Below are 72,089 nucleotides of genomic sequence, written 5' to 3'. Positions count from 1 at the left end.
CTATCATACTGCAGTTTAATTTCCAATTGTATAATGGAAATGATGATCAGAACTTTTTCAAGTGCTTATTGTCCATTTGTACATAACACTCTTTTTAATAAAGTGTCTGTGCAAGTTTTTGCTTGATGTTAATTTAATGAAAAATTTTGCTATAATTGTTGATTTTAAGGGGCAGAGATAAATCCAGTAAAACAAAACAATACATGACAAAGATTATAAAAGTCATAAATTATAAAATAATATTTCTCATGAATATTGATGAAAAATTCGGCACTTTATGAAGTATAAAAAATTGATTCCATTGACATAAATAAAGCAATGAATTATGACTAAGTGGAATTTATTGTATGAGTTGTTTAACATTGGAAAATTAATCTCTGGGGCTCAACATATTAGTAAAAAGGAGAAAACTTAACCATCTAAGTAGATTCCAGAAATGTATTTAACACAATTGTAAACTGGATACCTAGGACTAATAACACATCATTAATACAATAAAATTTTAAACATCTATAAAATAAGCATACTAGGTGCTGAAATAATGAAGAAATTCCTTCTAAAAATTGGAGAATGACTATCATCAGGATTAAAAAATGACTATCATCAGGATTAAAATGTAATTTATATAGGGATAGAAAAATTAGATCAATGAAACTGCATAAGCAATTCATAATTGGACCACATATATTCTGTCATTTGATTTAGGACAAATATGACACTTCAGTGCAATGGAAATTATTGTTTTAGTGATAAATGGGATTGGATTAACTATATATAAATATAAATAAATACATAACTTCTAATCTTCAGTAGATATTAGGAAAATGCAAAATAAAACCTGCAAAAAATATGACTACATGCAAAAGAGATTGGCTGAATTAATCAAATAATACCAAGTTTTGAGAATAAATGTGAGGCACACCAGGAACACCTTTTCTGCAGACAAAAAAATTGATAGAAACACTTTGGAAAACTGCGAGTAATTGTAGAAATGAACATATAGCCTTATGATGCAACAACGTCATTTTTATGTATATGTTCCACTGTAATGTTTATGTATGTTTAAAATGTGTGCATGCATATTATGATGCTCATATGATTATTATTCTTAACTGTTCAAACCATAAACTTCATTCAGTTCAGTTCAGTTCAGTCACTCAGTCGTGTCCGACTCTTTGCGACTCCATGAATTGCAGCACGCCAGGCCTCCCTGTCCATCACAAACTGCCAGAGTTCACTCAAACTCATGTCCATCAAGTTGGTGATGCCATCCAGGCATATTATCCTCTGTCGTCCCCTTCTCCTCCTGCCCCCAATCCCTCCCAGCATCAGAGTCTTTTCCAATGAGTCAACACTTCGCATGGGGTGGCCAAAGTACTGGAGTTTCAGCTTTAGCATCATTCCTTCCAAAGAACACCCAGGGCTGATCTCCTTTGGGATGGACTGGTTGGATCTCCTTGCAGTCCAAGGGACTCTCAAGAGTCTTCTCCAACACCACAGTTCAAAAGCATCAATTCTTCAGTGCTCAGCTTTCTTCACAGTCCAACTCTCACATCCATACATGACCACTGGAAAAAAAAAAAAAAAAAAAAACATAGCCTGGAATAGATGGACGTTTGTTGGCAAAGTAATGTCTTTGCTTTTCAATATGTTATCTAGGTTGGTCATAACTTTTCTTCCAAGGAGTAAGCGTCTTTTAATTTCATGGCTGCAATCACCATCTGCAGTGATTTTGGAGCCCCCCAAAATAAAGTCTGACACTGTTTCCACTGTTTCCTCATCTATTTCCCACAAAATAATGGGGCCAGATGCCATGATCTTAGTTTTCTTCCATTAAGAGGCTTTTTAATTCCTCTTCACTTTCTGCCATATGGGTGTGTCATCTGCATATCTGAGGTTATTGATATTTCTCCCAGCAATCTTGATAAACTTCATAAATACCTATTAACAGAAGAATGAATAAATGTGTTTGATTTACTTGTAAAGTGAATTATTATCCAGAAATAAAAATAAACAGTAACTTCCAGCAACAATATGGATTCATGTCACAAGCCCAATACAAAGTGAAATTAATCAGACACAAAGGACTACATATTGTAAGATAGTAATCAGATGAAGTTTTAGAACAGACAAAAAAAAAAAAAAGACTTGTTAGATATCAGGAAAATATTGTGTAGATAATGACTGGAAGGTGACAAGAGGGGGCCTTCTATGATTTTCATACAGTATGGCATTATACAGTTATCCTATCAACATTTAATTTAGGATTCATATAGTTGAATTTAGGTCTGCTGCTGCTACTAAGTTGTTTCAGTCGTGTGCGACTCTGTGCGACCCCATGGACTGCAGCCCACCAGGCCCCTCCATCCATGGGATTTTCCAGGCAAGAGTACTGGAGTAGGTTGCCATTGCCTTCTCTGGGATTTAGGTCTACCATTTTATTATGTTCTTTTTTTTTTTTTTCTGTTTCTACCTCCCGATTTCGATTCTGTTCTTTCTCTTTTTTTGTCTTCTTTTGTATGATCTGAATATATTTAGAATTTTAATTTGCTATTTACGTTTTTAACTCAGAATATTGTATTATTTTCCATAATGATAGGCAAATATTATTACGTTTGTCTAAAACCGAAGAATGAACAAAACCAACAGTGAGCTCTAACATATATTATGCATTTTGGACAATAATGATAAGTCAACGTACGCTCATCAATTTTAACAGACATACCACTCCACTGGGGGATATTGATAATATGGTTGGCTATGCATGTGTGGAGTCAGGAGAAATCTGAGAAATCTCTATTATTCCCTCTTAATTTTGATGTGAACTTAAAACTGCTGTAAAAATAAAGCTTTTCATAGAAAAAATATTTGCTAGACAACCATTAGCTTGTGTTGTAACTAGAATTCCCTATCCAACAACCTATGAAATACTTAAATAATTATCATTTGCATTTTATATATCTAAAAAACACTAACAACAGTAAAACAGAAACCCACTCCTACAGCTGAATGATTTCCTCAACTTGATGCATAGCTGGTAAACTATAAAAACTACAAATATGTTTTCTTACCAAACTAATTGATTAAACTATTTAAAATAATTATATTTATAAATCAGGTTATTAAGTCATTCATAATTTCCTTTTTTTGGCCATAAAAGTATCATTTCAGTCATTTTTATGGCTGATTTTTTGAGGGATTCTATTAACATGCCTTTGAAACTCAGATATTTTAAAAAGTTGGTCACAACATATTTATATATTATGTAATTTAAAGGGCAGTCACACAAAACAATTTTTATTTTTCTTAGTTAAATATAGTCTAACAATCAGTGGTATGAGGATCCCTTGTTTTCAATATGAAAGATAAATGCTGAATTAAAATATTTTCATTTAATGCTGTATTTCAATTAATAAAACTTTTTTGACCAGATGGTCAATTTACAAGACTACAAGATATGTTTGTACTTAAACTATTTCATATTGTAAACAATTAGTAATGTATCTTTTACAGATTTACAAGCTTGCACAGTCTAAATTTTCTACACTAAAAATATTAATAAAATATAAGTTCTGATACAGTAATATTTAAGCACATTAAATAGGACATAAATTTTAAAGTGTGGCTTACAATTACTTAAGTGACCCATCAATGATCATAAATTCAATAAGAAATGAGAAAAATATATGCACAATTTAAATTAGTGTTTGAATGTTAATGTTAAATCATACTATAATCTCCTTTTTACAAAAATTAATATAACCTTGCCTTTTTAAAGGCATCTATATTACAACTTTTGATACAATTTGCAATTAAGCTTCTCTCCATAGTTTACATTTTTATATTTTTATTATAGTTTTAAGTTTCTTCTAGTTTCAACAATGGTTATATAAATATATGAAGTGATTCTTCTTTATATGCAGTTAATGTGTAGTCCCTTGGACTGCAAGGAGATCCAACCAGTCCATCCTAAAGGAGACCAGTCCTGGGTGTTCATTGGGAGGACTGATGCTGAGGCTGAAACTCCAATACTTTGGCTACCTCATGCGAAGAGTTGACTCAATGGAAAAGACCCTAATGCTGGGAGGGATTGGGAGCAGGAGGAAAAGGGGATGACAGAGGATGATATGCCTGGATGGCATCACTGACTCGATGCACATGAGTTTGGGTGAACTCCGGGAGTTGGTAATGGACAGGGAGGCCTGGCGTGCTGCGTTTCATGGGGTCGCCGAACTGAACTGAACTGAACTGAATGTGTAAATGTTAATTCAGAAAATATATTGTTTGAAACATCACTATTTCAGTTTCTTCAGAATTACCACGCTAATTTTAAAGTAGTTTCAGCATTGACATGATTGATTGTTTTAAAATGAACTCTTCATTCAGAAGGTACTAGAAAAATTTTGCAGAAAATCATAATGCTGAACCTAAGGCTGCTGTAGTATTATACATTGTGATGTCACAATCTCTTCACCAAATTTAACTACATTGAAAAAGACCCTCTGGGCTTTTACATATAAAATATTTTTTGTGTCACCTATTAAGCTTGTTGTATTGAGCTCCAGAGAGGAAACTGAAACCCATCAAAGTAGCTTCATGTTGGTGATGCTAGGGTTTAATACTTTCTTGCATATAGATGAGGTCTCATTGAGCTTAATGATGCCTCCTACTGGTCTGAAAGCCAAATAGATAATTTCCTGTTGAACAAATTGTTCTTAAGATGCAGCTGCTGCTAAGTCTCTTCAGTCATGTCCGACTCTGTGAGACCCCATGGACGGCAGCCCACCAGGCTCCCCCATCCCTGGGATTCTCCAGGCAAGAACACTGGAGTGGGTTGCCATTTCCTTCTCCAATGCATGAAAGTGAAAAGTGAAAGTGAAGTCGTTCAGTCGTGTCTGACTCTTAGTGACCCCATGGACTGTATGCAGCCTACCAGGCTCCTCCATCCATGGGATTTTCCAAGCAAGAGTACTGGAGTGGGGTGCCATGATGCAGAAAGAAAACAAAATGAACATTATTGAATACTAGCTTGAGAATGAAAGCTTCTTTTGAGCTAAAGCAATTTTTTATTTTTATTCAGATTGGGAAGCAATTGTTGAAGGGTAGTTTGGGTTTGATAAGACCTGAAACAGAATCAGGAAACATAAAAATTAAAAAAATGTTATGTTCATGATTTTTCAATATACTGGCTTCACCAGTTTTCTTAACGATTCAATTTTTTTTTTTTAATTGACTACCCTAAAAATGGTCTAGTGGTTTTCCCTACTTTCTTCAATTTAAGTCTGATTTTGGCAATAATGAGTTCATGATCTGAGCCACAGTCAGCCCCCAGTCTTGTTTTTGCTGACTGTATAGAGCTTCTCCATCTTTGGCTGCAAAGAATATAATCAATCTGATTTCGATATTGGCTATCTGGTGATGTCCATGTGTAGTCTTATCTTGTGTTGTTGGAAGAGGGTGTTTGCTATGATTAGTGTGTTCTCTTGGCAAAACTCTATTAGCCTTTTCCCTGCATCATTCTGTATTCCAAGGCCAAATTTGCCTGTTACTCCAGGTGTTTCTTGACTTCCTACTTCTGCATTCTAGTCCCCTATAATGAAAAGGACATCTTTTTTGGGTGTTAGTTCTAAAAGGTTTGTAGGTCTTCATAGAACCATTCAACTTCAGCTTCTTCAGCATTACTGGTTGAGGCACAGACTTGGATTACTGTAATACTGAATGGTTTGCCTTGGAAATGAACAGAGATCATTCTGTTGTTTTTGAGATTGCATCCAAATATTGCATTTCAGACTCTTGTTGACCATGATGGCTACTCCATTTCTTCTAAGGGATTCTTGCCCACAGTAGTAGATTTAATGGCCATCTGAGTTAAATTCACCCATTCCAGTCCATTTTAGTTCGCTGATTCCTAGAAAGCCGACATTCGCTCTTGCCATCTCCTGTTTGACCACTTCCAATTTGCCTTGATTCATGGACCTAACATTCCAGGTTCCCACACAATATTGCTCTTTACAGCATTGGACCTTGCTTCTATCACCAGTCACATCCACAGCTGGGTATTGTTTTTGCTTTGGCTCAATCCCTTCATTCTTTCTGGAGTTATTTCTCCACTGATCTCCAGTAGCATATTGGGCACCTACTGATCTGGGGAATTCCTGATTCAGTATCCTATCATTTTGCCTTTTCATACTGTTCATGGGGTTCTCAAGGCAAGAATACTGAAGCGGTTTCCCATTTCCTTCTACAGTAGGCCACATTCTCTCAGACCTCTCCACCACGACCTGTACATCTTGGGTGGCCCCACACGGCATGGCTTAGTTTCACTGAGTTAGACAAGGCTGTGGTCCATGTGATTAGGTTGACTAGTGTTCTGTGATTATGGTTTCAGTGTGTCTGCCCTCTGATGCCCTCTCGGAACACCTACCATCTTACTTGGGTTCTCTTACCTTGGACGTGGGGTATCTCTTCAGGGCTGGTCCAGAAAAGTCCAGCCGCTGCTCCTTACCTTGGACGGGTATCTCCTCACCGCCACCCCTCCTGATGTTGAACGTGGAGTAGCGCCTCTGGGGCCTCCTGCGCAGGTGCAGCCACCGCTCCTCAGGTGTGGAGTACCTCCTCCCAGCCGCTGCCCCTGACCTCGGATGAGGAGTGGTTCCTTTCTGCTGCTCCTGCGCCGTCGCAGCCTGGCACTCTCAGCTGCCACCCCTGACCTCAGCCGTGGTGTAGCTCCTCCTCATGAATGTGAAGGTTTGTGACGTTGTACAGGAGACAGGGATCAAGACCATCCCCATGGAAAAGAAATGCAAAAAAGCAAAATGGCTGTCTGGGGAGGCCTTACAAATAGCTGTGAAAAGAAGAGAAGCAAAAAGCAAAGGAGAAAAGGAAAGATATAAGCTTCTCAATGCAGAGTTTCAAAGACTAGCAAGAAGAGATAAGAAAGCTTTTCTCAGCAATCAATGAGATCTGTTTGATTGCTCAATAAATGAGCAATCTAGACATCTCTTCAAGAAAATTACAGATACCAAGGGAACATTTCAGGCAAAGATGGGCTTGATAAAGGACAGAAATGGTATGGACCTAACAGAAGCAGAAGATATTAAGAAGAGATGGCAAGAATACACAGAAGAACTGTACAAAAAAGATCTTCACAACTCAGATAATCACGATGGTGTGATCACTGACCTACAGCCAGACATCCTGGAATGTGAAGTCAAGTGGGCCTTAGAAAGCATCACTACGAACAAAGCTAGTGGAGGTGATGGAATTCCAATTGAGCTATTTCAAATCCTGAAAGATGATGCTGTGAAAGTGCTGCACTCAATATGCCAGCAAACATGGAAAAGTCAGCAGTGGTCACAGGACTGGAAAAGGTCAGTTTTCATTCCAATCTCAAAGAAAGGCAATGCCAAAGAATGCTCAAACTACCACACAATTGCACTCATCTCACATGCTAGTAAAGTAATGCTAAAATTCTCCAAGCCAGGCTTCAGCAATACGTGAAACGTGAACTTCCTGATGTTCAAGCTAGTTTTAGAAAAGGCAGAGGAACCAGAGATCAAATTGCCAACATCTGCTGGATCATGGAAAAAGCAAGAGAGTTCCAGAAAAACATCTATTTCTGCTTTATTGACTATGCCAAAGCCTTTGACTGTGTGGGTCACAATAAACTGGGGAAAATTCTGAAAAAGATGGGAATACCAGACCACCTGACCTGCCTCTTGAGAAATCTGTAGGCAGGTCAGGAAGCAAGAGTTAGAACTGGACATGGAACAACAAACTGGTTCCAAATAAGAAAAGGAGTATGTCAAGGCTGTATGTTGTCACCCTGCTTAATTAACTTATAAGCAGCGTACATCATGAGAAACGCTGGGCTGGAAGAAGCACAAGCTGGAATCAAGATTGCCGGGAGAAATATCAATAACCTCAGATATGCAGATGACACCACCCTTATGGCAGAAAATGAAGAGGAACTAAAAAGCCTCTTGATGAAAATGACAGAGGAGAGTGAAAAAGTTGTGTTAAAGCTCAGCATCCAGAAAACTAAGATCATGATGTGTGGTCCCATTACTTCTTGGGAAATAGATGGGGAAACAGTGGAAACAGTGTCAGACTTTATTTTTCTGGGCTCCAAAATCACTGCAGATGGTGATTGCAGCCATGAAATTAAAAGACGCTTACTCCTTAGAAGGAAAGTTATGACTAACCTAGATAGCATATTGAAAAGCAGAGACATTACTTTGCCAACAAAGGTCCTGCTAGTAAAGTCTATAGTTTTTCCTGTGGTCATGTATGGATGTGAGAGTTGGAGTGTGAAGAAAACTGAGCGCCGAAGAATTGATGTTTTTCAACTGTAGTGTTGGAGAAGACTCTGAGAGTCCCTTGAACTGCAAGGAGATTCAACCAGTGCATTCTGAAGGAAATCAGACCTGGGATTTCTTTGGAGGGAATGATGCTAAAGCTGAAACTCCAGTACTTTGGCCACCTCATGCGAAGAGTTGACTCATTGGAAAAGACTCTGATGCTGGGAGGGATTGGGGGCAGGAGGAGAAGGGGATGACAGAGGATGAGATGGCTGGGTGGCATCACTGACTCAATGGACGTGAGTCTGAGTGAACTCCGGGAGTTGGTGATGGACAGGGAGGCCTGGCGTGCTGGGATTCATGGGGTCACAAAGAGTTGGACACTACTGAGCGACTGTACTGAACTGAACTGAACTGAGTCTAAAAATCCATTAAAATAATACACTGGTGCATCATGCCAAATGCCAGTACTCAATTGTTGAGCATTTTAACTCTATACTATTATTAAAGTATTATAAAGATACTTTCAGAACAAATTACTACTTTTTTACTGATAAAGAAATAGAAATTTTTTGAGAAAGACACAAATATTTTTCCACATGTTTTTGCACATAAGGATTGTCCCTTGACTGAGAGTAACAATTTGCTTAAGCAGGAAATGTGATAAAATTAGGATCTAGAGCAATACTGTGTGCTGAACTTATGGAGTTAAAATGTCAATTTCAACAAAGGCAGAAAGAGGAAATGTTCCAGAGCTATATTACACCACAATTTATAGTTACTGTAGTTACTGATGAGAGGAAATTTGAAATCCAGGTAACAGCAACAGGACAATGACAGCGATGGTACACATGCTATCCAAAAGTAGCTGAGAAAATAAAAGCTGATTATGAATAGGGTCTTCATGGAAAACAAAATATTGAAGTAGGTGATACTCAGAATTAAATATATTCAATTTACTGTTTTATTTCTTTTTCTCACAATTAACTTTTTTAATAAAAATTCTGAATATACAGAAAATGTATAGTAGCTGAAATTTATTGAATACTAAATATATGCCCTGCACATTTCAGAAATCTTTATGTTTGATGTTATAACAGCCCCATAAAGTTGATACTAGAGATATCAACTGTAGTATTAAATATATCAAAGATAAAAAAAAAGGATTACATGTTTGCCTAATGATCTAGGGCTGATGCTAAAACTGAAGCTCCAATAATTTTGTCACGTGATTGAAAAGACCTTGATGCTGGGAAAAATTGAGGGCAGGAGGAGAAGGGGGCAACAGAGAATGAGACGGTTGGTTTGCATCACCAAGTCAATGGACGTGAATTTGAGCCAACCCCAGGAGACAGTGAAGGAAAGGGAAGCCTGGAATGATGCAGTCCATGGGGTTGCAAAGAGTCGGACAGGTCTTAGCAACTGAACAACAATGGACTAGATTTTTCATATAACAGAACCAGAATTTGTATCCATGATCATTTATTTCAGAGACAAAACTTTTAAAAACTAGGCTATAAAGCACTTCCAGGAAGATAAAATAGGCATACTTGTCCCTATTACTCCCACTAAATATAGTATAAAGTGCTGGACATTAATCATAGTAGTCTATATATCTATACACACTCTCTCTGAAAGGTATAGAGAAGCAGCTAGACTCTCTGAAGACCTCAAACTCAAGAAAGGGCACATCAGTGATTTTGCTGGGTATTTTTTGACTCAGATAAAGTTATGACTGAAGAAACCAATGTTGAAGTTACAACAATAGGCATAATCCTTCTACCAAAGAACTACAGAGAAAACATTCCTCTGTATAATGAGAAATATTATATGAGAAATATGAGAATGTTTCTCATAATGTTATATGAGAAATGTCTTCAGCTTTAGCATCAGCCCTAGATCATTAGGCAAACAATTTTTTTTTTCTCTTTGATTTCTTTGATACAACTGTAGTATCAACTTTATGGGGCTGTTATAAGATCAAATATAAAGATTTCTGAAGTGTGCATGGCATATATATATTTAGAGGCCTAGAAAACATTTAGACAATAATTGTTCTTATCCAGACAGATATCACAGAAAAATAGAGGTTGTACACTGACCCACACCAAAGAAGGCCAAATGGGGAGCCTGCTATTCTACCCTGACCAAGATGTAACAAGGTGCCTACCATGCAAACTAGGGTGAAGTCAGAGATAGACAGACAGGGATTGGGATATTCATCCCCAAAGGGGGATAAAAAGCCCACAACCCTGAGGAATCAAGTTGATTCTACCACCCACACAAAATTAATGAGGATTCCTCCAAGTCTATACAGGCTGAATAGAGAAAATGCACTTCTTCACCTTCTAGGTAAAGACGTGAGGCCCCCTACTTCCTGCAACAGAGCAGTATCAGAGAAAGGCAGTTAGAACAGAGGACTTAAATAAGGTCCAGAAGCTCATAACCTAATATCCAAAATATGAAATTTTCTATTGAAAACCACACATCACAGCAAAAATCAGAATGATTTCAAACAGAATTTTAAAAGGACAATTCAGTGATGCACATGCTGAGGTGACAGAGAACTTAGCTACCAGACAAAGATTGCAAAGTAGCCATAACAAAATTACTAAGAAAAGAACAATTACATATACAATTGAAACACATGAAATAATAGAACATTTCACCAAATAAATTACAATTAAAAAGAAGAATCAAATGCAAATAAAGTAACTGAAATAAAAACTCAGTGAATGGACTTTAAAGCAGAATGTAGAAGAATGAATAATTGAAGTGGAATCTAGAACAATATAAATTACTGAAACAATAGAGGTAAAACAGTGGGGAATAAATGAATAGACTATAATAAAATATCAAGCATTACAGTCCTAGGAGTAGAAGAAAGTGAGGAGAAACTGAAACATACTTGCAGAGTTAATGGCTAAAATTTTCCAAATTTGGCAAAAGACATTAACCTGCAGATTTAAGGAGATGAATGAATCCAAAATAGGATATATTAAAAGAAATCTACATGACATGATAGTTGAAATTCTGAAACCAAAGTTAAAATACTGAAAGCAGCAAGACAAAATCACAATTTAACAACTGGGAAAACAATTTAAATGACAGGAATTTCTCTCCAACTAAGACCATGAGAGAAGAGGAGGTTGCACAATGTATTTAATGTGCTCAAAAAATTGTCAACCCAGAATCCTATATGCAATGTAAATAAACTTCAGTAATGAACGGGAAATCAAGACATTACCAGATGAAGGAAAGCTGATCTAACTTATTATCATGCATGCATGCTCAGCCACTCAGTCATGTCTGACTCTTTGCGACCTCATACAGTGTAACCCACCAGGTTTCTGGACCCATGGGATTCTCTAGGCAATGCTGTAGTGGGTTGCCATTTACTGCTCCAGGGAATCTCCCTGACCCTGGAATCAAGCCCGTATCTCCTGTGTCTCCTACTTAGGCAGGCAGATTCCTGTCATTATCAGACCTATCTTAAATGAATGTCTACAAAAGTCATCTAAACAGAAAAGAAACAGTAAGTTAAGATATCATTCAGTTCGGTTCAGATCAGTTTAGTCGATCAGTCATGTTCGACTCTTTGCAACCTCATGAATCACAGCACCCCAGGCCTCCCTGTCCATCACCAGTTCCCGGAGTTCACTCAGACTCAGGTCCATCGAGTCAGTGATGCCATCCAGCCATCTCATCCTCTGTCGTCCCCTTCTTCTCCTGCCCCCAATCCCTACCAGCATCAGAGTCTTTTCCAATGAGTCAACTCTTCGCATGAAGCGGCCCAAAGTACTGGAGTTTCAGCTTCAGCATCATTCCCTCCAAAGAAATCCCAGGGCTGATCTCCTTCAGAATGGGCTGGTTGGATCTCCTTGCAGTCCAAGAGACTCTCAAGAATCTTCTCCAACACCACAGTTCAAAAGCATCAATTCTTCGGCACTCAGCCTTCTTCACAGTCCAACTCTCACATCCATACATGACCACAGGGAAAACCATAGCCTTGACTAGACAGATCTTTGTTGGAAAAGTAATGTCTCTGCTTTTGAATATGTTATCTAGGTTAGTCATAACTTTCCTTCCAAGGAGGAAGCATCTTTTAATTTCGTGGCTGCAGTCACCATCTGCAGTGATTTTGAAGCCCAAAAAGATAAAGTCTGACACTGTTTCCACTGTTTCCCCATCTATTTCCCATGAAGTGATGGGACCGGATGCCATGAACTTCGTTTTCTGAATGTTGAGCTTTAAGCCAACTTTTTCACTCTCTTCTTTCACTTTCATCAAGAGGCTTTTGAGTTCCTCTTCACTTTCTGCCATAAGGGTGGTGTCATCTGCATATCTGAGGTTATTGATATTTCTCCCGCAATCTTGATTCCAGCTTGTGCTTATTTCAGTCCAGCATTTCTCATGATGTACTCTTCATATAAGTTAAATAAGCAGGGTGATAATACACAGACTTGACGTACTCCTTTTCCTATTTGGAACCAGTCTATTGTTCCATGTCCAGTTCTAACCGTTGCTTCCTGACTTGCACACAGATTTCTCAAGAGGCAGGTCAGTTGGTCTGGTATTCCCATCTCTTTCAGAATTTTCCACAGTTTCTTGTGACCCACACAGTCAAAGGCTTTGGCATAGTCAATAAAGCAGAAATAGATGTTTTTCTGGAACTCTCTTGCTTTTTCCATGATCCAGCAGATGTTGGCAATTTGATCTCTAGTTCCTCTGCCTTTTCTAAAACCAGCTTGAACATCAGGAAGTTCATGCTTCATGTATTGCTGAAGCCTGGTTTGGAGAATTTTGAGCATTATTTTACTAGCATGTGAGATGAGTGCAATTGTGCAGTAGTTTGAGCATTCTTTGGCATTGCCTTTCTTTGGGTTTGGAATGAAAACTGACCTTTTCCAGTCCTGTGACCACTGCTGAGTTTTCCATGTTTGCTGGCATATTGAGTGCAGCACTTTCACAGCATCGTCTGTCAGCATTTGAAATAGCTCAATTGGAATTCCATCACCTCCACTAGCTTTGTTCATAGTGATGCTTTGTAAGGCCCACTTGACTTCACATTCCAGGATGTCTGGCTGTAGGTCAGTGATCACACCATCGTGATTATCTTCTTCGTGAAGATCTTTTTTTGTACAGTTCTTCTGTGTATTCTTGTCACCTCTTCTTAATATCTTCTGTTTCTGTTAGGTCCATACCATTTCTGTCCTTTATCGAGCCCATCTTTACATGAAATATTCCCTTGGTATCTCTAATTTTCTTGAAGAGATCTCTAGTCTTTCCCATTCTGTTGTTTTCCTCTATTTCTTTGCATTGATTGCTGAGGAAGGCTTTCTTATCTCTTCTTGCTATTCTTTGGAACTCTGCATTCAGATGTTTATATCTTTCCTTTTAACCTTTGCTTTTCACTTCTCTTCTTTTCACAGCTATTTGTAAGGCCTCCCCAGACAGCCATTTTGCTTTTTTGCATTTCTTTTCCGTGGTGATGGTCTTGATCCCTGTCTCCTGTACAATGTCACGAACCTGCTAGGCATCAGTAAAGATAGAAGTGTACAGTAAGCAAAAAATGAGCAAACAAAATGGATTGTGCTGTCTTCTTGAATTTTTAAATTGTGTTTAACAATTGAAACAAAATTATAAAACTCTCTGATATGGTTTTTAATGAATGTTGAGAAAATAACATAATTATAAATAGAAAGAAGCTGTAAAGGGATGTAGAAGGAGGTAACGCTTATATACTTCATTCTTTCTTGGGAAATGACACCACCAAAAGACTATGATATCTACATCAACATTTCTATCTATAGTTTATCTTTATCTCTGTTTATATGTATATAACTCTTAGAGCTATTATTTGAAAGCTACATAAATAGAGGCACTCAAAAATACTGTATGTAAAACAAAATAGATTTGTAAAAGCGGTTTGAGTAACACACACAAATTAGGAAAATGAAAGCAGAAATGGAAACCAAAGGAGCAAACATAAAACAAAAAATGAGCTGGGAGACTTAGCCAAAATATATGATTATATCTTAAATGTAATGATTCTTCAAAAATACAAAAAACACACACACAAAATTACAAAACTCACCAACTATTAAGTGCATAATTTGAAGAGCCCCATCAGTATTAAAGAAGCTGAAATTGTATTTAAGACTCTCTCTCTAAAGAAATTCCAAGATCAAGAGGGTTTCCTTGAAGAATTCTACCAAATGAACAAAGAAGTCTTGGATCCAATTCTAGAAAAACAAGAAGACAAATTTCCCAATTAATTTGTGCAGCTGAGATTACCTTAACACTAAAGACAGTTTAAAAGAAAGAAAGAAAGAGAATCATGCACCATATATATAGACTCAAAACACAAAATATTAGCAAATAGAGTTAATGAATATATAAAAAGAATTATTCTCAATTCCCTGGTGGTATTTATTCCAGAGAGGTAAGTCTAATGATGGTTTTTAAAGGCTCAGAGAGTAAAGAGTCTGCCTGCAATGAGGGAGACCCACATTCGATCCCTGGGTCAGGAAGATCCCCTGGAAAGGGAAAGGGCAACTCACTCCAGCATTCTTGCCTGGAAAATACCATGGATGGAGAAGGCTGGTAGGCTACTGACCTTTTCCATTACTATGGTTATTGCTGAGTTTTCCAGATGTGCTGACATATTGAGTGCAGCACTTTCACAGCATCATCTTTTAGGCTTTGAAATAGCTCAATTGGAATTTCATCACCTCCACTAGCTTTTTTTGTACTGATGCTTCCTAAGGCCCACTTGACTTTGAATTCCAGGATATCTGTCTCTAGGTGAGTGATCACACCATTGTGGTTATCTGGGTCATGAAGATCTTTTCTATATAGTCCTTTTGTGTATTCTTGCCACCTCTTCAGCATTATTGTTCACTTAGTTAACTAAGATGGCAAAGTAGAAGGACATGTGCTCATCATCTTTTCCTGAGAGAACGCCAAAATTACAACTTGCTATTGAACAACCGTCAACAGAATGTTGGAGCCCACCAAAAAGATACACCCCACATCCAAGAGCAAAGGAGAAGCCCAAGCAAGACAGTAGGAGGGTCAAAATTGAATTTAGAATAAAACTCCATACCTGCTAGAGATGCTCAGAGGGCTCAAACAAAACCTTGTGTGCACCAGAAGACTCCACAGAAACTGAGCCAGACCTGACTTTGAGTGTTTAAGCATTTCCTGTGGAGGTACGGGTCAGCAGTGGCCTATCAGAACTTACATAGGACTGGGGAAACGGACTCTTGGAGGACACAGAGAAAACTTTGTGCACACCAGGACCCAGAGATCCCACAGAGACTGAGCCTGAACTGTGTCTGAGTGTCTTCTGCAGAGGTATGGGTCAGTAATGGCCTGCTGCAGGGGTAGGGGCTCTGGGTGCAATAGGCCTGGGTATGGCATATGTGTTATTGGAGGAGGTCACCATTAATCCTACCATAGAGCCACCAGAACTTACACAGGACTGGGGAAACAGATTCTTGGAGGGCACAAACAAAACCTTGTGTGCACCAGGACCCAGAAGAAAGAAACAGTAGCCCCACAACAGACTGACCCAGACTTGCCCATGAGTGTCCAGGAGTCTCCAGCGCAGGCGTGGGTCAGTGGCAGCCTGATGCAGGGTCGGGACACTGACTGTTGCAGTGGTGCACATAACTTTTTGAAGGAGGTCCATTATCTTAATTACCTCTACCATAGTTTGGCCTCAGGCCAAACAACAGGGAGGGAACACAGTACCTCCCATCAACAGAAAATTGGATTAAAGATTTACTGAACATGGCCCATCAGAACAAGACCCAGTTTCCCCCTCATTCAGTCTCTCCCATAAGGAAACTTCCATAAGCCTCTTATCCTTATCAATCAGAGGGCAGACAGACTGAAAACTACAATCATAGAAAACTAATCAAACTGATCATATGGACCACAGCCTAGTCTAATTCAATGAAATCATGGCCACCCAAGACAGATGGATCACGGTGGAGAGTTCTGACAAAATGTGGTCCACTGGAGAAGGGAATGGCAAACCACTTCAATATTCTTGACTTGAGAACCCCATGAACAGTATGAAAAGGCAAAAAGGACACTGAAAGTTGAACTCCCCAGGTCGGTAGGTGCCCAATATGCTACTGGAGAACAGTGGAGAAATACCTCCAGAAAGGATGAAGTGATGGAGCCAAAGCAAAAACAACACCCAGTTGTGGATGTCACTGGTGACGGAAGTAAAGTTCTATGCTGTAAAGAACAATATTGCATCAGTGCAGATCAGTCGTTAAGTCGTGTCCGATTCTTTGTGACCCCATGGACTGCAGTATGCCAGGCCTCACTGTCAATCACCACCTACCAGAGTTTACTCAAACTCATGTCCATTGAGTCAATGATGCCATCCAAATAACTCATCCTCTGTCATCCCCTTCTCCTCCTGCCTTCAATCTTTACCAGGATCAGAGTCTTTTTAAATGAGTCAGTTCTTTGCATCAGGTGGCCAAATATTGGAGTTTCAGCTTCAGCATTAGTCCTCCCAGTGAATATTCAGGATTGATTTCCTTTAGCATGGACTAGTTGGATCTCATTGCTGTCCAAGGGACTCTTAAGAGTCTTCTCCAACACTAAAGTTCAAAAGCATCAATTCTTCGGTGCTCAGCTTTCTTTCTAGCCCAACACTCACATCCATATATGACTACTGGAAAAACCATAGCTTTGACTAGACAGACCTTTGTGGGCAAAGTAATATCTCTGCTTTTTAATATGCTATCTAGGTTGGTCATAATTATTCTTTCAAGAAGCAAGTGTCTTTTAATTTCAAAACTGCAGTCAAAATCTGCAGTGATTTAGGAGCCCCCCAAAATAAAGTCAGTCACTGTTTCCCTTGTTTGCCCATCTGTTTGCCATTAAGTGATGGGACCAGATGCCATGATCTTAGTTTTCTGAAGCTGAGCTTTAAGCCAACTTTTTTCAATCTTCTCTTTCACTTTTATCAAGAGGCTCTTTAGTTGTTCATTTTCTGCCATAAGGGTGGTGTCACCTACATATCTGAGGTTATTGATGTTTCTCCTGGCAATCTTCACTCCAGCTTGTGCTTCATCCAGCCCAGCATTTCTCATGATGTACACTGTATATAAGTTAAACAAGCAGGGTGACAATATAAAGCCCTGACATACTTCTTTCCCAATTTGGAACCAGTTTGTTGTTCCATGCCCAGTTCTAGCTGTTGCTTCTTGACCTGCATACAGATTTCTCAGGAGGCAGGTCAGGTGGTCTAGTATTCCCGTCTCTTGAAGAATTTTCCACAGTTTGTGGTAATCTACACAGTGAAAGGCTTTGTCATAGTCGATAAAGCAGAAGTAGATGTTTTTCTGGAACTCTCTTGCTTTTTCCATGATCCAAAGATGTTGGTGATTTGATCTCTGGTTCCTCCACCTTTTCTAAATCCAGCTTGAACATGTGGAAGTTCACAGTTCACGTATTGCTGAAGCCTGGCCTGGAGAATTTTGAGCATTACTAAGCTAGCATGTAAGATGAGTGCAATTGTGTGGTAGTTTGAGCATTCTTTGGCATTGCCTTTCTTTGGGATTGGAATGAAAACTGACCTTTTCCAGTCCTGTGACCACTGCTGAGTTTTCCCAATTTTCTGGAATATTATGTGCATCATTTTCACAGCTTCATCTTTTAGAATTTGAAGTAGCTCAACTGGAATTTCATCACTTCCACCTCCATCACATTCCAGGATGTCTGACCTAACAGAAGAAGAAGATAGTAAGAAGAGGTGGCAAGAATACACAGAAGGACTATACAAAAAAGATCTTCACAATATTGCATAGGAACCTGGAATGTTAGGTCCATGAATGAAGGTAAATTGAAACTGCTCAAACAGGAGTTGGCAAGACTGGAAACATTAACATTTTAGGAGTCAGTGAACTAAAATGGACTGGAATGAGTAAATTTAACTCAAATGACCATTATATCTACTACTGTGGGCAGGAGTCCCATATAAGAAATGGAGTAGCCATCATAGTCAACAAAAGAGTCCAAAATGCAGTACTTGGATGCAATCTCAAAAATGACAGAATGATCTCTGTTCATTTCCAAAGCAAACCATTCAGTATCGCTGTAATCCAAGGCTATGCCCTTACCAGTAATGCTTAAGAAGCTGAAATTGAATGGTTCTATGAAGACCTACAACACCTTCTAGAACTAACACCCAATAAAAGATGTCATTTTCATTATAGAGGACTGGAATTCAAAAGTAGGAAGTCAAGAGGTACCTGGAGTAACAGGCAAATTTGGCCTTGAAGTACAGAATAAAGAAGGGCAAAGGCTAATCAAGTTTTGAAAAAGAGAACACACTGGTCATAGCAAACATCCCCTTCCAACAACACAAGGGAAGACTCTACATATGGACATCACCGGATGGTCAATACCAAAATCAAACTCTTTATATTCTTTCCAGCCAAAGATGGAGAAGCTCTATACAGTCAGCAAAAACAAGACCAGGAACTGACTGTGGCTCAGATCATGAACTCCTTATTGCCAAATTCAGACTTAAATTGAAGAAAGTAGGGACAACCACTAGGTAATTCAAGTATGGACTAAAACAAATCTCTTATGATTATACAGTGGAAGTGACAAATTATAACATTATGAAAATTAATATTAAAAATAAGTAACATTACTATAACATCATACTATATTTTAGATAGAATTTAAACTCAGGGCTATCAGATTTCACAAATAAATGCATGCACATATACAAATATAATGTAGATATTGATGTAGACATATATACAGCTATATGTTGGAATTGTAAAATACACAACTACTTTGAGAAGAAGTGAGGCAGTTTCTTATATTGTAGAAGAGATAAACATATTCTTAGCACCCATTCCAGTCATTCTACTCTGAAGGGTTCACTCATGAAAAAGTAAATCATAAATCATTACAATATGCTGGCAAATTTAGAAAACTCAGCAATGGCCACAGGACTGGAAAAGTGATCACTTTTCATTCCAATCCCAAAGAAGGGCAATGCCAAAGAATGTTCAAACTACCGCATGTTTGCACTCATTTTACATGGTAGCAAAATAATGCTCAAAATTCCCCAAGTTAGACTTCTACAGTACATGAACTGAGAACCCCTAGAAGTTCAAGCTGGATTCAGAAAAGGCACAAGAACCAGAGATCATTATTAGTGTATAGGAATGCAAGGGATTTCTGTGTGTTGATTTTATATCCTGCAACTTTACTATATTCATTGATTAGTTTTAGCAATTTTCTGGTGGAGTCTTTAGGGTTTTCTATGTAGAGGATCATGTCATCTGCAAACAGTGAGAGTTTTACTTCTTCTTTTCCAATTTGGATTCCTTTTATTTCTTTTTCTGCTCTGATTGCTGTGGCCAAAATTCCAAAACTATGTTGAATAGTAATGGTGAAAGTGGGCACCCTTGTCTTGTTCCTGACTTTAGAGGAAATGCTTTCAATTTTTCACCATTGAGGATAATGTTTGCTGTGGGTTTGTCATATACAGCTTTGATTATGTTGAGGTATGTTCCTTCTATTCCTGCTTTCTGGAGAGTTTTGATCATAAATGGATGTTGAATTTCGTCAAAGGCTTTCTCTGCATCTACTGAGATAATCATATGGTTTTTATTTTTCCATTTTTTAATGTGGTGTATTACATTGATTGATTTGCAGATATTGAAGAATCCTTGCATCTCTGGGATAAAGCCCACTTGGTCATGGTGTATGATCTTTTTAATGTGTTGTTGGATTCTGATAGCTAGAATTTTGTTAAGGATTTTTGCATCTATGTTCATCAGTGATATTGGCCTGTAGTTTTCTTTTTTTGTGGCATCTTTGTCAGGTTTTGGTATTAGGGTGATGGTGGCCTCATAGAATGAGTTTGGAAGTTTACCTTCCTCTGCAATTTTCTGAAAGAGTTTGAGTAGTATAGGTGTTATAGAAAGAGAAATTAAGGAAAAAATTCCATTCACCATTGCAACGAAAAGAATAAAATACTTAGGAATATATCTACCTAAAGAAATTAAAGACCTATATATAGAAAACTATAAAACACTGGTGAAAGAAATCAAATAGATGGAGAAATATACCATGTTCATGGATAGGAAGAATCAATATAGTGAAAATAAGCATACTACCCAAAGCAATTTATAGATTCAATGCAATTCCTATCAAGCTACCAAGCGTATTCTTCACAGAGCTAGAACACATAATTTCACAACTTGTATGGAAATACAAAAAACCTCAAATAGCCAAAGCGATCTTGAGAAAGAAGAATGGAACTGGAGGAATCAACCGGCCTGACTTCAGGCTCTACTACAAAGCCACAGTCATCAAGACAGTATGGTACTGGCACAAAGACAGAAATATAGATCAATGGAACAAAATAGAAAGCCCAGAGATAAATCCACGCACATATGGACACCTTATCTTTGACAAAGGAGGCAAGAATATACAATGGATTAAAGACAATCTCTTTAACAAGTGGTGCTGGGAACTCTGGTCAACCACTTGTAAAAGAATGAAACTAGAACACTTTCTAACACCATACACAAAAATAAACTCAAAATGGATTAAAGATCTAAATGTAAGACCAGAAACTATAAAACTCCTAGAGGAGAACATAGGCAAAACAGTCTCTGACATACATCACAGCAGGATCCTTTATGACCCACTTCCCAGAATATTGGAAATAAAAGCAAAAATAAACAAATGGGACCTAATTTAACTTAAAAGCTTCTGCACAACCAAGGAAACTATAAGCAAGGTGAAAAGACAGCCTTCAGAATGGGAGAAAATAATAGCAAATGAAGCAACTGACAAACAACTAATCTCAAAAATATACAAGCAACTCCTACAGCTCAACTCCAGAAAAATAAATGACCCAATCTAAAAATGGGCCAAAGAACTAAATAGACATTTCTCCAAAGAAGACATACAGATGGCTAACAGACACATGAAAAGATGCTCAATATCACTCATTATCAGAGAAATGCAAATCAAAACCACTATGAGGTACCATTTCACGCCAGTCAGAATGGCTGCGATCCAAAAGTCTACAAGCAATAAATGCTGGAGAGGGTGTGGAGAAAAGGGAACCCTCTTACACTGTTCGTGGGAATGCAAACTAGTACAGCTACTATGGAGAACAGTGTGGAGATTCCTTAAAAAACTGGAAATAGAACAGTCTTATGATCCAGTGATCTCACTGCTGGGTATACACACTGAGGAAACCAGAAGGGAAAGAGACACGTGTACCCCAATGTTCATCACAGCACTGTTTATAATAGCCAGGACATGAAAGCAACCTAGATGTCCATCAGCAGATGAATGGATAAGAAAGCTGTTATACATATACACAATGGAGTATTACTCAGCCATTAAAAAGAATACATTTGAATCAGTTCTAATAAGGTGGATGAAACTGGAGCCTATTATACAGAGTGAAGTAAGCCAGAAAGAAAAACACCAATACAGTATACTAACTCATATATATGGAATTTAGAAAGATGGTAACAATAACCCTGTATACGAGACAGCAAAAGAGACAATGATGTATAGAACAATCTTTTGGACTCTGTGGGAGAGGGAGACGGTGGGATGATTTGGGAGAATGGCATTGAAATATGTATAATATCATATATGAAACGAGTCACCAGTCCAGGTTCAATGCACCATACTGGATGCTTGGGGCTGGTGCACTGGGACGACCCAGAAAGATGGTATGGGGAGGGAGGAGGGAGGAGGGTTCAGGATGGGGAACACATGTATACCTGTGGCAGATTCATTTTGATATATGGCAAAACCAATACAGTATTGTAAAGTTAAATAAAATAAAATTAAAAAAAAAAAAAAAAGAACTAGAGATCAAATTCCCAAAATCCATTGGATCATAGATAAAGGAAGAGAATTCCAGAAAAACATCTACTTCCATTGACTATGCTAAAGCCTTTGACTCTGTGGATCACAACAAACTGGAAAATTCTTAAAGAGATGGGAATACCAGATCACCTTACCTGCCTTCTGCGAAACCTGTATGCAAGTCAAGAAGCAACAGTTAGAACCAGACATGGAACAATGGACTCATTCAAAATTGGGAAAGGAGTACATCAAGGCTGTGTATTGTCATCTTGCTTATTTAACTTATATACAGAGTACATCATGTGAAATGCCGGGCTGGATGAAGCATATGCTGGGATCAAGACTGTCAGGAGAAATATCAATAACCTTAGATATACAGATGACACCATCCTTATTGCAGAAAGAGAAGAGGAATTAAAGAGCCTCTTGATGAAGGTGGAAGACAAGAGTGAAAAAGCTGACTTAAAACTCAAAATTCAAAAAACGAAGAACACGGCATTCTGTCCCATCACTTCATGGCAGAAAAATAGGGAAACAATGGAAACAGTGACAAACTTTATTTTCTTGGTCTGCAAAATCACTGCAGATGGTGACCACAGCCATGAAATTAATAGATGCTCGTTCCTTAGAAGAAAAGCTACAATTAATCTAGACAGCATACTAAAAAGGAGAAACAATATTTTGCCGACAAAGCTCTATAGTGAGAGCTATGGTTTTTCCAGTAGTCATTGTATGGATTTGAGAGTTGGATCTAAAAAAGGTTGAACGACAAAGAAAGATTGATGCTTTTTAACTGTGGTGTTGGATAAGACGCTTGAGAGTCCCTTGGATTGAAAGGAGATCAAACCTGTCAATCCTAAAGGAAATCAACCCTGAATATTCATTGGAAGGACTGATGCTTAAGCTGAAGCTCCAATGCTTTGACCACATGATGTGAAGAGCCAACTCATTAGAAAATACCTTTATGCTGGGAAAGATTGAAGGCAGGGGGAGATGGGTACAACAGAGGACAAGACTGTTGGATGGCATCACTGACTCAATGGATATGAGTTTGAGCAAGCTCTAGGAGGTGGTGAAGGACAGGGAAGCCTGGAGTTCTATAATGAGGTGTCCAAGAGTCTGACACAACTGAGCAACTGAACAACATGTCCATACAGACTTGTACACAGACATTTATAGCAGATTTATCTTTGCTAGCCAAAACCTGAAAACAAGTCAGATGTCCTTGTAAAGGTGAATAGATAAACAAATTGTAATATATTCATATAATTAAAAGCTTTTCAGCAATAATAAGAAATGGACTTATTGATATATAGGCTTCTCTGGTGGCTCGCATGGTAAAGAATCAGCCTGCAATGTGAGAGACCCAGGTTTGATCCCTAGGTTGGGAAAATCTCCTGGAGAAGAGAATGGCAACCCACTCCAGTATTCTGGCCTGTAAAACTCCATAGACAGAGGAATCTGGGAGGCTAAAGTCCAAACGGTTGTAAACAGTTGGACATGACTGAGTGACTAACCTTCTTTCTTTCTTATTGATATAAACAGCAAGGTAGATGAAACCCTAAATAATTTTACTGAATAAAAGAAGGCACAATTGAACAAAATCAATAATCTTATTTACACAGGATTCTATAAACACTAAGCTAGGTTATATTGACAGAAAATAGATTGGTAAGAAACAAAAATGTGCAAATGTGTCATAGAATTAGAAATATCATTTTCCTCTTTTTTCACTCTGTGTTTTTAACAGGACATCAGGTTCAATTAAATAACATTTATATATCTACCAGATCATCTTCATTAAATCAAGAATAATTAGTTTTCCTCTGCATTATTTGGGGGAATAATACTGACTATATTTTAACTTTAATTATTTTTCCCACTCAATATAGGATAACAATTGCTACAGAAAAATTATTAGAAAACGTTTGCCTATCATAAAATTGTTGTTTCTGATTAACATTAATAACCATTTAAAATTTGTAAACAGTGTATAAAATAGGAGAGGAAAAAAATACAGGTGGGCCTTTAAATTCTGTTACTTAACCAAAACTGTAATTATCTCCAGAGTAAATAATTTATTTTACTATCCATGCTAAAAATAAGGAACAAATTACGTATTTTAGATACATTTGAAATAATTTCTTAAGTTATGTATTGCTTTTTATTTTTCTATTAACAGACAAGTATATATCTATTAATGCATAATAAATATATATTATGCAAAAATTTAGCATTTTAATAAGCAACCACATCTCAAAGTTTCTGTGGGTCCAGAATCTGGATACAGCTTAGCTAGATTCCTGTGTCTCACAAAGTTGCAATCAAGGTGTTAACTAGGGATGTAGTTTCATGTGAAGTCTCTACTGGAGAAAATCCACTTCTAGGACAACTCACTTAATTGCTGACAAGATTCAGTTTCTGGTACTTTGTTGGATTAAGGCCTGGGTTACTCAGAATTTATGGAACAAAGGTCTCTTTCAGTTGCTTGCAACATGGACTTCTCAGTGGAGCGTCTCAAAAGGTGTCAAACAACTTCACCAGAGCAAGAAAGCAAGGAGGCAAGGGAGAATACTAGCAAAATTTAGAGAGAATTCTAGTAAGTGGACTATCTACTCTTTTGTAACCTAAACATGAAAATGATATCCCTTTACTGGTAATTTATTCTTTTAGGTAAAAGCAATGGTTAGGTACAGATCAAACACAAATTGAGGAGGATTACATAAAGTTGTGAATACCAAGAGACAGGAGGGGATTTTGAAGTTTGCCTACCATACTTATCACAAGGAAAACTTCAATTTTCTGTCTCTTGTTATTTTACTATCTCCTTTTACTTTGTAGGATACAGAACATCCAGAACTGATTTGAAAGTGTACCCTTAAGATTTTATTCCTCATTAATCCCTCACTCTGTACTGAATCTATGTTAGGCATTTTTAGAAAAACAGAGACAATAGGATATAACTTTAGATATAGATGGACTTCCCTGGTGCTCAAACATAAAGAATCCTCCTACAATGGGGGAGACTTGGGTTCAATCCCTGGGTTGGGAAGATCCCTGGAGGAGGGCGTGACAACCCACTCCAGTATTCTTACCTGCAGAATCCCTATGGACAGAGGAGCCTGTTGGGGTGACAAAGAGTTGGACATAACTGAATGACTGAGCACATAAGCACATAGACATAGGTATAAATATAGATACAAATACAGGTAGATTTATTTTAAACAAATTAGCTCACACAATTATTGAGGCTGGTAAGTCCAACATGCAAATTCTGCAGGACTGGCCAAAAAGCTGGATACTTAGGAGAACTGATATTTCAATGCTAGTCTGAAACCCATCTGCTATAGAAACAGTAAGCAAATGTCACAGGTGAAGCCTGAAGGCAATTTGCTGAAGAATATTTTATTGCTCTAGGGATGCTGGGCTTTTTTGCTTTGTTCAGACTTTTAACATATTGGATGAGGCCCACATTATAGAAATCAATCCCCTTTACTCAAAATCTACTAAAGGTTAACTATTAAATGTCAGTATTATCTAAAAACACCTTCACAGAAACATGCAGATTTACGTTTGACCAGATACCTGGGCCTCTTGGTCCAGCAAAACTGACAAAACAAGAAAAGTAAACAAAGAAAACCCAACATTACAAATACCTACAGCAGACAAAAAAATAAAAATAAAAAACAAAAGCATAAAACCCAGAACTAATGTGTAAATTACACTGTTAACCTGGAATGAACCCAAGAATAAATTGACTCATTAAATATATTACTTTCAAAGACAAGTAAAATTTTCACTGATATGTAATCAGGTGCTTTCACTATAACTTTTTCAAAGATATACATAGATTAGATTAAATGAGAAGAATTTAAGTTTTAAAGTATAGGTTTTAAAAGTTAAGCTCTGAAGTTGAAAGAAGCCTGTTGAAACTTTGAAGACAAAAGAACAAAACCAAAGTTGAGACAAAAATGTATTACACATGTTACTAAGATCAACCAAAGAACTTTATATTCAGATTTTTACATTTTAATGAGTTTAGAATTTTACTATTGGAAAAAGTCCTGGTATATGAAGAAACTTTGGTTTCTTTGGTATTTTGGTAGGAAAATGTGGTATATCAATCTATTTTCATCTATCCATCTCTGTGTCTTTCTTTAATAGATTCACACAGACTAATTTAGATGATTAATTTACAGTCATGACTGCTTTACTGTAGTTTTCTCAAGGGTCAACATCTTTACTAATTCACCTCTAGCATTCTGGTTGGGGTACCCATTATATTTATATAATCACTCAATCAATATTGAAAAATTAACTTGAAAATTTTGGCTAAGTTTGCCATAAAAATTTGAAATGTTTTTATTTTAGTTAGAACATCTAGTAGATAAGATGTTACTATTCAAATCAATTGTTATTAGAAATGTGTAGTTTTCTTCTCTAGAAGCTAAAAATGTTCCTTTTACAAAGAAGAATCCTTACAGACCAGAGAGAGAAACCCTTCATTTGACAAAAGAGGCTACTGAAGTTCAGAAGGAGCAGTTCTGACCTAAATTACAGCTTGTATGGTTAAAGTCTTATCATAATACTTTTTGAACTTAATGCAAGACATTTTTACTCATGAAATTTTAAAATATATATCAGATTACCATAATTATCTTGTTCACATTTTACAAGGATAGAATCACATTTTTAATTTTTCAGTTCAGTTCAGTTCAGTCGCTCAGTCGTGTCCGACTCTTTGAGACCCCATGAATCGCCGCACAACCAGGCCTCCCTATCCATCACCAACTCCCGGAGTTCACCCAAACTCACGTCCATCGAGTCGGTGATGCCATCTAGCCATCTCATCCTCTGTCATCCCCTTCTCCTCTTGCCCTCAATCCCTCCCAGCATCAGAGTTTTTTCCAATGAGTCAACACTTCACATGAGTTGGCCAAAGTACTGGAGTTTCAGCTTTAGCATCATTCCTTCCAAAGAAATCCCAGGGCTGATCTCCTTCAGAACGGACTGGTTGGATCTCCTTGCAGGCCAAGGGACTCTCAAGAGTCTTCTTCAACACCATGGTTCAAAAGCATCAATTCTTCAGCGCTCAACTTTCTTCACAGTCCAACTCTCACATCCATACATGATCACGGGAAAAACCATAGCCTTGACTAGATGGACTTTTGTTGGCAAAATAATGTCTCTGCTTTTGAATATGCTATCTAGGTCGGTCATAACTTTCCTTTCACAGAGTAAGCATCTTTTAATTTCATGGCTGCAGTCACCATCTGCAGTGATTTTGGAGCCCAAAAAGATAAAGTTTGACACTGTTTCCACTGTTTCCCCATCTATTTTCCATGAAGTGATGGGACCGGATGCCATGATCTTCATCTTCTGAATGTTGAGCTTTAAGCCAACTTTTTCACTCTCCACTTTCCCGTTCATCAAGAGGCTTTTGAGTTCCTCTTCACTTTCTGCCATAAGGGTGGTGTCATCTGCATATCTGAGGCTATTGATATTTCTCCCCACAATCTTGATTCCAGCTTGTGCTTCTTCCAGCCCAGCGTTTCTCATGATATACTCTGGATATAAGTTAAATAAGCAGGATGACAAAATACAGCCTTGACATACTCCTTTTGCTATTTGGAACCAGTCTGTTGTTCCATGTTTTAGAATTAAAAAGTAGTGTTATTTTTTTATTTTCAAAATTATAAAACATATTATTGAGTGAAGTCACTGTCCATTGTTATTATGCCAAATTACCTAAATTTAATGTAGTACATTCTGGTTTTTATTTTAAAGCTCAATCAATTATTAACATTGTAATAGTAACCCTTAATATTCACTCATGAAATTCTAAATATAAAAGTCTTTTGCTTTACGAACAAACTATCTACTTTTTCTTAGAAACTGAAACATCAAAGCATGACCTTAAACAAATTCCACCCTGTGGTCAAATCTCTCCGTAACCTGCCTCCCTGGTATGTTTGGTCAGTACTCTTGCTATGCCAACAATTAGTGATCATGTAATGCTGGTATTTGAATGTTATGTGCAGGGGAGATGTTCAACAGCAACCTGTACTTTGGCACTCCACACAGTTTCTGTGACAATTGAACAGTCAGGGTGCCATTTACCTACAGAGTCTTCTAAATATTAAATATATTACCTGTTTCTATTCACCTCTGTTTCCACATTTTAGTATTTCCTTAGAGTTTATTACTGAAAACGCCAGACTTTTCATTACATTCAGGGATTTTGTAAAGTTTTTCAATATCAAAATGACATTCTAAGAAATATAGCATTGCTTTCATAGTATACATATATAAAATATATATTAATACAAGTATCTAATTAATTTGACTATTAACTTTCTTTGCTTTGTGGTTCATATTTCATTATTCTTACACCAGCAACTATCTTTCCAGTGGTGTTTCAGAATGTCATTTTCACTAGTGTGAATCTGAAAGAGAAGTTGTAGAACAGAAGTTCGGTTTATTTATAAATACAAATGGAAATTTGACGTTCAGTTCTTTTAAAAACTTTATAAGGAGAGTCTTTTCCCAGGATTAGCTTTAAAGCATTTTAGTTAGGTTGTAGATAAAGTCAACTGTCTGCTTTTTTATATTTTCCAGATGAGTGAATTCTCTACAATTTCTTTAGTAATTTTTGTGCCCTCATATTCCTTTATACACATATCCTGTCTCTCCCTCTCTCTATCACTTTCTCTCCCTTCCTCCAACCTCTGTCAACATTATTATTTACAAACCAGAAGTTCCCCAATGAAAGTCTGAGACATTTTAATATGCTGATAATCAAATGAGGAAAAGTGAATATAATTGCAATGTATCTTCTCGTCATTAAAGAATACCATCTACTTTCTGGAGACAAATTGTATAGTACTTTAAGATTATGTCCTTTAAGTTTCTTGGAGTTAAAAGTTGCTTAATGATAATATAGTGATTTTGATTATATTTATTTTTTCATTTGCATTTGTTTGGCAAAACAAAAAAGCCTGTCGTTCTTTCTACCTTATTTTTAACAACTTCTAAAATTTAATAGTCATAAAACTACTATATTTTCTTCTATAGCTCTTTCTGGCTTTAAAATATTACTTAGAACTTTAGTATTTTAATCGAGAGTTAGATTGACAACATTATAGTCTTAGGACATGGGTACCAGTTTGAGCTTCATCACTTTTGAGCTTTATGACATTGAGCAAGTGATACTATTTCTCGAAGTTTGCTTCATTATTTTCACAATGAAAAGAATAACTATAATCCTCGAGCTAGGTTTGCAACATTGGTTAACGTGAAAAATCAGCTTGGTAGCTCAGAAGGTAAAGCGTCTGCCTACAATGCTGGAGACCCAGGTTCTATCCCTGGGTTGGGAAGATCCCCTGAAGAAGGAAATGGCAACCCACTCCAGTATTCTTGCCTTGAAAATCCCATGGACTGAGGAGCCTGGTAGGCTACAGTCCATGGGGTTGCAAAGAGTCGGACATGACTGAGTGACTTCACTTTCACTTTCACATACCGCAATGAGTGATGATCTTTTGATGTGTCAACTTTACTAGGCTGCAGTAACCAGTTATTCATTAAAATGCTAATTATATGCTGTTGTGGTATTTTGTGAATGTGCTTAAGCTTCATTGTCAGTTGGCTTTATGTAATTGAAGTATAATTGATTTACAATGTCATATAAGTTTTAGGGGTATCACAGTGATTCAGTTATGCTTCTATCTACCTACCTACCTATCTACTCTTTTTTCAGATTCGTTTCCCTTATAGGTTATTGTAAAATACTGACTATAGTTCTCTGTGTATACAATAGGTGCGTGTTGGTTATCTCTACTATGTATGTGCATGCTAAGTGGCTTCAGTCATGTTCAACTCTATGTAACCCTGTGGGCTGTAGATCTCTAACTCCTCTTTCCATGGGCTTCTCCAGGCCAGAATACTGGAGAGTGTTGCCATGTCCTCCTCCAGGCTATATTATGTATAGTTCTGTGTATATGTTAATCCTCCTAATTTGTTCCCCCTCCATTTTCTTAACCATAAATTTATTTTCTATGTTTGTGGGTCTATTTCTGTTTTTAAATAAGTTCATTTGTACCTTTTTTTTTTTTTTTTCCGGATTCCACATATCAGTTCAGTTCAGTTCAGCTCAGTTGCTTAGTCATGTCTGACTCTTTGCAACCCCATGAATCGCAGCATGCCAGGCCTCCCTGTCCATCACCAACTCCCGGAGTTCACTCAAACTCATGTCCATTGAGTCAGTGATGCCATCCAGACATCTCATCCTCTGTCATCCCCTTTTCCTCTTGCCCCCAATCCCTCCCAGCATCAGGGTCTTTTCCAATGAGTCAACACTTCACATGAGGTGGCCAAAGTACTGGAGTTTCAGCTTTAGCATAATTTCTTCCAAACATAAGTGATATAATATTTGTTTTTTTTTCTGATATATCATTTAGTATTATAATCTCTAGGTTTATCCATGTTACTGCAAATGGCATAATTTCCTTCTTTTTATGGTTGAGTGCTGCAGTGAACATTGGGGTACATGTATCTTTCTTGAATTTTAATTTTAATTTCTTGAAAATTAATATTTTCATTTTCTTATGTCTATGGTAAATATCTAGAAATGGAACAATGGATTCAACTATAGTTCTATTTTTTAATCTCTTGGGGAACATCCATATTGTTTTCCATAGTGGCTGTAACAGTTTAGAATCCCATCAATAGTGTACACATTTCCCTTTTCTCCACATACTCACCAACACATATTTTTCATGTCTCTTTGTTGATAGTCATTCTAACATATGTGATGTTATATCTCACTGTGAGTTTGATTTTCATTTTCCTGATGATTAGTGATGTTAAGTATCTTCTCATAGTCTGTGGGGCTATCTGTATGTCTTGGGTTGTTGTCTCTTTAGAACTAAAAACAAAAGTAAAAAACAAAACAACTACTTTTCTGAGATAGCACAAATTATAGAAAATAATTATGTCCTATGATAGAAAGATTTTTTTTTCTTTTAAAATTCTCTGCTACAGGTGTAATAAACATTGGCATGCCACTAGTAGATAATACAGCATTTGAATGAGTAATGAGTGGGTAGTGAGTAGTTATAACCCCCATGTAGGCCATCCACATATTGTATGCTTGACTTAACTTTAAGTTGATTGCTAATCACTTTTAGAGGAAGAATGTCCAACAAGTAAACAGTGACAAATGAACATGATGGTGATGCTGTTCTTGCCTTATTTACTGACCTATTTATTTGGATAGTCATATATAACACTCCTATATTTGCCTGCATAATCTTTGGTCTCTAACAAGGTGGTTGTTGAGGGTCAAAATTGACTAAGTCAGCAATGAAGGCAGCCAATAGTAACCATCTAAATAACACTACTGTCGCACGACTTGCTGAAGCAAATGTGAAGATGAGAGACTGAGAGTGTTTACTGCCATCTGAAAATAAGCAACACATTTCTTCAAGAGAACACAATACTAGTTGTAATTAAATTCTAATAGGTAAATTATATTAACTGTTTTAAGTTACAAGGTCAATGTTCTAGGCAACAGGACTCAGTGGATGCAATAATTTCCTATTACCAAAGTGACCTATTAGCATTAATAAGGTTTCAATTTTTTTTTTATTTTCTTTTGCAAGTTCCTAGAAAGACTGATTCAGTAATTATCTAAGTTTATCAGATGATACCAGAAAATAATAGTAAGCCCATTTCTTTTGAGAGCAATAGGAAACATCATCAGGTACTAGTTGAATGGCTGAGTGTAACTTTAAAATGAAGATAAATAGAAATGTGTCTTTCATACATAGTTTTATAAATATGTTATAAATATATTTAAATTATATCATTCTTTTCCCAAACATATCTACTGAGTCCTGTGCCTATAGGTCCATCAACCTTCTATAGATAAGGTGATTATAATCAAAGAAGCTATAATATTTACTAATGAAAATTTTAAACTTACTCTCCCATATTTATATGATTAAAAAAGTTTTATAATAACATACCATAATTGCTGCATCAGATTGTTGAGTGAAATATTAACAACCACCTTTATTGAAAGACTTTTTTAAACAAGAACATTGATTATGAGTTTCCATAAAAGACAATAACTAAAAAAATAATTATAGGGAAGGGGGTAGGCACCAGATTATAACACAGAAAAGCTATGACTTATTCCAAAGTCACATTTTTAGAATAAAACCTAGCAGATGCATTAACTCAAGATAAAGAAGATGAAAAACCTGTTGGTATAAGATGAGACTGAAGCAAAAACCCAAACTATGAACTTTACTGTTTCACTAATCTCACACCTGCTTATGGCCTAAGTAAGTAAGATGGTGGAGTAGAAGGACATGCACTCATCTTCTCCTGTGAGAACACACTGAAATTGCAACTAGCTGCTGAACAACCATCAACAGGAGAATGTTGGATACCAACAAAAAAAAACATACCCTGAATCCAAGAACAAAGGAGAAGCCCCAAGAAGATGGCAGGAGGAGTGCAATCACATTTAAAATCAAATCTCATACTCTCGAGAGATGCTCAGAGGGCACAAACAAAAGCTTGTGTGCACCAGGAACCAGGAAAAGGAGCAATTGCTTCCACAAGAGAGTGAGCCAGACCTACCTTTGAATCTCTGTCTCCTGACGAGACATGAGTCAGCAGAAGCTGGCTGCGGGGACAGGGTCTCTGGCTGCAGTACACCTGGGAGGCGTGTGACATAACTCCTCTTGATGAGGGTCACCATTAGCTCCACTATGGAACCAACAAGCAGATCACCCACAAGCTGGAGAATAATTATACCAAAGAAGTTCTTGCACTTTTGCAAAAGGTTTAGAGTACACAAGAGATTTCCCAACCTTCAGTTCAGTTCAGTTCAGTCACTCACTCATGTCTGACTCTTTGCAACCCCATAAATCTCAGCACACCAGGCCTCCCTGTCCATCACCAACTCCCAGAGATCACTCAAACTCATGTCCATCGAGTCGGTGATGCCATCCAGCCATCTCATCCTCTGTCGTCCCCTTTTCCTCCTGCCGCCAATCCCTCCAAGCATCAGAGTCTTTTCCAGTGAGTCAAAACTTCGCATGAGGGGGCCAAAGTACTGGAGTTTCAGCTTTAGCATCATTCCCTCCAAAGAATACCAAGGGCTGATCTCCTTCAGAATGGACTGGTTGGATCTCCTTGCAGTCCAAGGGACTCTCAAGAGTCTTCTCCAACACCACAGTTCAAAAGCATCAATTCTTTGGCTCTCAGCTGTCTTCACAGTCCAACTCTCACATCCATACATGACCACAGGAAAAACTATAGCCTTTACTACACAGACCTTTGTTGGCAATGTAATGTCTCTGCTTTTGAATATGCTATCTAGGTTGGTCATAACTTTCCTTCCAAGGAGTAAGCATCTTTTAATTTCATGGCTGCAGCCACCATCTGCAGTGATTTTGGAGCCCAAAAAAAATAAAGTCTGACACTGTTTCCACTGTTTCCCCATCTATTTCCTGGGACCAGATGCCATGATCTTCGTTTTCCGACTGTTGAGCTTTAAGCCAACTTTTTCACTCTCCTCTTTCACTTTCATCAAGAGGCTTTTTAATTCTTCTTCACTTTCTGCCATAAGGGTGGTGTCATCTGCATATCTAAGGCTATTGATATTTCTCCTGGCAATCTTGATTCCAGCTTGTGCTTCTTCCAGCCCAGCATTTCTCATGATGTACTTCGCATAAAAGTTAAATAAACAGGGTGACAATATACAGCCTTGCCGTACTCTTTTTTATTTGGAACCAGTCTGTTGTTCCATGTCCAGTTCTAATTGCTGCTTCCTGACCTGCATATAGGTTTCTCAAGAGGCAGGTCAGGTGGTCTAGTATTCCCATCTCTTTCAGAATTTTCCACAGTTTATTGTGATCCACACAGTCAAAGGCTTTGGCATAGTCAATAAAGCAGAAATAGATATTTTTCTGGAACTGTTTTGCTTTTTCCATGATCCAGTGGATGTTGACATTTTGATCTCTGGTTCCTCTGCCTTTTCTAAAACCAGCTTGAACATCTGGAAGTTCACGGTTCACATATTGCTGAAGCCTGGCTTGGAGAATTTTGAGCATTACTTTGCTAGCATGTGAGATGAGTGTAATTGTGTGGTAGTCTGAGCATTATTTGGCATTGCCTTTCTTTGAGATTAGAATGAAAACTTACCTTTTCCAGTCCTGTGACCACTGCTGAGTTTTCCAAATTTGCTGGCATATTGAGTGCAGCACTTACAGAGCATCATCTTTCAGGATTTGAAACAGCTCAACTGGAATTCCATCACCTCCACTAGCTTTGTTCGTAGTGATGCTTTCTAAGGCCCACTTGACTTCACATTCCAGGATGTCTGGGTCTAGGTGAGTGATCATACCATCCTGATTATCTTGGTCATGAAGATCTTTTTTTTACAGTTCTTTTGTGTATTCTTGTCACCTCTTCTTAATATCTTCTGCTTCTGTTAGGTCCATACCATTTCTGTCCTTTATCGAGCTCATCTTTGCATGAAATGTTCCCTTGGTATCTCTAATTTTCTTGAAGACATCTCTAGTCTTTCCCATTCTATTGTTTTCCTCTATTTCTTTGCATTGATCGCTGAGGAAGGCTTTCTTATCTCTCCTTGCTATTCTTTGGAACTCTGTATCAGATGCTTATAGCTTTCTTTTTCTCCTTTGCTTTTCGCTTCTCTTCTTTTCACAGTTATTTGTAAGGCCTTCCCAGACAGCCATTTTGCTTTTTTGCATTTATTTTCCATGGGGATGGTCTTGATCCCTGTCTCCTCTACAATGTCACGAACCTCATTCCAGAGTTCATCAGGCACTCTATCTATCAGATCTAGTCCCTTAAATCTATTTCTCACTTCCACTGTATAATCGTAAGAGATTTTATTTAGGTCATATCTGAATGGTCTAGTGGTTTTCCCTACTTTCTTCAATTTAAGTCTGAATTTGGCAATAAGGAGCTCTTTATTGCCAAATTCCCAACCTTGGGATCCGGCAAAGGGATTGAGAACCCCCAGGGAAGCATGGCAAAGGCTAATGGTGTTTTGCCAAGAGATGCACTGGTCACAGCAAACATCCTTTTCCAACAATACAAGAGACAACTATACACATGGACATAACCAGATGGTCAATAGTAAAATCAGATTGATCATATTCTTTGCAGTCAAAGATGAAGAAGCACTATAGAGTCAGCAAAAAAACAAACTAACCTGAGAGCTGACTCTTGTTCATATCATGAAAAACTTATTGAAAAATAGACTTAAATTGAAGAATGTAGGGAAAATCACTGGCCTTTCAGATAGGACTTAAATCAAATCCCTTTCAATTATCCACTGGAAGTAACAAATATATTTAAGGGATTATATCTGATAGAGTGCTTGAAGAAGTACAGATGGAGGTTCATAACATTACACAGGAGGCAGTGATCAAAACTATCCCTACGGCGGGGGTTGGGGGGGGGGAGAGGAAATGCAAAAGGCAAAATGGCTGTCTAAGAAGGCCTTACAAATAGCTGAGAAAAGAAGAGAAGTGAGAAGCAAAGGAGAAATGGAAAGATATAAGCATCTGATTGCAGAGTTCCAAAGAATACCAAGGAGAGATAAGAAAGCCTTTTTGAGTGAACAATGCAAAGAAAGAGAGGAAAACAAAAGAATGGGAAAGACTAGAGGTCTCTTCAAGAAAATTAGAGATTCCAAGGAAACATTTCATGCAAAGATGGGCACAATAAAGGACAGAAGCAGTATGGACATAATAGAAACAGAAAATATTAAGAAGAGGTGGCAGGAATACACAGAAGAACTATACAAAAAAGATCTTCATGACCCAGATAACCACGATGGTATGATTATTCACCTAAAGCCAGACATCCTGGAAGGCAAAGTCAAATGGGCCTTGAGAAGCATCACAATGAACAAAGCTAGTGGAGATGATGGAATTCCAGCTAAGTTATATAAAATCCTAAAAGATGATACTATGAAAGTGCTGTACTCAATATGCCAGAAAATGTGGAAAACTCAGCAGTGGCCACAGGACTGGTAAAGTTCAGTTTTTATTCCAATCCCAAAGAAAGACAATGCCAAAGAATGTTCAAATTCATCCAGCATTGCATGATTGAACTCATTTCACATACTAGCAAAGTAATGCTCAAAATCCTCCAAGATAGACTTCAACAGTACGTGAATTGTGAACTTCCAGATGTTTAGTCTGCATTTAGAAAAGACAGAGGACAACATCCATTGGATGATAGAAAAAGCAAGAGAGTGCCAGAAAAAAAAAAAAAATCTACTTCTGCTTTTTTGACTACACCAAAGCTTTTGACTGTGTGGATCACAAAAAACTGTGGAAAATTCTTAAAGAGGTGGAAATATCAGACCACCCTGCCTGCCTCCTGAGTAATCTGTACACGGGTCAAGAAGCAACAGTTAAAATTGGACATGGAACAACAGACTGGTTCCAAATCAGGAAAGGAGTGCATCAAGACTGTATATTGTCAGTCAGCTTATTTAACTCATATGCAGGATACATCATGCAAAATTCTGGCTGGATGAAGCACAAGCTGGAATCAAGATTGCCAGGAGAATTATCAATAACCTCACATATGTATATGGCACAATCCTTATGGCAGAAAGCAAAGAGAAATTAAAGACCCTCATGATGAAGGTGAAAGAGGAGAGTGAAAAAGCTGACTTAAAACTCAACATTCAGAAAACTAAGATCATGGCATTTGGTCCTATCACTTCATGGCAGAAAGATGGGGAAACATTAGAAACAATGAGAGACTTTATTTTTTTGAACTCCAAAATCACTGAAGATGGTTATGGCAGCCATAAAATTAAAAGACACTTGCTACTTGGAAGAAAATCATGACCAACCTAGACCGTATACTAAAAAGCAGAGACATTACTTTACCAACAAAGGTTTGTCTAGTCAAAGCTATGATTTTTCCAGTAGTCAAGTGTGGATTTGAGAGTTGAACTATAAAGAAAGCCAATCTCTGCAGATGGTGACAGCAGCCATGAAATTAAAAGACGCTTACTCCTTGGAAGGAAAGTTATGACCAACCTAGATAGCATATTCAAAAGCAGAGACATTACTTTGCCAACAAAGGTTCGTTTTGTCAAGGCTATGGTTTTTCCTGTGGTCATGTATGGATGTGAGAGTCGGACTGTGAAGAAGGCTGAGCACCGAAGAATTGATGCTTTTGAACTGTGGTGTTGGAGAAGACTCTCGACAGTCCCTTGGACTGCAAGGAGATCCAACCAGTCCATTCTGAAGGAGATCAGTCCTGGGTATTCTTTGGAAGGAATGATGCTAAAACTGAAACTCCAGTAGTTTGGCCACCTCATGTGAAGAGTTGATTCATTGGAAAAGACTCTGATGCTGGGAGGGATTGGGGGCAGGAGGAGAAGGGGACAACAGAGGATGAGATGGCTGGATGGCATCATTGACTCGATGGACGTCAGTCTGAGTGAATCTGGGAGTTGGTGATGGACAGGGAGGCCTGGCGTGCTGTGATTCATGGGGTCGCAGAGTCGGACGCGACTGAGCGACTGAACGGAACTAAATCACTGAGAAATTTATGTTTTTGAACTGTGGTGTTGGAGAAGACTCTTGAAAGTCCCTTGGACAGCAAGGAGATCCAACCAGACCATCGTAAAGGAAATCAGTCCTGAGTATTCATTGGAAGGACTGATGCTGAAACTGAAGCTCCAATAGTTTGGCCACCTGATGCGAAGAACTGACTGCTTGGAAAAGATCCTGATGCTGGGAAAGATTGAAGGCAGGAGGAGAAGGGGAAGACAGAGAAGGAGATGATTGGATGGCATCACCGACACCATGGACATGAGTTTGAGTGATCTCCAGGAGTTGGTGATAGACAGGGAAGCCTGTTGTGCTGCAGTTAATGGGGTCACAAAGAGTCAGACATGACTGAATGACTGAACTGAACTGAATGTTATTATAAGAAGACAGAAACATATTGTGTTTGAATACATTTATTATATGTTACAGAATTCATATTTTCTAAGAATTAAGTAATAAATTTCATGTAAATCTTACCATAGTGTATGACAATAAACAATATTGTATTGTAGGCATCACAGTAGGGCATTTTTCCCTAATTATTGAAAAAATGCCTATTTTTTCCAAGGATAATGGAAAACATAGTGAATTACATATAAAATATTAATGGGCATGTGATCTTGCTAACATATCTACTAGTAAGACTTCAATATACTTTCTCCTAAACTGTTACTATTCCTCTTTTTTAAAATTTATGTCATTTGTTAGAAACCACTTTAAATCTTTTCCTGGTTGTAATTATCATATTTTTTAACTTTTGATAACTTCTCTTAAGAACCATATTTTGTGAAAATTGTGGTAATAGCAATAAAAGTTAATACATAGTTAATGGCCACTCAGTGTTTTATCCCTTTTATTAATTCATGACTTGAGCACTTTAGTTGGATTATTTCATTTGAACTCATGACCTATATATTAATATTTTCCTTTACTACTTTGTTTTATTTTCTGATTGTTCTTTTATTTTCATTTTACATTTTTAATTGAAGTATAGTTGACTGAAAATATTATATTAGTTTTAAGTATAAAACAATGATTTGATACTTTTGCATATGGTATTGGAAAAGACTCTTGAGAGTCCCTTGGACAGCAAGATCAGACCAGTCAATCCTAAAGGAAATCAACCCTGAATATTCATTGGAAGGGCTGATGCTGAAGCTGAAGCTCCAATACTTTGGCCACCTGATGCAAAAGTCAACAGAGGAAAAGACTCTGATGGTGGAAAAGATTGAGGGCAGGAGAAGAAGGGGACAACCGAAGATGAGATGGTTGGATGGCATCACTGACCCAATGGACATAAGTTTGAGCAAACTCCAAGAGATAGTGAAGGAAAGAGAAGCCTGGCATATTGCAGTCCATGGAGTCACAAAAAGTCAGACACAACAAAGTGATAAGCACAGCACTGTACAGTATTCACTTCTTGTACTTATGTATAAAACACTCACACATACTTTTATGCACATCCATATGTAAGACTCTTGCTAAATGGATTTTAATCATTTCTCAATAAACCCCAATTCATCATAGTTTTTGTTTGTCTGTTTGTTTTGTTGTTGTTGTTGTTGTTCTTTACAATCTGTATATTGTTTCAGTGTTATTAATGTTAACCTGCATAGAAATTAGAGATCACCCACATTTTTCATTGGAAATTTGTTAGAGTACATAAAGCCATTTTATGTTAGTGGAGTTAGGGTTCTCTACCAATAATTAGTATTACAACATCTACAAGTAAGATGATTGCCAACATGTTCACTTTAGTATACCAGAGAGAAGCCTCCAAACAAACAAAATGTCAGCATCAAACTACTGCTGCTGCTGCTAAGTCACTTCAGTCGTGTCCGACTCTGTGCGACCCCATAGACGGCAGCCCACCAGGCTCCCCTGTCCCTGGGATTCTCCAGGCAAGAACACTGGAGTGGGTTGCCATTTCCTTCTCCAATGCATGAAACTGAGAAGCGAAAGTGAAGTCACTAGTCATGGTCCACTCTTTGTGACCTCATGGGCTGCAGCCTACCAGGCTCCTCTGTCCATGGGATTTTCCAGGCAAGAGTACTGGAGTGGGTTGCCATTGCCTTCTCCAACAGAGTATGCTATAAAAACTTTGGCTATTAATTCAGTGCACAGCATTAACACATAATGTAATATAGAGAAATACAGCATTATCCCATGTGAGAAAAGACCTAGATTTTTAGATAATCAAAGGCTAAGTATGTGCAACATATAATGAGGGTGCTACAAAGCTTACCTAGACTGAACAGTCACAATAGGTTAAAGTAAACTAATGTGAATGGGATTTGAAAGTCTTATATATTAATAGAAATGATCCCTGAGAAAATCAAGGTTTAGTCTCGGAAGGAATAGAAACCACCCCCCCCCCACCCCCCGGGAGTAAGTTGTAAAGTTTTCACTTACCTAATTATGTTTCCCTTGACAAATTATTAAACTTTTCATTAGTACAATCAAATGTGTGGATGATATGATTTATAAGCTCCCCTGAAAGTCTAAAATTAGACAATAATTGTAGCGCAATTTTGAAGAGCACTCACTTAGAAATGAAGTAGACTATTTCTTTCATTCTTTAAAATATTTATTAAATGACAAGTATGTGCAAAGCAAAGGTCTGGCACATAAATGAAATTGAGAATGATGAGCAAAGCTGTCTGCATTCATAAAACCTAGAGTAAATAATGGGAAAAGAGGAAAGAGCAGTAAAATTCCTGTGAAGTATTATGTCATTTAGTTATAGAAATAAAGCATGCCCTTCTGCTTACACAATCTCAGTCCCCTATGAAGTGAGGTGAAGTGAAGTGAAGATATTCAGTCGTGTCCAACTCTTTGTGACCCCATGCACTGTAGCCTACCAGGCTCCTCCAACCATGGGATTTTCCAGGCAAGAATACTGGAGTGGGTTGTCATTTCCTTATCCAGGAGATCCCGGCCCAGGGATTTGTTGGGGACCTTAATGGGCCGGAACCTTGTGGTCCAGAGTTGACGATAAGTAAGTGAAAGAGAGAAAGAGGCTGTTATTCCCTGATTTATGCAGAAAACCAGTAAAACTCTTGGTACAGAGCTTGCATCACTTATGAAGGAAGGCACCAGGTGCCTTCTCGAGGGGGTGAAGGCACAGAGTTCCTTCACAAGAGGGTCTTAGAAGCCCGGGCAGGAGAATGAGCATGACGGGTCTCTACACTCCAGAGAATTAGCCAGAGAGTGTGAGAGAGAGAGAGAAAGAGAAATAGAGAGAGAGAAATGACACAGCGACCTAAGCTCTGATGGAGCAAAGGTGCTTAAATGATTTTTCTGTGAGTATATATAGGCTGTAGCACAAGAAATTTCTTTCATCAGTAATAAAGATCAGAAAACCAAACGTACAGTAACCATTACCAAGGGAACAAGGGATAATGATGGTCACAAGGTCAAGAGACAATCCATATCTCAAGAAAAAGAGGGATGAGACTAAGCAGTTTTGTCATAAAGAGAATGTTTACTAAAGGAGACCCAACCCTGCCTCACACAGTGACCTCAGTCTTTGAGAGCTGCTTGTAGTTCTACTCGCTTCTGGCACAAGCTGATAAGGAACAGAGGATTTATGAGAAACAGCACATAGGAATCCTCCCATCAAACATTCCCTGACAGGTACTGAACCCGGGTCTCCCGCACCGTAGGCAGACGCTTTACCATCTGAGCTACTAGGGAAGTCTCCCACAGTTAAATGGGAATAAGACAGAGGAAGTGAATGTTGGGTGTTCAGAGTGATATGGGACTAAAGAAGTTTATATACATTTTAAGCTTATTGAATGGATAAAAAGCCCCCATATTAGGCGATATTTGGTAGGGAATTTTACATAAAACCAGTAATTGGGGATTATCTGCAATTAATAAAATCTCCTAAGATGCTGTTGACTAAATGGTTTCTTTTTTCATTTATTCTGACCTAGAAAACTATAGAGTGTCTTTACTATTTCACATAAAGCTATATTTTGACTATTAACTTCATGTGACTTGATTTACTTCTTAAAATAAGCTAAATACACCTTATAGACAAACTGTTTTGTGATTTTTTTCTGAATATTTTAGAACAATTTTAAACGCATAGATAGTGAAGGACAGGGAAGACTGGCATGCTATAGTTCATGGTGTCACAAATGTTTAGACATGACTTAGTGACTCAAAAAACACATAGTACTTAATAAATACCGGTGCTCCCTCTGGAAATCACTCTCAAGCAAATACTTTTTTAAAAGAAATCTAATGAATCTACTCTATCCTCTAGCGTGCGTGCGTGTGTGTGTGTGTGTGTGTGCACGTGCATGTGCTCAGTTGTGTCTAACTCTTGCAACCCAATGGACTGTAACCAACTAGTCTCCTCTGCCCATGGGATTGCCCAGGCAAGAATAATAGAATGGGTCGCCATTTCCTTCTGCAAGGTGAGAGAGAGTCATTTCCTAGGCAGATTGATAAGAAATCCAGGGGTCCCCAAGGAGAGAGGGGTCTGGAATTCTCAAGGAGGATGAAAGGACAAACTTTTTTTGTCTCTCTACATTCCTTAGGATTATATAACAATAATATATCCTGCTTGAGGATAGTCACTGGAAAAAACCTGCTGGCTAATCCTGTTATATTAAGGTGTAAATTATGGGAGTAGGTCTAGTGAGCTCTTTACAACCTCCAGACAATCTTTTGATTCACTGTAATAACTAACAGAGTATATAACTCCATGGCTAACACTGGCAAGCGGGTACTCTTTCTGACCCCTTCTGATGCCTATGTCAGAAGCTTTCTCTATCTCCTTTGCTGCTAAGTCGCTTCAGTCATGTCTGACTCTGTGTGACCCCATAGACAGCAGCCCACCAGGCTCCCTCATCCCTGGGATTCTCCAAGCAAGAGTGAGTTGCCATTTCCTTCTCCAATGCATGAAAGTGAAAAGTGAAAGTGAAGTCACTCAGTCATGTCCGACTCTTAGCGACCGCATGGACTGCAGCCTACCAAGCTCCTCTGTCCATGGGATTTTCCAGGCAAGAGTACTGGTGTGGGTTGCCATTGCCTTCTCCGCTCTAACTTCTTTATACTATTTTTAATAAAACTTTATTACACAAAATCTCTGAGGGATCAAGCCTCTTCTCTGGCCCCGGATTGAATTCTTCTCCTCTGGAGGCCAAGAATCCTGGTGTCTTTGGGTCATTCAGCAACAACCTTTCATTTGGTGGCTCATCTGGGATTCTTCAGGACAAGGTAAGGATGCTTGGAGCTCTAGTTCTTTGTTCTCCTAGCGAACACGTTTTCTGCTGTACTTTACTAACTCTACTGTGTGCTTGTGTGAATGAATGAAATGCCCTGCGTGAAGCAACTGAGAAGCCCTGCTCTGCGGTTCCGCATCAACCTCATATGCCTTATGGCAGAAACCTGTCAGGGGGTTATACTGACCTGCCAATGCCAAGAGGCACCCAATGTCTACTTTGGGAACAGATCAGAAATGGCCAAAGCATGTGGACTGAACTCTCCTTTCTCGGTCAAACTTTTTGGTCTCTCTGACCATTTCATAACTCCTTGGGAATTAGAAGTACTAACCTCATCTGTCGGATCATAGACTTTCAAGGGACTTGTGATCTACGCTGTTACTGTGTACTGTTACCTACATTCCAAGCTTGGATTGGTAGTCAAGAAGCGCCTAGCCTCACTAGGCATGGAAAGTTTGGAAGCTAGATGGAGCTCTAGCTCCAAGAGCATCTCTGAGGTTAAAGGTTATTCAGATATGGCTATGAAAAACTTTCTTAAACAGCTTGAGAAAAATGCCCAGAGGGACCCAGGTGAAAAGGGATGGGCTGGTTATTACTGTGGAAAGGAGGGGCATCTCAAGCGGCATTGCCCTCAGGCATCTAAGACATCCCTGGTTCCATGTCAGGTCTGCAAAGGACCACACTGGAAGAGAGACTGTCCCCAGAAGCGTAGGTTTCAGGGGTCGGACCTTCAAGACAATCAGGACTGAAGGTGCCCGGGGGTCCCCACACAAGTTCCCATCCTAATTACACCTGAGGAATCCTGGGTATTAGTAACTGTGGGGGGCCAATCCGTCGATTTCCTTTAGGTACTGGGGCAACTTACTCCATGCTTACTGAAGCCCCTGGCCACTTTCTTCTCAATCCGCTTCCATAATGAGACTGTCTTGATGAACCAAAAGGTATTACTTCAGTTGTTCTTTAAGCTATAACTGAGACTCTGTGCTATTTTCACACGAGTTTCTGATTGTGCCAGAATCTCCCTCACCCTTTTTGGGGAGGGATATACCGAACAAGGTCCATGCCTCTGTTTTCATGAATATGGAGGCTTCCCTTTCTCTCCCTTTAATTGAACAAAATGCAAATCCTAGAGTATGAGCTGATGGAAAATTTGTGGGTCGAGCACAAAATGCTATCCCTGTAGTTGTCAAGCTCAAAGACATGCAATTATTTCCACATAAGAAGCAGTACCCACTGAAACCTGGGGTTAAGGAAGGGTTAAAACCCATCATTGAGAATTTAAAGAAGCAGGGATATTATTTCCCTGTAACAGTCCATGCAACACTCCTATTTTGGGTATAAAGAAATCAAATGGTAAGTGGAGACTAGTTGAAGATTTATTAATAATAAATGAGGCTGTAGTTACTTTACACCCTTTGGTGCCTAATCCTTATACTCTATTGTCTGAAATTCCTGAACGAGCCAAATATTTCTCAGTAATTTATTTGAAAGATGCCTTCTATTCAGTGCCTTTGGCGGAGGAAAGTCAATTTTTATTTGCCTTTGTGGACCCTACGGAGCCAGCTTCTCAATTAATCTGGACAGTTTTGCCCCAAGGATTTTGTGACAGTCCTCACTTATTTGGACAAAGTTTGTCATGGGATCTACAAAACTTTAATAGCTCTGAAGCAGTGGTGTTACAATATGTAGATGATATTTTGCTCTGTGCTGAGATAGAGGAAGCTTGTTCATAAGCCTCAGAAGATTTCTTAAACTTTCTGGCAGGCTGTGGTTACAAGGCATCAAGAGAAAAATCTCAGTTGTCAACAATCTGTTAGATATCTGGGCCAAATCATACCAGAAGGGACTAGGGCCATAGGCACTGAGAGAATTAAACCTATACTAAATCATCCCCTACCTATGACTTTAAGATAATTGAGAGGAATTTTGGGAATGACAGGTTACTGTTGCATTTGGATTCCGGGTTATGGGGAACTTGCCCAGCCTTTATATAAACTTATAGCTGAAACTCAGCAGGGCCAAACCGACAAACTGGTTTGGTCTCCAGAAACTCAAAAGGCTTTTAAGGTTCTTCAGATTGCTCTCCTGCAAGCTCCTGCTTTGAGCTTGCCCACAGGGTCAGAATTTAATTTGTTTGTCACTGACAGAATGTGGTCCACTGGAGAAGGGAATGGCAAACCACTTCAGTATTCTTGCCTTGAGAACCCCATGAACAGTATGAAAAGCCAAAATGATAGGATCCTGAAAAAGGAACTCCCCAGGTAAGTAGGTGCCCAATATGCTACTGGAGATCAGTGGATAAATAACTCCAGAAAGAATGAAAGGATGGAGCCAAAGCAAAAACAATACTCAGTTGTGCATGTGACTGGTGATAGAAGCAAGGTCCGATGCTGCAAAGAACAATATTGCATAGGAACCTGGAATGTTAGGTCCATGAATCAAGCCAAATTGGAAGTGGTCAAACAGGAGATGGCAAGAGTGAACGTCGACATTCTAGGAATCAGCGAACTAAAATGGACTGGAATGGGTGAATTTAACTCAAATGACCATTATATCTACTACTGTGGGCAGCAATCCCTTAGAAGAAACGGAGTAGCCACCATAGTCAACAAAAGAGTCCTAAATGCAGTACTTGGATGCAAGCTCAAAAACGACAGAATGATCTCTGTTCGTTTCTAAGGCAAACCATTCAATATCACAGTAATCCAAGTCAATGCCCCAACCGTTGAAGAAGCTGAAGTTGGACGATTCTATGAAGACTTACAAGACCTTTTAGAACTAACACCCCAAAAAGATGTCCCTTTCATTATAGGGGACTGGAATATAAAAGTAGGAATTCAAGAAACACCTGGAGTAACAGGCAAATTTGGCCTTGGAATACAGAATGAAGCAGGACAAAGGCTAATAGAATTTTGCCAAGAGAATGCATTGGTCATAGCAAACACCCTCTCCCAACAACCCCAGAGAAAACTCTACACAGGGACATCACCAGATGGTCAACACCGAAATCAGATTGATTATATTCTTTGCAGTCAAAGATGGAGAAGCTCTATACAGTCAGCAAAAACAAGCCTGGGAGCTGACTGTGGCTCAGATCATGAGCTCCTTATTGCCAAATTCAGACTTAAATTGAAGAAAGTAGGGAAAACCACTAGACCATTCAGCTATGACCTAAATCAAATCCCTTATGATTATACAGTGGAAGTGAGAAATAGATTTAAGGGACTAGATCTGATAGATAGAGTGCCTGATGAACTATGGACTGAGGTTCATGACATTGTAGAGGAGACAGGGATCAAGACCATCCCAATGGAAAAGAAATGTCAGAAAGCAAAATGGCTGTCTGGCGAGGCCTTAGAAATAGCTGTGAAAAGAAGAGAAGTGAAAAGCAAAGGAGAAAAGGAAAGATATAAGCATCTGATACAGAGTTCCAAAGAATAGCAAGGAGAGATAAGAAAGCCTTTCTCAGCAATCAATGCAAAGAAATAGATGAAAACAACAGAATGGGAAAGACTAGAGATCTCTTCAATAAAATTAGAGATACCAAGGAAACATTTCATGCAAAGATGGGCTTGATAGAAGATAGAAATGGTATGGACCTAACAGAACAGAAGATATTAAGAAGAGGTGGCAAGAATACACAGAAGAACTATACTAAAAAGATCCTCACAACCAAGACAATCACGATGGTATGATCACTCACCTAGAGCCAGACATCCTGGAATGTGAAGTCAAGTGGGCCTTAGAAAGCATCACTACGAATAAAGCTAGTGGAGGTGACGGGATTCCAGTTGAGCTATTTCAAATCCTGAAAGATGATGCTGCGAAAGTGCTGCACTCAATATGCCAGCAAATTTGCAAAACTCAGCCGTGGCCACAGGACTGGAAAAGGTCCGTTTTCATTCCACCCCAAAGAAAGGCAATGCCAAAGAATGCTCAAACTACTGCACAATTGCACTCATCTCACAAGCTAGTAAAGTAATGCTCAAAATTCTCCAAGCTAGGCTTCTGCAATACGTGAGCTGTGACTTCCAGATGTTCAAGCTGAATTTAGAAAAGGCAGAGGAACCAGACATCAAATAGCCAACATCCGCTGGATCATGGAAGAAGCAAAACAGTTCCAGAAAAACATCTCTTTCTGCTTTATTGACTATGCCAAAGCTTTTGACTGTGTGGATCACAATGCATTGGGGAAAATTCTGAAAGAGATGGGAATACCAGACAACCCGACCTGCCTCTTGAGAAACCTATATGCAGGCCAGGAGGCAACAGTTAGAACTGGACATGGAACAACAGACTGTTTCCAAATAGGAAAAGGAGTACCTCAATGCTGTATATTGTCACCTTGCTTATTTAACTTATATGCAGAGTACATCATGAGAAATGCTGGGCTGGAAGAAGCACAAGCTGGAATCAAGATTGCCGGGAAAAATATCAATAACCTCAGATATGCAGATGATACCACCCTTATGGCAGAAAGTGAAGAGTAACAAAAAGCCTCTTGATGAGAGTGAAAGAGGAGAGTGAAAAGGTTGGCTTAAAGCTCAACATTCAGAAAACGAAGATCATGGCATCCAGTCCCATCACTTCATGGGAAATAGATGGGGAAACAGTGGAAACAGTGTCAGACTTTTTTTTGGGAGCTCCAAAATCACTGCAGATGGTGACTTCAGCCATGAAATTAAAAGACGCTTACTCCTTGGAAAGAAAGTTATGATAACCCTAGCTCTAGGAATAGAATATCACTTACACTGTTCCTGGAAACCCTAATTCTCAGGAAAGGTTGAAAAAGGTAGTGACATTATCAAAAGACATCTGCAGAAATTAACTCAAGAAACACAGGACAACTGGATTAAAGCCCTACCATAGCTTTAATGAGGGATTGAACTGTCCCCCTTTGAATGTATTTATGGAAGGCCAAACATTGTTATAGACCCTGAAATCTTGGAATTAGCTAGTTATGTAACTCAGCTCTCAGCTTTTCAATAGGCATTAACAGAACTCCCGGAGACGACTCCTGACCCAGCCTCTGAGTTAAGCAAGCCTCTAGCCAGGAAGCCTTTGAGCCAGAAACTGAGGTCCTCATAAAAACATTGGGGTCTGGGGGCCCATCCCTTGAGCCCCCCTAGGAAGGCCCTTACTGGGTTATTCTTTCTTTTCCCACAGCTGTCAAAGTGCCAGGAATTGATTCGTGGGTACATCACACTCGAGTTAAGAGGTGGCACCCTGACCAGAACTAAGTGGCATCATTTTATGTCTTTACTTTCTATGCTCTTACTTTGTACTTTTCAGATGGGCCTGATAATCTATGTGAGCCTACTTCTGCTGACTCCAACAATCCTGAGTCTTCCATTTGATCCTCAAGACAATGCCTTCTTGTCCTGGGCTCACTCCTATGCAGCATTTCACAATCAATCTAACTGCTGGGTCTGTGGAATGCTCCCTTCTTCATCAGTGGAAGACTTCTGGTGGTGGACATATCCACTTCAAGGGAAAGACTTTCGCCAAGTCTGTGAATACCTTCGACAACAATTGCGTGTGATGCCTCTTCTTAAACTGACATCTAACAACCTTACATAAGCAGGGTGACAATATACAGCCTTGACATACTCCTTTTCCTATTTGGAACCAATCTGTTGTTCCATGTCCAGTTCTAACTGTTGCTTCCTGACCTGTATATAGATTTCCCAAGAGGCAGGTCAGGTGGTCTGGTATTCCCATCACTTTCAGAATTTTCCCCAGTTTGTTGTGATCCACACAGTCAAAGGCTTTGGCATAGTCAATAAAGCAGAAATAGATGTTTTTCTGGAACTCAACTTGCTTTTTCCATGATCCAGTGGATGTTGGTAATTTCATCTCTGGTTTTTCTGCCTTTTCTAAAACCAGCTTGAACATCACAGTTCACGTATTGCTGAAGTCTGGCTTGGAGAATTTTGAGCATTACTTTACCAGCGTGTGAGATGAGTGCAATTGTGTGGTAGTTTGAGCATTCTTTGGCATTGCCTTTCTTTCGGATTGGAATGAAAACTGACCTTTTGCAGTCCTGTGGCCACTGCTGAGTTTTCCAAGTTTGCTGGCATATTGAATGCAGCACTTTCACAGCATCATCTTTCAGGATTAACTTACATGCAGAGTACATCATGAGAAACGCTGGACTGGAAGAAGCACAAGCTGGAATCAAGATTGCCAGGAGAAATATCAATAACCTCAGATATGCAGATGACTCCACCCTTATGGCATAAAGTGAAGAGGAACTAAAAAGCCTCTTGATGAAAGTGAAAGAAGAGAGTGGAAAAGTTGGCTTAAATCTCCACATTCAGAAAATGAAGATCATGGCATCTGGTCCCATCACTTCATGGGAAATAGATGGGGAAACAGTGGAAACAGTGTCAGACTTTATTTTTTTTTTAGGCTCCAAAATCACTGCAGATGGTGACTGCAGCCATGAAATTAAAAGACGCTTGCTCCTTGGAAGAAAAGTTATGACCAATCTAGATAGCATATTGAAAAGCAGAGACATTACTTTTCCAACAAAGGTCCATCTTGTCAAGGCTATGGTTTTTCCAGTGGTCATGTATGGATGTCAGAGTTGGAATGTGAAGAAAGCTGAGCACCGAAGAATTGATGCTTTTGAACTGTGGTGTTGGAGAAGACTCTTGAGAGTCCCTCGGACTGCAAGGAGATCCAACCAGTCCATTCTGAAGGAGATCAGCCCTGGGAGTTCTTTGGAAGGAATGATGTTAAAGCTGAAACTCCAGTACTTTGGCCACCTCATGCGAAGAGTTGATTCATTGGAAAAGTCTCTGATGCTGGGAGGGATTGAGGGCAGGAGGAGAAGGGGACAACAGAGGATGAGATGGCTGGATGGCATCACCAACTCAATGGACGTTAGTCTGAGTGAGCTCCAGGAGTTGGTGATGGACAGGGAGGCCTGGGGAGCTGAGATTCATGGGGTGGCAAAGAGTCTGACATGACTGAGCAACTGAACTGAACTGAACTAAACAACCTTAAGATAGACTGATGTAACTATGGATAATGTGACTTTTCATTTTGATTTTAACTTGGTTTAATGACTATTTTGCCTTACGTCTGTAACTGTATAATGGGGTTTTCTAACCGTCTAAAAGCTTTTAAGTTATAAATGGTTGTCCAAGCTCTATGTGTGCCACAGCCTCCTCCAACTATTACTCGAGGTTCCTGGATCATAGACCCTCACTATTAGGGTTAGGAGAATATGTTGCCTTAAAATTTTAGGGACCATGCCCCTAAACAGCAGGAAGTAATTATGGAAAGAAAACAATGCCCCTTTTCCTTGGTAACATAATTCTCCTAAAAGAAAAGGGGGGAATGAGAGAGTCATTCCCTAGGCAGATTGATAACAAGTCCAGGGGTCCCCAAGGAAAGAGGGGTCTGGAATTCTCAAGGAGGAGGAAAGGACAAACTTTTTTGTCTCTCTACATTCCTTAGGATTATATAACAATAATATATTCTGCTTGAGGATAGTCTCTGGAAAAAAAACCTTCTGGCTAATCCTGTTATCTTAAGGTGTAAATTATGGGAGTAGGTCTAGTGAGGTCTTTACAATCTCCAGACATTCTTTTGATTCACTGCTTCTCTGGTGGCTCAGACGTTAAAGCATCTGCCCCAAATGCGGGAGACCTGGGTTTGATCCCTGGGTCTGGAAGATCCCCTGGAGAAGGAAAATGGCAACCCATTCCAATACTCTTGCCTGGAGAATCCCATGGAGGGAGGAGCCTGGTAGGCTACAGTCCATGGGGCCGAAAAGAGTCGGACACGAATAAGCGACTTCACTTTCACTTTCTTTCTAATAACTAATTAGAGAGTATATAACTCCATGGCTAACACTAGCAAGTGGGTACTCTTTCTGCCCCCTTCTCATGCCTATGTCAGAAGCTTTCTATATCTCCATTATACTTTAATAAAACTTTATTACACAAAAGCTCTGAGTGATCAAGCCTCATCTCTGGGCCCAGATTGAATTCTTCTTCTCTGAAGGCCAAGAATCCCGGTGTCTTTGGGTCATTCAGCAACAACTTTTTGAAGGGATCTTCCCAACCCAGGGATCAAACCTGCCTCTCCTGCATACACAGGAGGATTCTCTACCACTGAGTCACCTGGGAAGCTCTGTACTCTGGCATTCACTTCAGTTCAGTCCCTCAGTCCTGTCCGACTCTTTGCGACCCCATGGACTGCAGCATGTCAGGCCTCCCTGTCAATCCCAACTCCTGGAGCTTGCTTAAACTCATGTCAGTCAAGTTGGCCATGCCATCCAAACATCGCATCCTCCGTCATTTTAATATGTGCTAATTTCTAAGCTATAAGAATCACGTGTGTGTGTGTGTGTGTATGTCTGTGTTTTTGAGAAAGCTGCTTACCTTAAATTAAAAAAACAAAACCAAAAAACTATTTGCTTATTTATACAAAAGTGATCGATTCCCTATTATCTAATTATTACAGATACTATTTATAGATAAATTGTAGTTTATTGTTAGCTAAGCTCTATACTCAATAGCATTAAGCATATAAGAATCAATTATAAATAATTGCATTTTGTCATAAAAATCACACTAAATGTAGAATTATTGATTATGTTTGGCAGTATTACCTCATGTACTATAATTAACCTGTTCATTTTGAGTAATTTACAGAGGGAAAAGGTGAGAGGGTGTGTCTGTGTTTGTCTGTAAGGTCTTGAGGTATACAACAAAGAAGCAAGGAATGGTGGCCACAAAGAAAAGTGATGGGTATTTGAACTTCATGTTGTTTTATTAAACTTTAGAGTAAAGAGGCATGAATAGTGAGAACCAGAAGAAGGAGGCTAGTGATATTTTAGATTCTAAGCCACAGTACCTATCAAATAGTTGATAGTCAAAAAAATATTTTAAATAAAATAATATACCAACATATACCCTCAAAAACTTCCATATAATTCATAGTCTTGTTACAGTGTTGCTTTTTAAAAGGTTTCAGATATTATTGTTAAAAGATATATGGCAGAATGAATTTTAAGAACAAGTTATTGTTGTTATAAGGAGCAAAATCTGGATCTTTTATCACAATGATAATTACACTGTAGAATAGTAGAATTGTTCCTATGGCAATGATTTATCTTTTCATATGCTTTTATATTAAAATATCAGAGTCTAGCAATTAGTTCACCTTTTTTATAATTTTCCATAAAGAATTTAGCATATTTAGAACAAAGGAAGAAGCAAATATATTTGTTAGACACTCATGTCTAAATCAAGACATCCTATAATGTCACTGGCACATCCAAATGATTGACAGTCAAAATAAATACAGCTTTTGTTCTGATAATACATGTAATCATAGAGCAAATAATGTGTTTTCCCACATATCAGAAAGATATTCTTCATATCATCATTTTATTGCTTATCTTTTGAATAAGATTACTAGTATCACTTAGATAAAGTAAAATATAATTGTATTTAACAAGACTATCTTCTCTTGGCAAGAGGGATGTTTTTGAGTTTCTAAATGAGAACTGTCAAATTAGGCATATCATATGCAAACTCCTCAGACTTTAATGCTTATATCTTGAAGGTATACAGAATCACAGAATGTCAAACATGAGGTTCACTAGGAATTATTCCAATCTAAACCCTTTAAAAAATTAAAAGTTTTTTTTTTTTAAAGGTTATTAGAGTAACATAGCTTTGGTTCCCTATTCCCTGAGAACCCCTTTTAATATCTTTGAGTTGCTTTAAAATTAATGACTTCCCACACTGCACATTAGTTATGAAGAAATCCCAGAGAAAATATCTGCATGCATGCACAGTCATGTTTGACTCTTTGCAACCCCACAGACCATAGCCCTCGAGGCCCATCTGTCCATGGAATTTTTCAGGCAAGAATACTGGAGCAGGTTATCATTTCCTTCTCCAGGGGGTCTTCCCCATCCGGAAATCAAACTCACGTCTCTTGCATCTCTGGCATTAGCAGGCAGATTCTTTACCGTGCAACACCTGAGAAGTTCCCAGAGAAAATATAACAATAATGAATATTGTCTGCTGTATTCATGTTGTGAACTATGGGAATCTTAAAGAAAGTAAACAGAAATTCAAAAGTACCCATATCCCAAAGGCTCCAAAAGCTGTGCTTTCTCACAAACCAGGGAGGCCCATATTTGATACAACGCAGCTTGCCCTGTAATCATGACCACAATGTACCCATGTCAGTTGCCTAGTTTTAATCAGTTCAGTTCAGTTTCAGTTGCTCAGTCGTATCCAACTCTTTGTGATCCCATGAACCACAGCACACCAGGCCTCCCTGTCCATCACCAACTCCCGGAGTTTACCTAAACTCATGTCCATTGAGTCAGTGATGCCATCCAAACATCTCATCCTCTGTCACCCACTTCTCCTGCTCTCAATCTTTACCAGCATCAGGGTCTTTTCCAATGAGTCAGCTCTTCGTATCAGGTGGCCAAAGTATTGGAGTTTCAGCTTCAATATCAGTCCTTCCAATGAACACCCAGGACTGATCTTCTCTAGGATGGACTGGTTGGATCGCCTTGCAGTCCAAGGGACTCTCAAGAGTCTTCTCTAAATCACAGTTCAAAAGCATCAATTTTTCAGCTCTCAGCTTTCTTTATAGTCCAACTGTCACATCCATACATGACTACTGGAAAAACCATAGCCTTGACTAGACAGAACTTTGTTGACAAAGTAATGTCTCTGCTTTTAATATGCTGTCTAGGTTGCTCATAACTTTCCTTCCAAAGAGTAAGCGTCTTTTAATTTTATGGCTACAATCACCATCTGCAGTGATTTTCAGTTCAGTTGAGTTCAGTACAGTCACTCAGTTGTGTCCGACTCTGCGACCCCATGAATTGCAGCACGCCAGGCCTCCCTGTCCATCACCAACTCCCAGAGTTCACTCAGACTCACGTCCATCGAGTCAGTGATGCCATCCAGCCATCTCATCCTCTGTCGTCCCCTTCTCCTCTTGCCCCCAGTCCCTCCCAGCATCAGAGTCTTTTCCAATGAGTCAACTCTTCACATGAGGTGGCCAAAGTACTGGAGTTTCAGCTTTAGCATCATTGCTTCCAAAGAACTCCCAGGGCTGATCTCCTTCAGAATGGACTGGTTGGACCTCCTTGCAGTCAAAGGGACTCTCAAGAGTCTTCTCCAACACCACAGTTCAAAAGCATCAATTCTTCGGCACTCAGCTTTCTTCACAGTCCAACGCTCACATCCATACATGACCACAGGAAAAGCCATAGCCTTGACTAGACAGACCTTTTTTGACAAAGTAATGCCTCTATTTTTCAATATGCTATCTAGGTTGGTCATAACTTTCCTTCCAAGGAGTAAGTGTCTTTTAATTTCATGGCTGCAGTTACCATCTGCAGTGATTTTGGAGCCCAGAAAAATAAAGTCTGACACTGTTTCCACTGTTTCCCCATCTATTTCCCATGAAGTGATGGGGCCAGATGCCATGATCTTCGTTTTCTGAATGTTGAGCTTTAAGCCAACTTTTCCACTCTCTTCTTTCACTTTCATTAAGAGGCTTTTTAGTTCCTCTTCACTTTCTGCCATAAGGGTGGTGTCATCTGCCTATCTGAGATTTTTGATACTTCTCCCGGCAATCTTGATTCCAGTTTGTGCTTCTTCCAGTCCAGCGTTTCTCATGATGTAGGTGAGATTTAATCAAGAATTTTGAAATTAGCTATCCTCAATTATCCTCTCTAAATCTGCTTGATAAAACCTACAAGGTCCTTTATGAGAGGGAGGAAGGAAATAAGAGAAGAAAAATTTCTAGACTACTGGCTTTGAAGATGGAGAAGAGGTCACAAGCCAAGAAATGCAGGCTGCCTTTAAAATTAGAAATGCAGAGAAACAGATTCTCCTCTACAGTCTCCAGAAGAAATGCTAGGTTCTAAAGGCATTTTAGTCTTTTGAATCTCATAACTGTGTAAGAATAAATTTATGTTGTTTTAAGTCACTAAGTTTTTGGTAATTTGTTACTGGTTATAGAAGTTTTTATTGCCATGATATGCTGTTTATGAGAACTTTACAAATTATATGACACACGTACATTACAAAACTAATTGAAAAATAAGTTATTGCATATGTGAGCTATACCAACACTAAATGGGAAAAAATTATAGATGTATTGCAAACTTGGAAATCCACTATGATATTGTGTTTATAACTGAGTGGTAGAGTAATGTGCATTTTAAATTTATTCTTTATATTATCAAATATTTATTATTTTTTCTCTAGTGAGTATAGTAAATAATACAGCAAATCATGACTAGCTCTTTAAGATTCTTAAGAATAGACCAAAGATATCTGGTAGACTTATGTATGAATTCATTATGTATTAATTGGGCATTTTCTAAGTTATTTAAGATTAAATAATTTAGATGCCTGATTAATTAAATAAGCAAAACCTTACCTTATCTGTAGGGGATGAAGTAGTAAACATGTTACAAAAGTGATTTTATTCTTAATATCAGTGTATTTAAAATCAGCATCACCAAAACTACATTTCTACTGTAACAATACATTTCTCACTTTCCCCGAGGTGACAGGTCTCTACCAAATGATCTTCTACTTCTATGACATACATTTAAAAATTATTTTTCAGGAATAGAAACTAGAAATTATAATATTCCTATATTTTTTTTAAAAAGAAAAATAATAAATGAGGATGCTGAGAATTAAGAGGTTAATTGACTCGACCCAGGATTCTTGTCAAGAAAAACTACTTCTGCTAAATATTATAAGATATTTTGGCTCCTGGAACAGTAATTGGTGCTGAAAAGAATGTATATATCATCTGCAAGAGATGTGGTTTCAGTCTGGCCAGTCCAAAACATCAGATTGTGCACTTTAACTTAAGTAAGGATACTAAGAGTATCCAGGGAAAATTTATTTGATTAGTTTTCTTATGATTTATTCACTCTAAGTAGTCACTAAGACCTTGGTAAATTCACTGAGTGGTGATGCTTTGGTACTGGAAATTCTAGGCCATTTATTTTTACCTAAACTGACATGACATTTCAGTCAAAGCATTTGGACTTGTCATACTATGAATACTCAATACATCTCTTAAGCCATATCTCCAAGTAATGGAATTTTATTCCTAAATAAATAGATAAAAGATGAGTGAATAGCATTTTTAAAATTTTTAATTGTACATCTTAGATTACTTACACATTGTTGCATAGTTTACTCTGGTATTTACTATAAATGAGCTTATTTTTATCATAAATATTATACTTGCCAAATAATTTTCTTTCATTTTTAAATACTGCTCCTACCACCTGAATATCAAATGAACTTTACAACTCTTTGAGATAGCTAAGCATATTTTTAAATTTGGCCATGCTAGTGCCATGAAGAACAGTTTCAAGATTTAAGATAATCTAGGCATGTCTATATAAAATGGGAAAGACTAGATATCTCATCAAGAAAATTAGAGATACCAAGAGAATATTTCATGCAAAATGGGCACAATAAAGATTAGAAATGGTATGGACCTAACAGAAACAGAATATACTAAGAAGAGGTGGGAAGAACACACAGAAGATCTATGCAAAAAAAGATCTTCACGACCCAGATAATCATGATGGTGTGATCACTCACCTAGAGCAAAGCATCCTGGAAGGCGAAGTCAAGTGGGCCTTAGAAAGCATTACTAAGAACAAAGCTAGTGGAGGTGATGGAATTCCAGTTGAGCTATTTCAAATCCTAAAAGATGATGCTGTGAAAGTGCCACACTCAGTATGCCAGCAAATTTGGAGAACTCAGCAGTGGCCATAGGACTGGAAAAGGTCAGTTTTCAATTCAATCCCAAAGAAAGGCAATGCCAAAGAATGCTCAAACTACTGCACAATTGCACTCATCTCACACACTAGCAAAGTAATGCTCAAAATTCTCCAAGACAGGCTTCAACAGTATGTGAACTGTGAACTTCCAGATATTCAAGCTGGTTTAGAAAAGGCAGAGGAACCAGAGATAAAATTGCCAACATACGCTGGATCATTGAAAAAGCAAGAGAGCTCCAGAAAAACATCTACTTCTGCTTTATTGACTATGCCAAAGCCTTTGACTGTGTGGACCACAACAAACTGTGGAAAATCGTTAAAGAGATGGGAATACCAGACCACCTGACCTGCCTCTTGAGAAACCTGTATGCAGGTCAGGAAGCAATAGTTAGAACTGGACATGGAACAACAGACTGGTTCCAAATAGGGAAAGGAGTATGTCAAGGCTGTATATTGTCACCTTGCCTATTTAACTTTTATGCAGAGTACATGATGAGAAATGCTGGGCTGGAAGAAGCACAAGCTGGAATCAAGATTGCCGGGAGAAATATCAATAACCTCAGATATGCAGATGACACCACTCTTTTGGCAGAAAGCAAAGAAGAACTAAAAAGCCTCTTAATGAAAGTGAAAGGGGAGAGTGAAAAAGTTGGCTTAAAACCCAACATTCAGAAAACGAAGATCATGGCATTGGTCCCATCACTTCATGGAAAATAGATAGGCAAACAGTGGAAACAATGGCTGACTTTATTTTGGGGGCTCCAAAATCACTGCAGATGGTGATTGCAGCCATGAAATTCAAAGACGCTTGTTCCTTGGAAGAAAAGCTATGACCAACCTAGACAGCATATTAAAAAGCAGAGACATTACTTTGCCAGCAAAGGTCCATCTAGTCAAAGCTGTGGTTTTTCCAATAGTCATGTATGGATGTGGAGTTGGACTAGACAGAAAGCTGAGCACTAAAGAATGGATACTTTTGAACTGTGGTGTTGGAGAAGACTTTTGAGAGTCCCTTCGACAGGAAGGAGATCCAACCAATCGATCCAAAAGGAAATCAGTCATGAATATTCATTGGAATCTGGAATCACTGATGCTGAAGCTGAAACTCCTATAGTTTGGGCATCTGATGCAAAGAACTGACTCCTTAGAAAAGACCCTGATGCTGGGAAAGGTTGAAGGTGAGAGGAGAAGGGGATGACAGAGGATGATATGGTTGGATGGCATCGCCGACTCAATGGACATGAGTTTGAGTAAACTCTGGGAGTTGGTGATGGACAGGGAGGCCTGGCATGCTGGAGTCTATGACATGACACTCCTTGTTATATCACAAGGAGTCAGACACGACTGAGCTACTGAACTGAACTGAGGCATGTCTATAATTCAGTCAGATTTTTTTTTTTTCCCCTCTTTGGGTTGTTTTTATTTTTTTATTTTTTATTTTATTTTTAAGCTTTACAATATTGTATTGGTTTTGCCATATATCATTTTTTATTTGACCATTATTTATATCTTATAAAAATTAAGCCAATTAAAATATGTCACTTATAGATTTCTAGTTTTTCTTGAAAATCTGGAATTTCTAGCAGCATACAGCTCACAAAGAAGTGTAGCCACATCAAAACACAAAAGAAAATTTCATGTCTTAAAATATAGGTACACACATACACACTCAAGTTTCCTTCAATATCCATCATACTTCACATGTGTGCTGTTATTATCTTCCTGATCTGCATAGGGCTTGCATCTAATAGTTTTAATATTTTGCATCTTAAAGGTTCACAATGAATAAGGATATAAAAGTGAAGGGAGATTTACAAAAGGGAATGTGTATGGGTTCCAAATAAAATCTTAACCTTCTTTACACTTTTCTAAGTATTACTCTTCATTTGTCCAGAAGCATCAGGCATGGACTTGACATTTGCAGAGAGCTGACAGTCTCTCTCAAATGGGCTTAAAAATGTTCTGTCAATAAGGAATGAGACTACTACTTGTACCTTTTTTTATTCTTTTTTTTTTTTTTTTCTGATCAAAAATTGACATTGCATCTGTGCCCTGACCTTTCAATTCACCAAACAGGCAAGCACAAGGTCAACTGCAGGGTCTTGAGGAGAGTATTTCTGCTAAAAATGGTCATTCTTAATACAAAACACTGAAGTAGTTGGAAAAAATGCTATGGAATTCCTCAATTATATTTTTAATAATACATATTGCCATCATATGATAGTCAATAATTCACTGAAGTGAAAGCTATAAAAATATATAAATGTGACAATTCCTTAACTGCAAAGGAGAGTTCACAAAATCTACACTCTGCAAAGCACAGACATGTCAAGAGATTTGGAGAGACAGATGACACACTTTAATTTTATAGTTAAGGAAAGACTGCCACTTGACAAGGCTTGGGGCTTGTGATGTATCTGTGTGGAGTGGAAGAGTTTGCTCTACAAACTTCACTGATTGGAATTCAAGAGAAAATTTCATTAAAAGGAAATAGCTAATTTATAACATCAAAACTAACAAAATAATATTTTTCTACAAAATGAATATTTATATTTATGAAGCAATACAATGTATCTGTACTTTTTGTTTACAGTCAGTTTTTCACTTATAATATTCCATTGCATGCAATTCTTAAAAACCCTGAAGGCAAAACTATACAGAAATGTCTATATTTTGGAAATATACTTTCTACAAAGACTATCACAAAAAATAATTTAAAAGGTAGAGAGAAGGTAAATAAATTCCTGGGGGTTATTTCAGTGAAGTGCTGAGATTGACTATGTACTATCTGGTATATATTACATTTCTTTCAGGATCAAAGTTCCTTGTGTAGTTTTCTCTATCTCTGAATGGGGCTTACCTGTGTAGCCAACAGGATACTGTAAAAATGGCAGGTCTGACTTCTGAAGCCAGGTCATAAAAGTCATTGTGGCTTATGCCTTGCTTTTTGGGGTCACTTGCTATAGAGATCAGCTGCATGTCATGAGGACACTCGAAAAGTACTATGGAAAGGCTTATAGGGCAAGGAACTGAAGCTTCATGTCAACAGCAAGACTAACTTGTCAGGAATTTTGAATAAATTACCTTGGAAAATGATCTTCCATTCCCAGTTAAACCTTCAAATAATTTCAGCTCCAGCCAGTGTCTTCACTGCAAACTCTAAGAGACCCTAAGACATAATTATATAGCTGAGCTACTATTAAATTCTTAATCAATAAATAATGTGAGAGAAAATAGATGCTTATATTGTTAAAGGATTTAAGCCTATTTTTTTCTTTCCTCTTATCAAGACTTTGAGAGTCTCAAAATTAAAATGTACCAATGCTGTGATAATATTTCAATATATTACCATTTCAATTTATATAAATGTGTATAAAACAGCTTGTTCTGATTTTTAAAAGATTAAAAAATAAGACATTTATTAAGTGACAAATATACAGCATATCTATTGAGTGATATTACTGTGTAGATTGTATCTTTAGTGAATTTTTAGATGATAAAGCCAATCAAATTTATAATAGTGGTTGAAAACCTTACCACAGAAGTCAGTCAATAATTCAGTTTAAAAATACTGTATGATTCTATATAGTAGAGTTGCAGGATATAAAATCAACACCCAGAAATCCCTTGCATTCCTATACACTAATAATGAGAAAATAGAAAGAGAAATTAAGGAAACAATTCCATTCACCATTGCAACGGAAAGAATAAAATACTTAGGAATATATCTACATAAAGAAACTAAAGACCTATATATAGGAAACTATAAAACACTGGTGAAAGAAATCAAAGAGGACACTAATAGATGGAGAAACATACCATGTTCATGGATTGGAAGAATCAATATAGTGAAAATGAGTATACTACCCAAAGCAATTTATAGATTCAATGCAATCCCTATCAAGCTACCAATGGTATTCTTCACAGAGCTAGAACAAATAATTTCACAGTTTGTATGGAAATACAAAAAACCTCGAATAGTCAAAGCAATCTTGAGAAAGAAAAATGGAATTGGAGGAATCAACCTGCCTGACTTCAGGCTCTACTACAAAACCACAGTCATCAAGACAGTATGGTACTGGCACAAAGACAGAAATATAGTTCAATGGAACAAAATAGAAAGCCCAGAGATAAATCCATGCACCTATGGACAACTTATCTTTGACAAAGGAGGCAAGAATATACAATGGATTAAAGACAATCTCTTTCCAGTCTTTTAAGGAATCTCCACACTGTTCTCCATAGTGGTTGTACTAGTTTGCATTCCCACCAACAGTGTAAGAGGGTTCCCTTTTCTCCACACCCTCTCCAGAATTTATTACTTGCAGACTTTTGGATTGCAGCCATTCTGACTGGTGTGAAATGGTACCTCATAGTGGTTTTGATTTGCATTCCTCTGATAATGAGTGATGTTGAGCATCTTTTCATGTGTTTGTTAGCCATCTGTATGTCTTCTTTGGAGAAATGTCTACTTAGTTCTTTGCCCCATTTTTTGATTGGGTCATTTATTTTTCTAGAGTTGAGCTGTAGGAGTTGATTGTATATTTTTGAGATTAATTCTTTGTCAGTTGCTTCATTTGCTATTATCTTCTCCCATTCTGAAGGCTGTCTTTTCACCTTGCTAATAGTTTCCTTTGATGTGCAGAAGCTTTTAAGTTTAATTAGGTCCCATTTGTTTATTTTTGCTTTTATTTCCAATATTCTGGGAGGTGGGTCATAGAGGATCCTGCTGTGATGTATGTCAGAGAGTGTTTTACCTATGTTCTCCTCTAGGAGTTTTATAGTTTCTGGTCTTACGTTTAGATCTTTAATCCATTTTGAGTTTATTTTTGTGTATGGTGTTAGAAAGTGTTCTAGTTTCATTCTTTTACAAGTGCTTTTCCAGTTTTCCCAGCACCACTTGTTAAAGAGATTGTCTTTAATCCATTGTATATTCTTGCCTCCTTTGTCAAAGATAAGGTGTCCATAGGTGCATGGATTTATCTCTGGGCTTTCTATTTTGTTCCATTGAACTATATTTCTGTCTTTGTGCCTGTACCATACTGTCTTGATAACTGTGGCTTTGCAGTAGAGCCTGAAGTCAGGCAGGTTGATTCCTCCAATTCCATTTTTCTTTCTCAAGATCGCTTTGGCTATTTGAGGTTTTTTGTATTTCCATACAAATTGTGAAATTATTTGTTCTAGCTCTGTGAAGAATACTGTTGGTAGCTTGATAGGGATTGCATTGAATCTATAAATTGCTTTGGCTAGTATACTCATTTTCACTATATTGATTCTTCCAATCCATGAACATGGTATATTTCTCCATCTGTTAGTGTCCTCTTTGATTTCTTTCACCAGTGTTTTATAGTTTCCTATATATAGGTCTTTAGTTTCTTTAGGTAGATATATTCCTAAGTATTTTATTCTTTCCGTTGCAATGGTGAATGGAATTGTTTCCTTAATTTCTCTTTCTGTTTTCTCATTATTAGTGTATAGGAATGCAAGGGATTTCTGGGTGTTGATTTTATATCCTGCAACTTTACTATAGTCATTGATTAGTTCTAGTAATTTTCTGATGGAGTCTTTAGGGTTTTCTATGTGGAGGATCATGTCATCTGCAAACAGTGAGAGCTTTACTTCTTCTTTTCCAATTTGGATTCCTTTTATTTCTCTTTCTGCTCTGATTGCTGTGGCCAAAACTTCCAAAACTATGTTGAATAGTAATGGTGAAAGTTGGCACCCTTGTCTTGTTCCTGACTTTAAAGGAAATGCTTTCAATTTTTCACCATTGAGGATTATGTTTGCTGTAGGTTTGTCATATATAGCTTTTATTATGTTGAGGTAAGTTCCTTCTATTCCTGCTTTCTGGAGAGTTTTTATCATAAATGGATGTTGAATTTTGTCAAAGGCTTTCTCTGCATCTACTGAGATAATCATATGGTTTTTATTTTTCCATTTGTTAATGTGGTGTATTACATTGATTGATTTGCAGATATTGAAGAATCCTTGCATCCCTGGGATAAAGCCCACTTGGTCATGGTGTATGATCTTTTTAATGTGTTGTTGGATTCTGATTGCTAGAATTTTGTAAAGGATTTTTGCATCTATGTTCATCAGTGATATTGGCCTGTAGTTTTCTTTTTTTGTGGGATCTTTGTCAGGTTTTGGTATTAGGGTGGTGATGGCCTCATAGAATGAGTTTGGAAGTTTACCATCCTCTGCAATTTTCTGGAAGAGTTTGAGCAGGATAGGTGTTAGCTCTTCTCTAAATTTTTGGTAGAATTCAGCTGTGAAGCCGTCTGGACCTGGGCTTTTGTTTGCTGGAAGATTTTTTATTACAGTTTCAATTTCCGTGCTTGTGATGGGTCTGTTAAGATTTTCTATTGCTTCCTGGTCGAGTTTTGGAAAGTTGTACTTTTCTAAGAATTTGTCCATTTCTTCCACGTTGTCCATTTTATTGGCATATAATTGTTGATAGTACTCTCTTATGATCCTTTGTATTTCTGTGTTGTCTGTTGTGATCTCTCCATTTTCATTTCTAATTTTATTGATTTGATTTTTCTCCCTTTGTTTCTTGATGAGTCTGGCTAATGGTTTGTCAATTTTATTTATCCTTTCAAAAAACCAGCTTTTGGTTTTGTTGATTTTTGCTATGATCTCTTTTGTTTCTTTTGCATTTATTTCTGCTCTAAGTTTTAAGATTTCTTTCCTTTTACTAACCCTGGGGTTCTTCATTTCTTCCTGATCCAGCAATCCCACTGCTATGCATACACACTGAGGAAACCAGAAGGGAAAGCAACACATGTACCCCAGTGTTCATAGCAGCACTGTTTATAATAGCCAGGACATGGAAGCAACCTAGATGCCCATCAGCAGATGAATGGATAAGAAAGCTGTGGTACATATACACAATGGAGTATTACTCAGCCATTAAAAAGAATACATTTGAATCAGTTCTAATGAGGTGGATGAAACTGGAGCCTATTATACAGAGTGAAGTAAGCCAGAAAGAAAAACACCAATACAGTATACTAATGCATATATATGGAATTTAGAAAGATGGTGACAATAACCCTGTGTACGAGACAGCAAAAGAGACACTGATGTATAGAACAGTCTTATGGACTCTGTGGCAGAGGGAGAGGGTGGGAAGATTTGGGAGAATGGCATTGAAACATTTAAAATATCATATATGAAACGAGTTGCCAATCCAGGTTCGATGCACGATACTAGATGCTTGGGGCTGGTGCACTGGGATGACCCAGAGGGATGGTATGGGGGGGTGGGGAGGAGGGTTCAGGATGGGGAACTCATGTATACCTGTGGCGGATTCATTTTGATGTTTGGCAAAACTAATACAATTATGTAAAGTTTAAAAATAAAATAAAATTTAAAAAAATACAAAAAAAATAATAAATAAAGACAATCTCTTTAACAAGTGGTGCTGGGAAAACTGGTCAACCACTTGTAAAAGAATGAAACTAGAACACTTTCTAACACCATACACAAAAATAAACTCAAAATGGATTAAAGATTTAAATGTAAGACCAGAAACTATAAAACTCCTAGAGGAGAACATAGGCAAAACACTCTCCAACATACATCACAGCAGGATCCTCTATGACCCACCTCCCAGAATATTGGAAATAAAAGCAAAAATAAACAAATGGGACCTAATTAAACTTAAAAGCTTCTGCACATCAAAGGAAACTATAAGCACGGTGAAAAGACAGACTTCAGAATGGGAGAAAATAATAGGAAATGAAGCAACTGACAAAAAACTAATCTCAAAAATATACAAGCAACTCCTACAGCTCAATTCCAGAAAAATAAATGACTCAATCAAAAAATGGGGCAAAGAACTAAGTAGACATTTCTCCAAAGAAGACATACAGATGGCTAACAAACGCATGAAAAGATGCTCAACATCACTCATTATCAGAGAAATGCAAATCAAAACCACTATGAGGTACCATTTCACGCCAATCAGAACGGCTGCGATCCAAAAGTCTACAAGCAATAAATGCTGGAGAGGGTGCGGAGAAAGGGGAACACTCTTACACTGTTGGTGGGAATGCAAACTAGTACAACCACTCTGGAGAACAGTGTGGAGATTCCTTAAAAACTGGGAATAGAACTGCCTTATGACCCAGAAATCCCACTGCTGGGCATACACACTGAGGAAACCAGAATTGAAAGAGACACGTGTACCCCAATGTTCATTGCAGCACTGTTTATAATAGCCAGGACATGGAAGCAACCTAGATGTCCATCAGCAGATGAATGGATAAGAAAGCTGTGGTACATATACACAGTGGAGTACTACTCAGCCATTAAAAAGAATGCATTTGAGTCAGTTCTAATGAGGTGGATGAAACTGGAGCCTATTATACAGAGTGAAGTAAGCCAGAAAGAAAAACACCAATACAGTATATTAACGCATATATATGGAATTTAGAAAGATGGTAACAATAACCCTGTGTATGAGACAGCAAAAGAGACACTGATGTATAGAACAGTCTTTTGGACTCTGTGGGAGAGGGAGAGGGTGGGATGATTTGTGAGAATGGCATTGAAACATATATAATATCATATATGAAACAAGTCGCCAGTCCAGGTTCGATGCATGATACTGGATGCTTGGGGCTGGTGCACTGGGACGACATAGGGGGATGGTATGGGGAGGGAGGTGGGAGGAGAGTTCAGGATGGGGAACACATGTATACCTGTGGAGGATTCATTTTGACATATGGCAAAACCAATACAATATTTAAAGTTAAAAAAATAAAATTAAATTAAATTTAAAAAATAAAAATACTGTACAATTCTAAAGAGCCATCTGAGCTCCCACCTCTTGGTGGAGACCTTTTAGGTAACTGTTTGGTGGTTCCATCTGTCTAACCACAGAGCACTCATTAAGGAAGGTCCTGTCTGCAAATCTCCATCCCAGAGACCTTTACCAGGCACCAATCTGAGACACTCTCACTCTGTGGAGGCTGACGGTGAACACAAATCAAGCTTTGAGGGGCAGTGGGACAAAGGAAGAGGAACAGAAATCTCTTTTATGCAGCTGTACAAGGCATGGATTAAATCCCTATGATTGGCTTGGTATCCATCTCAACACTAAGACCTGGCTCCACCCAACTGCCTGTAGGCTCCAGTGCTAAACACCTCATATAAATCAACCAGCAAGATGGGAACACAGTCCCAACCATCAGCAGACATGCTGCTTCAAGTTGTACTAAGCTCATAGACAGCCCAAACCACGCTACCTGACGTGGCCCTGCTGTCAGAGGGAAAAGATTCAGCTCTACCCACTACAGCAAAGGAACCAGTCCCTCAAACCAGGAAGCCTACACTAGTCCCTGAACCAACCTCACCCACCATGGGGGCAGACTGTAGGAGAAAGAGGAGCCACACAGTTGAACTGGGGGCCAGCAACAGCATGGTCACAACAAATACAGGCTGAACATAACAAGAAAGTACACAGACCCTTTCAGAATTGAAAGAGAGATAATGAGTTTCCTGACAAGAAAAAGCTAAAGAAGTTCATAAAGAAGTTAAACCAACCTCTTCAATAAATGATGTTGAGAAAACTGAACAGCAACCTCTAAAATAATCAAACTGAATCACCACCTTATCCAACATTAAAATTAAAATGTTTTAAAGACTAAAATGTAAGACCTGAAAGGATAAACCTCCTAGGGGAAAAGAAAACCTAGGTGGAATACTCTTTGACATCTACCTAAGAAATAATTGTTGGATCTGACTACCCAATCAAGGACAACTAGTGCAAAAAAATGAAAAACAAATGGGACTACATCAGTCTAAGAAGCTTTTGTACAGCAAAGGAAACCATTAACAAAAGAAAAGACAACCTACTGAATGGCAGAAAATATTTGCATATACTGTATTCTATAAGGTGTTAATATTCAAAGTTTACAAAGAACTCATACAGTTTAATATAAAAAATGTAATTAAAAATAAGCAGAGGATTTGAATAGACATATTTTCAAAGAAAATATACATATGGCCAACAGGCACAAGAAAAGATGCTCACCATCACTAATCATAAGGAAAATGCCTATCTAAACCACAGTGAGATATCATTGCAAGCCTGTCAGAATGGCTGACAAAAAGACAAGTAACAAGTATCAGTGAGGATGCGGAAAAGGGAACTCCCATGTACTCCTGGTGGGAATGCAAACTGGTGTAGTCACTATGGAAAACAGTATGGAATTTCCTCAAAAAACAAAAAAATTAAACTAAACTACCATACAATCTGTAATTTCTACTATTGGGTATCTATCAAAAATCACAAAAATCTGAATTTAAAAAAATACATGCACTTCTATGTTTAGTGGACCCATACTTACAATGGCAAAGACATGGAAGCAACCTAAGTGCCCATCAGCTGATGAATGGATAAGGAAGGAATGGATAAGGAAGGAAGGAAGATATATATATATATATATATATACATACACATACATACATACATATACATGCATACATATATACAAAAGAATATTATTCAGTCATAGGAAGAATGAAATCTTGTCATTTGCAACAACATGAGTGGACCTAGAGAATATTATTCTAAAAGTAAAGACAAATAGAGAATGATTTTTCTTTTATGTGGAATCTAAAAAACAAAGCAAATGAACAAACAAAATAAAGCCAAAAGAGACTCAGAGGGAGATCAAACTGATGATTGACAAAGCAGTGAGGAGTTGGGCAAAACATGTGAAGAGGCTTAAGTACAAACTTGCAGTTACAAAATAAGTGGAACTTCCCTGATTGTCCAGTGATTAAAACTCTATGCTTCCAATGCAGGGGATGTGGGTTCAATCCTTGGTTGGGAAACCAAGATGCCACATGCTGTCTGGCATGGCCAAAAAATAAAATAAGTGAACACTAATTTGAAAAGACACATGCAGTTCAATGTTTATAGCAGCATTATTTACAAAAGCCAATCTATGAAAGCCGCCTAAGTGTCCATCAAGAGATGAAAGGATAAAGATGTGGGGTACACATACTCACAATATTATTCAACCATAAAAAAGAATGAAATTTTTCCATTTGCAACAACATGGATATACCTGGAGGGTATTACACTTAGTGATGTAGGGCACACAAAGAAACAAAAAAACTGTATGTTTTCACTTACCTGTGGAATCTAAAAGATAAAACAAATAAATGAATATAACAAAACAGAAACAAACTCACAGATACAAAGAACAAACATGTGGCTACCAGAAGGCAGAGGAGTACACAGATGGAGCAAGACAGAGGAAGGTGATTAAGAAGTACAAACTACTATGTATAAAATAAATAAACAACAAGGATATGTTGTACAGCACAGGGACTACAGCCAATATTTTATAATAACTATCAATGGAGGATAATCTATTAAAATTTTGAATCACTGTGTTTTACACTGAAACTGCTGCTAAGTCACTTCAGTCGTGTCCGACTCTGTGCAACCCCAGAGACGGCAGCCCACCAGGCTCCCCTGTCCCTGGGATTCTCCAGGCAAGAACACTGGAGTGGGTTGCCATTTCCTTCTCCAATGCATGAAAGTGAAAAGTGAAAAGAAAGTCTCTCAGTTGTGTCTGACTCTTGGTGACCCCATGGACTGCAGCCTACCAGTCTCCTCCATCCATGGGATTTTCCAGGCAAGAGTACTGGAGTAGGGTGCCATTGCCTTCTCTCACACTGAAACTAATACACAATAATGTTTTAAATTAACTGTACTTCAATAAAAAATAAAATAAGTCAGAAGAATGCAAAGTACAGCATAGGCAATATAGTTCATAATATTATAATAACTTTATATGGTGATGGATACTTTGCAGACTTAATATGGTGATCAAAACCACTATGTTGTATACCTGGAACTAATATATATTTGACTCTTGAACAACAGGGGTTTAAACTTCCTGGTAACACTCATACATGCATTTTTTTAAATAATAATGGCAGAACCAATACAATATTATAAAGTAATTAGCCTCCAATTAAAATAAATAAATTTAAACAGTAAAATAATAATTACAGGATTACAGGATCCAAAGTTGGTTGAATTTGCAAATGTGGAATCATGTATAAAGAGGAACAGAGTACACTGAAGGCCAGTGACAAGCTGTAGCTGCATGAATCATTGGCACTCTAACCCACCTGTTACTCAAGGATCAACTGTAATATTGTAAGTTAACTATACTTCAGTTAAATAAAACAGTAACTTAAGAATTTAAGTTTACCTTCAAAAACCTCTTCAGAAACACTTCCCCAATCTATCAAACCATGAATGTAAACCAGCCAGCAGTTTGTACTATCTTTGAGGGCCTACTCTATTTAAGGTGAATTATATGACAAACTCAAGGATTTCCTGAAATATACCCTACATCTTTACACAAAGAGACAAATGATATGATAAAGATAAACAACTTTGCTGAACTCTGATATATTCTCATACAATTATAGGAAATTAAATGACTTGATTCTATAGCTTTTGAACTTTGCAAATTTATATGGCAACCATAAATGTCCATTTTAGATAGATGCATTATGTTTTGCTAATAAGTGACAAAATAAGTCAAAATGTTAACATTTCCCTTTCAGCAATATATGAACAGGTGTGTCTGAATGGATACAAATATTATCAGAAAAACATAATATCCTGCTTGTCCAATAAGAAGAGAAATGGATGACATATTCATTAATTCCAGTTACCTTTGTTTTCATAAATGCTCCTATTGTTATAGTTTAAAACACATACAGAATGCCAAAGTATTAATTTCAATAAAAATTATTAATTTCAAGTACAGTAGATACTCAGATGGCTTATCTGCATGTCTTTGTCTTCTAGTAAAATTTCTAACAAGAAATCAAACTATAATCGGTGTTTGTATAGTGAACATGAATGTAGAATTAAGAAAGTTGATTTATCATTCTAAATGAATAATTTTAAAAAATTATGGTACTCTGGGCATTCATTATACTCTAGAGAAAACTTGCAAGACACAAAAGATCTTCCTTTTTATAGTGCTTGAAATTTTTTTTTCACAGAGAATGTTAAACACCCCCACTCTTCCATGAATGTTTTATACCCCTTACCATTTAATGTCAGCCCTAAACCTCTGGTGTCATTTCCTTTTCTTTAAATATTTGCACAGTTTTGACATATGAGTGAAAGTTACTTTCATAGCTAACATCCATCTCTTTATCAAAGACACCAAGCTTGTTTGACATGATGTATTAGGAAAGCAATACCTAAATTTCACAGGAAACTGAAAAAGAAGATTCCGTGCTCAGGGATAAACTAAGTAGTTCAATTAGGTGACCATCATGCATCTGATCTTGTGAGTTCTAAAAGTAAACATCAATGCTGGTGAATATAAACACAAGAGATACCTATTGTCTTTTTAGTTTCATTTTTCTTTTAATTTCTCTGTTTCTCCTAAAGCTCCTATAAATGAAAGTCCTATTGTATGGCACATTTTTATTTTCTTTTATAAGATGTTTAACAATGTAATTTGAAAATATTACTTTTAATTGAAAAATTTGACTGTGGGTAAAATGCATTTGGGGAACTGAATTTTTTAAAAAAGTCTAACTTAAAAAACTTAAATTTCACTTTGAAAATATTGAAGCTGCATTTTTATCTAATATGTGCTTCAAGAGACATAGTGAATACTTCATGCTGAAACTTATTGCAAGAAGGTATAGTGCCCATATCACTAACATTTTATTTTGTTGTCTAAGTACATCCACAATGTTCTGCAAAAAAGAAAAAGTACATATTACATGCTACAAAAATAAGTGTGTATTATATGCTGTGATATGTTTAAAGAGCAATAGACTACTTCTGACATTGAACTTTTAAATTTTGTATTAAATGCTATAAACATCAAAGGGAATCAAGATTATCTGTGTATATGTCTACTTTAACATATACTTTTCTTTTTTGTGTGTATTTCTTATATACAATGATGAGAGGGATTTGAAAGCCATTGATTTACCTCCCATTAAAAACTGATGATATTGTTAGAGCAGTTTAAATATATTCCATGTTGGGGATGATTTTGAAATATTCTAGACTGACTTATTGACTTCACTTGTGGCTCAGCTGGAAAAGAATCTGCTTGCAATGTGGGAGACCTCGGTTTGATCCCTGGATTAGGAAGATCCCCTGTAGTAGGGAAAGGCTACCCACTCCAGTATCCTGGCCTGGAGAATTCCATGGACTTTTATGGTCCGTGGGGTCTCAAGGAATCGGACACAACTAAGCGACTTTCACATACACAGACTGGCTTACTACTATATTAATGTAACATTTTATTCTAATTATGTTTTTAAAAATATAATTTTGTATGCTGTTAATTAAGATTTGTTTTTCAAATGAAGAAAAGAATGCCACTGTATAAGAAATTCATACCAATTCTAAACCAAGAAGTTGGCAAAGTGACTTATTGTGACAACCATTAAAACATTATACAGGTTATGATGTCACATTATTTTTATAAATTTAATATAATGAACTTTTAAAAGGAGTCCTGCTCTTAAATGAGATACTCAGCTGTAACCTCCATTCCATTTATGCAGATTATAATGGCAAAAAAAAAAAATAATGGGAGAAAACTAATACTGCTGAGATTTAGAGGGAAAATAAGTTGTTTTAGAACTCTAATTTCTTAGAGTGACCTTTCTTGGTTATTTTAAATTCCAATGAGATCCTTGAATAAACACTTATCCTGTCATTTGAACAATGAAAACCGAACTTTAATTAACATTTTTACCTAACTTGAAGATGCTATCAATAGTGAAAAAAAAAGCACAAAAAAATCCAAACTGAGTCTAAATCATGTAGCAAAATTGTGTCCAACGGTGAACACATCATCTTTGCTCTCAGTTTTCTCTATGTCTTTCAAGAGATATTCAGATTCCTAGGCGGACATATACTGTCATCCTCTATGGATAATGAAGTGTTCGTCTGTACAGTATTTATCAGACAATCTGAGATGTAAAGCATTGCTAGTTAGTTACTACAAATAGCAAGAAGTAGCAGACTTGGAGAAAGTTAAGAATTTAAATTGAATAAGGGAGTAAAATTAACACTAGTGATTAAAACTAAAATGAGTTGTGTCTTTAGAGAATCAGAGATACAAATACTGGCATTATTTGACATTGTGAATACTAACCAAGTAAGTAAGGAGTTGCCAAAACT

Source organism: Bubalus kerabau, chromosome 22, assembly GCF_029407905.1.
Source record: "Bubalus kerabau isolate K-KA32 ecotype Philippines breed swamp buffalo chromosome 22, PCC_UOA_SB_1v2, whole genome shotgun sequence".
In the NCBI taxonomy this organism is placed as follows: domain Eukaryota; kingdom Metazoa; phylum Chordata; class Mammalia; order Artiodactyla; family Bovidae; genus Bubalus; species Bubalus kerabau.
The sequence above is the reverse complement of the archived record's forward strand: the minus strand, read 5'-3'. Positions refer to the sequence as shown.